Source organism: Lipophrys pholis, assembly GCF_963383615.2.
Source record: "Lipophrys pholis genome assembly, chromosome: 14".
Classification (NCBI taxonomy): Eukaryota; Metazoa; Chordata; class Actinopteri; order Blenniiformes; family Blenniidae; genus Lipophrys; species Lipophrys pholis.
In genome coordinates this window covers 1,603,691-1,661,190 of record NC_137633.1, presented here as the reverse complement: position 1 = coordinate 1,661,190, position 57,500 = coordinate 1,603,691, and the positions used below count along the sequence as shown (strand labels likewise).

Below are 57,500 nucleotides of genomic sequence, written 5' to 3'. Positions count from 1 at the left end.
CAGAAAACCTGACAAAAATACACAAGATTTATATGATCTACTTCTTGATTGGAAAAAGTTACTGAGTCTATACGCAGAGGACGTACAACTTTTTGTCATTTTACTTCTTTTAACTTTGTAAATATTTCTACCAGTTTCAGTGATACTATCATTTGGTTGAGATAAAAGAAAAACTACTTTTAAAATCTGGTCTGGTGTGCAAATACTGTAAAAACCTGAATCACATTAGTAACAGAAAACATGATAATGTTGGCCTTTCTGACTGGAATTATGAAATAAATAATGTCATTAAATAGTAAAACTAATTCACAACCATGATTGAGAGGTTTGCAGGAATTTCTCAATAAATAAATATGACGATTATACCGACTAATAAAGTAATTTTTAACAATCAAACTGCAAAAAAAACTGCACACCCCTGCAAACATTTTTAGGTGCAATTAATACATGTTGATGCTACTTTAACAAAGTAATGACATTACATTACAGAGAAAATGATACTATGGTATTTGATCAAACATGGTATTACATCATTATGTTCTTGGCTTTACTACGTTGAAAAATTCCCACATTAGTACATTATTGGTTTTTACAAAGTTAGTTAATTTATTGGTAAACTTCCTCGGTATTTCATTAAACCCTCTGTTGATCCGTCTGAATGATATTTCAGGGCTCGCTACCATTTGTACTTTTGGACTTTTTTAACATTTAAAAACACCACAAGAGGGTTATCTGTGTAATAAAATCTGTTCAGCGAATTAAAAAACCAACATATCTCACAATGTCCATAAATCCTGACATCTTATAACCGCCGGACGATGAGTCGATACGAGGTAAAAACATGGTCACAGTTCAAAACGGCAAAAAAATATAAGAATCAAAAAAAGTCATGAGACGCCGTTACTGTCCATTTTTAAAAAGAATAAGATCAAACAGAAGAATGTTACTGAGTGGAAAGTGAGAACATCAGTTAGTTTTGGCTCATAGCGGCTGCAGGCCGCTGGCCTGTCAGGACCTTCTGGAGGATTTTCTCGTTACGAGACTTGAACTCTTGAAGTTTTACGTTAAAAAAACAACAAAAAAATAAATGATCAAATTAAATCTGCTGAACGGAGAAAAAACCCGAGTCAGGGAGAATTCAGAACCTGGTCTATTTGAACACTTCGGATGACTGTTTGTAGGTTTAACGCTCTGAATGTCGTGAATAGGTGTCCGATCTGTGTTCAGGAGTGAAAAGGGCCCGCCGGCACAATGCATCATGGGAGGAGATTTAATGATGTCATTGATTCTGAGAGAAGAAGAAGAAGAGAAAGTCTAAAAAGGCTCAAAATGGACGCAGGAGGTAGAGTTCTGTTATTCTAAACACAAACCCGCCAGAAAGGAGAAATTTACAGATTTGGCAGCTGCTCGCACACACACACACACACACACACACACACACACACACACACACACAGAAGGAGACAGGAGCCATTGAAACCTTGACATTGTGGCGCCAAAAGAGACTAAATGTTTTTTCTGTCCTGCTGAGACATTATTCCATTTATACCCCTGACACACACACACACACACACACACACACACACACACACTCACACTCACACTCACACACACACACGCACACACACAGTCATTAATGACACAGAGGTCTGAGCTGAGAGCTGAAGAGTGACAGACAGCTCGTTAAGATCGTCATCATGCTGAGGCCTGGACCTTGTTAGTGCAAAACACACACACACACACACACACACACACACACACACACACACACACACACACACACACACACACACACACACACACACACACACACACACACACACATTCGGTCACACATTCGCCAACAAAACACACTCATGCACTTACAAAACACACTCAGAGTGTTTTTTCAGACATGCTGGGTTGAGGTCCTGCGCTTTGTTACTCAGACTGAATAGAAGGACCCTGAGAGGCCCGAGTGTGTGTGTGTGTGTGTGTGTGTGTGTGTGTGTGTGTGTGTGTGTGTGTGTGTGTGTGTGTGTGTGTGTGTGTGTGTGTGTGTGTGTGTGTGTGTGTGTGTGTGTGTGTGTGTGTGTGTGTGTGTGTGTGTGTGTGTTGCTTTAGATTTTATAGAATTTCAAGCTGAAAACGACGTATTTCTCCACATTTGCTCGATTTAAAGTAAATTTTTATCGACCTAATATAATAACGACTTGATGCGCTTTTTAACAAAACACACATTTTAAATTCATACCTTCCCCGTCGACAGACGTTAAAATCGCACATGATAAAGGTACAAATAGAATTTATTTTTTTTAATTGACCCCATGACAGATAAATATATATTTATCTGTGACTTTAAAGTAAGATATTTTCTAAACCAATAAATATGATAAAAAGAATCAATATTTTTATTTATATTCATTTTACCATTTATGTTTTATTGTCATTTATATTTCATGTTTCTGCTGAATTTATTTTTATTTTAAAAGACAAAACAGTTTTGTCTTACTGTATAATTGATTGATCGTTTAATTATTAATTATATTTTATAATTGATGTACAGCATTATCTATTATTTAAAATTACTTTTTAATTTGCAATTTAGATATGCTGAAAAATCATCATTTTATTTATACATAATAATGTACATGCTCCCAGACAAAAATAGAATATTTTAATTGTTTTAGTGAAATTGGGAAAATGTATACAACATTGAGCATCGTGTTATTAAGATCATGTTGAAAAATGACTTTATAGAGGATTTTCTGTTGATATTATTTATTTATTTGTTTTATAAAAAAGCTCTTAAATGTCAGTATTTCGCAAATATTAGCTGTTTATTATTCACTCGTTCATATCAAATCCATCCTTCTGTTATTTCAGGATATTTCAACAGATTCACAAAAAGGGAAACGTGGGAAATTCCAAGTTGTGATGGTTTTCCTACTTCCAGTTTCCCAAATAAGTTCAATAAATAAATCATGTAAAGTTGCACAAAAATCATCTCATCGCTGTAAACAACACACAGTTTCAATGAGACTCTTAAATATAATTCAATTTTATTTTGTAGAAATTAAATCAAATAAACACTAACATTTAGATATATAAATATAAACATTATTATTTTGTGAAATAATGAAGGTATAAGGAAATAGAAGACTACAGAGTTCATGCTGTTTATTATGTAGTTAACTGATTGTTTTTATATCAAATATTGATTTTTTTTTTTTAAACTAAAAATCAAAATTTATTGATTCATAAAAGTGATTTTTAAGCGAACACACTCAGTTTGGCTTCTGAGTCTGATCTCTCTCACACACACACACACACACACACACACACACACACACACACACACACACACACACACACACACACACACACACACACAAAGGACCGCCCTCCCTCTAATTGGATTGAGACATCAGGAGACGTCAATCAAACGTCTTTACAAACCGACAATCTCTTCAAAAAGCCATTATGCACACCAACGGACCCCGGGGGCCACCACACACACACACACACACACACACACACACACACACACACACACACACACACACACACACACGAAAGGAAGGTAATAATTAGTTGTTGGTGGTTTGATGGATCTCCTGACACCTTGAGGCCACAAGAAAATGTTCTCACAGCTCAGTGTGTGTGTGTGTGTGTGTGTGTGTGTGTGTGTGTGTGTGTGTGTGTGTGTGTGTGTGTGTGTGTGCAGAAACGCTTTTCATCATCATCATCATCATCACCACCACCACCATCACCACCACTACCATCATCACCACCACCACCACCACCACTACCATCACCACCACTACCATCATCACCACCACAACCACCACCATCACCACCACTACCATCATCACCACCACCACCACCACCACTACCATCACCACCACTACCATCATCACCACCACCACTACCATCACCACCACTACCATCATCACCACCACCACCACCACCATCACCACCACTACCATCATCACCACCACCACCACCACCATCACCACCACTACCATCATCATCACCACCACCACCACCACCACCACCACCACTACCATCACCACCACTACCATCATCACCACCACCACCACCACAACTACCATCACCACCACTACCATCATCACCACCACCACCACCACCATCACCACCACTACCATCACCACCACTACCATCATCACCACCACCACCACCACAACTACCATCACCACCACTACCATCATCACCACCACCACCACCACCATCACCACCACCACCACCACCACCACTACCATCACCACCACTACCATCATCACCACCACCACCACCACCACCACTACCATCATCACCACTACCATCATCACCACCACCACCACCACAACTACCATCACCACCACTACCATCATCACCACCACCACCACCACCACCATCACCACCACTACCACCACCACCACTACCATCACCACCACTACCATCATCACCACCACCACCACCACCACTACCATCACCACCACTACCATCATCACCACCACCACCACCACCACTACCATCATCACCACCACCACCACCACCACCATCACCACCACTACCATCATCATCACCACCACCACCACCACCACCATCACCACCACTACCATCATCACCACCACCACCACCACCACTACCACCACCACCACTACCATCATCATCACCAACACCACCACCATCACCACCACTACCATCATCACCATCATCATCATCACCACCATCATCATCATCATCACCATCTTCATCATCACCATAATAAATGCGTCTCTACTTAATGTCTGGAAGAGAAACAGGAAGTTATTTATGGTAAGATTATAACTCTTTTCTGTAAAAGCAGCAAAATACGATCACGATTCTTTGAAAGTAAAGGTTCCTGTGTGTGTGTGTGTGTGTGTGTGTGTGTGTGTGTGTGTGTGTGTGTGTGTGTGTGTGTGTGTGTGTGTGTGTGTGTGTGTGTGTGTGTGTGTGTGTGTGTGGTGTGTGTGTGTGTGTGTGTGTGTGTGTGGTCCTCGCCGCCCTGAGCCACGCTTAGCGTGTTGAAGGCAAACATGTCTCCTCGTATCACTTCCTGTTCTGCTGGAGGACGAAGTGACGGGCGGAGCTGCAGTGGACGTGTTTCCTAACACACTGTCAGCGAGCATCAGCTCAGCGCTCAGCGCCACCGCTCCACCACCACTCCACAGAGCCACACCCGCCTCAAACCCTCCAACCTGGGAGTGGTTACACCGTTACCATAGCAACGGGCGTCAGTCTCCTACAGGAGAAGCCTCACAGGCTCCTAATCAAACCTATTGACCTTTGACCTCATGAATACGTTTAGTCTCTTCAGGGACTTCCTGGGAAAGTCTGCTTCGTTTAGGGAATGTGAACGCACCCCAAACTCAGTTCTGGATTTCTCAAGTGGAATCTGGTCCCTTTCAAAACACCGGTCTCGGTCCTCTTCCAAACAGACTTTCGGGCGACGGGGTGACGGTTGAGGGGAGGTGAGGTGGAGCGCAATGCATTCTGGGTAGTAAACAAACAGCTAACCCCGCCAAACAGAAGAAGCAGACGCAGAAAGAAAAAGTTGGAAAATACCTGCTGGGCAGACGTGGAGAAGTGAGGAAGAAGAGAGGAAGAAGAGAGGAAGACTCCTTGATATCTGGTCTGAAGACTTTATATCGTGGTTCTTTGTGGCTACCTATTAGCCATGAGCTAACTAGCCGAGCCACCACTGGCTAAAGAGGCGGGACCTCCTCTTTCGGTCCGGACCAATCAATGAGCCGTGTTTCTTCTTTACTTCCTGTTTGTTTCAGGTGACAGCGCCCCCTAACCATCAGCTGGTGTAACTGCAGGAGGTTTTCCTGGAGGTTTGATCTGAACTCTAGAGTGAAGGAACCGGATGAAGGGGGAACCTTCTCCTTCCCAAGTGAAGCGAGTCCTGGACTCTCCAATGTGAAAAGCCCGTCATAGCTGGACAATCTTTATTTAAACATTTGATCATTTTAACTTTTTAAATCCAAACATCACATTCTGTATTTTCTACTAAAATCCTAATAATTGAATCTATGTTGTGAAATATTTTCTCTTTTATGTTCTCTTTATTTCCACTTCATTTGTTTGTCATAAAGTGGAAAATATGCCGTTCTCCATCTTCTCTGGGTTATGTTTTTCCTGTCTTTTGTATTTATTTATTGGTTTGTTTGTATATATTTTACAAACGTACCTGAATTGTGTGAAATCTTCAGGTGATTCGTCATCGTCAAGGACCAATCGCTTAGATTGTGGGATGTTAACGACGGTTTACGAATAAATCCCCAAAACACTGTGAAAAACTGTCTCATACAAAGCGAATGAGAGAGGCTCCTCATGGAGAAGAGCAAAGGAGATCGGCGCCTGTTGCCATGGAGACGCCCCCTTGCTCAGTGTTTCACACAGTGACGGAGTTCCCCGACAGGCTAGTTAGCATATGAGCTAACGGCGAACATGCCAGGGATGCTAACGTTGGCGAAGGTCTGCGCTCTACCGTGTCGTTTTCTCAGCTTTTAATCTCACTTTATATCAGATTAATGACTTTTTAGAGACAAATCTGTTTTTTACCACTTAGTTTATGTTCATCCACGTGTTTAGATATTGATTTTTATATGTGCAGTGAAGATAATGTACAAACTATGAATAATCTTACTTTGAAAATGGGAAATATGTGACTTTATTTTAGGTTCAGGTGATTTTGTTTTGGTCACTTTCTCAGTTTTTAATCTGACTTGATATCAGTTCGCTGACTCTTTAATCTCATGATTACCTTCAGTTTCACCTGGAGTGGAGGGAAACTCAAGCTCACAGCAGACGTTGTATTGATCCATAAATCCAGACATCAGGCAGCAAATCTTCACCTTGTGTATTTAGATGTTGTGGTTTTTTTAACATGTTTATTCCCGTTTAAAACGACAAGATATAATATAAAGACACAGGGTGACGTCAGAATCATCTTCAGATAGTTCAGGAGCTCAACGTCAAGAAGTGTGTGTGTGTGTGTGTGTGTGTGTGTGTGTGTGTGTGTGTGTGTGTGTGTGTGTGTGTGTGTGTGTGTGTGTGTGTGTGTGTGTGTGTGTGTGTGTGTGTTTTCGGGCCACCTGCTGTGTGTATGCCTGTTCAGCTGCTCTCCCACTGCGTCTGCAGCCAAATAATACTTCATTAAAATACCAATAAATACTCCAAAAAATCACTCAAACACCCGCCGAGAAAGAAACTTAATTAAAATACCAATAAGCAATTAAGTTAATTTCATCACCCAATAAATAACCAACTTCATCAAAATACCAGGCAGGAGCCAACTTCATTGAAAGAGGCCCAATCAGAGGCAGTGAAAGGAGTGTGTGTTGGTGCTGTTTGTGTTTGTGCAACATCCTCCCCAGTGTGTGTGTGTGTGTGTGTGTGTGTGTGTGTGTGTGTGTGTGTGTGTGTGTGTGTGTGTGTGTGTGTGAGAGAGAGATTTACATGGTAATAGGCCGGGGGCCACGCTCTCTGGAAGTTTCTCTCCTCCTTAAACACGAGATCCGTTTCATTCTTTCCTCCGTTCATCCCACGTTCATCTCACAGCTGGACTTTTGTCTCTCCGCATCGCCTCCTCTCTCTCTCTCTCTCTCTCTCTCTTGCTCTCTCTCTCTCTCTCTCTCTCTCTCGCTCTCTCTCCCTCCCTCTCTCTCTCTTTCTGTGTGTCTCACATGCTAATCTGGGTGAAGATGATTGGCTGCTGAGGAGGAAGCGAGGAGAGAGAGACATAAAGCCACAAAAGGTGGAAGCTATAAGATATGAGTGAATGAGGGAATATGGAAGAGGAGGAGGAGGAGGAGGAGTGATGAAGACCTTAAATATTCTTTATGATCAAAGTTTGGTTTGGCGGTTTCCTGAGGAGGAATGTCACTCTGATCATTTTTATCTGCTTAAATTAACTTTATGGGTCTTTTGTACTCATCGCATTAGAACAAGTGACCTCTATTCTCTGTATTACGGTAAATTGTGAAGCGCCTCACTATTGTCGTTTATACACGACACCCTGTCAGATTACATTAGACCAGATTAGATTAGATTTTCTGTGATTGTCTGGCTATTTTACTTTTACATTTATTTTTCATGCATGTTGTTTTTTTCTGAATTTGATCATTTCTGCTCTTTTCATAGCCACTTTCTGTTATCGTCCTTCTACTGAGCATGTGCAGAAGAAGCTACGTAGCTGCGTCCCAGAACAGTTTCATCTTTCCCCGGGTTTTCCAAGAAGTTCCACCCTGCTGGCGATTCTCAAAAGGTTTTCAGTGACTAATGTAAATACACACGCAAAACGTATTTCTAAAGCGATTTCTTGCTTCTAATCGGTCAAATTTGTGTCGTTCTGGTCAGTTCAGCGGTTTTAAAACACATTTTGTAATTTAATAAAGGCTCAGTTTGTAGAATATGAATCTTTATTACGAAGATACACGTAGGAGAAGAACAAAAAAAACACATTTCGATGAATGAAACAAAGACAAAGTGTTTGTGTTGTAGGGAGAACGTGAAGACGCCACATCGAACCTGGAATCCAGCTGCAGTGAGGGAAGAGCAAACCGCTGCACCAGTGGCAGGTATGAGCGCCAAGCAGCACAACCAGCTGCTTTTCTCCCCAAAAGGACATTTTATTTGTCTGCATTCGACATTTTTAATCCTAATATTGAGTTTTGCATCAGAAAAGAGGCGAATGATCTCATTTCGAGGCCGTTTGTCCCGTTTCTCGTGAAAATAAAATAAAAAGACTCCGGCGGGTAATGAGAGGAAAGGCAAGCGATTGATTTTATTTTTATTTTTTTTCCTCGGAGGAGTCGAGTAAAAAAGATGGAAACGAACCATCTGCAAACACGAGTCGGCGGTTTGATGCCCGGAGTCGGAGGAGCAGGAAACGTGTGAGGAAATAACAAGGGACCCACTCATTTAATTTGACTGCATGGAGAGAGTGTGTGTGTGTGTGTGTGTGTGTGTGTGTGTGTGTGTGTGTGTGTGTGTGTGTCAACGGGATCACAGCTCGCCGACATGGGCCGATAATAAAGTCCCCACACTTTTTACAAAGAAGGATGGATGGGTGTGTGTGTGTGTGTGTGTGTGTGTGTGTGTGTGTGTGTGTGTGTGTGTGTGTGTGTGTGTGTGTGTGTGTGTGCGTGTGTGTGTGTGTGTGGGGAGGGGAGGGGTGGGGGGTGGAGAAGGTGGTGGGGGTGGAGAAGGTGGTGGGGGTGGTGGGGGTGGTGGGGGTGGTGGGGGTGCGGCTCATCCGAGGTGGCAGAAGATAATGAAGCTCGTCTCGGCTGTTTGCGCCGCGGCCAACAGGTGGAGCCGACACCCAGAGAGCAGCGGGGTCACCTGATCGACGCCGACGGGAGAGAATAAAGGAAAGCTGGAGTTGCTCGAGGGTCGAAGCCGCCGGACGCTTCCAGCGGTTTACGGTTCTATGGCGGTCAGGAGGCGTCTGACCGCCGCGGCGTCTGACCACCGCGGCGCCGTCGCGTGAACGGCGTGCGCTCCGGGAAAACACGTCGATGTCATCGGTGTGTTTTGGTTGCAGGTCGGTACGTCTGAAACCTTCACGACCAAAAGAGCCGTTTCTGAGATTTTTCACCAAAATAAAATTCATCTGGAAACACAAAACATGTTAATTAATAAAGAAAAGTCATTAAATAGTAAAACAACTCAGTTTTATTAAACATTCATGACATTTAATCGAAACAATTTCGATGTTTTATTCAATCAAACAAACGCTCTTTAAAGTCCGAACGGTTCCAACATGCTAACTACGTCGTTTTCAGTGTTTCTGACGTTTTTTTCAAAATGTCGCCGCCTAAACGTGAATTTTAACGCAAACGGCGTCTTTTTTTCTTCTTCTTCTTTTAAAGATGAGTAAATAAATAGAAACCGCCTCCGTGACATTGCGTCTTTGTTTTTTTTTCGTGTGCTGCTATACGTACTTAAGCTAGCATGCTAACCAGCTAGCCGCCGGTCGTCCAGCTTTGTAAACGCAGCGTCTCGTCTCGGCTAACGTCTAATGAACCAGAACGAGACGTTTCACCGCCACATCTCTCAAATTGAGGAAAAGATCCTGACGTTTGGTGTGAGAATCCGTCTGCACGCCGCGGTTGCGTTGACTTCCTGCCGCCGGTTTTCCTCTCAGACTGACGTGTTTCTGTTGTTTCTTTCCCTCGTTCCGCCGCTGAGCGGAGGAGAAACTGCACTTCACCTCCACCGACGCCGGCGTAAACGTCAGGGGTGAGAAATGAGGGGATTGCTATTCGGAGCGGCGCCCTGGGATCCTCCAGTGTGACGCTCCCAGCTGAACCGTCATTTGTGGAGCGCGGCGGCTCTCGGCGGGACGCGGCGGCGCCGTGTGACAGATAGACTGACAGATCCATCCAGGTGAGAATGTAGAATAACGCCACCTGTGTGGACGGAGTCGTCACACCGGCTCGGCGGGAAACGCGGCCGGGACGGAGAGGAGGAGGTTACATGTGATGACCAATTTATTTTTCTTGGCAGGGGGAAGGTCCTCTGAGACGCCTCGGTAATGAAATCCACCAAACTGTTTATGTACCGGGAGGTGGAGGTCTGGAGGGTGGAGGTCTGGAAAGTGGAGGTGGGAGGGGGAGATCTGGGAGGTGGAGGTCTGAGGTAGAGGTCTGGAAGTGGAGGTCTGGGAAGTGGAGGTGGGAGGGGGAGATCTGGGAGGTGGAGGTCTGGAGGGTGGAGGTGGGAGGGGGAGATCTGGGAGGTGGAGGTCTGAGGTAGAGGTCTGGAAGTGGAGGTCTGGGAAGTGGAGGTGGAGATCTGGGAGGTGGAGGTCTGGAGGGTGGAGGTGGGAGGGGGAGATCTGGGAGGTGGAGGTCTGGAAAGTGGAGGTCTGGGAGGGTGGAGGTCTGGAGGGTGGAGGTGGGAGGGGGAGATCTGGGAGGTGGAGGTCTGGAAAGTGGAGGTCTGGGAGGGTGGAGGTCTGGGAGGTGGAGGTCTGGGAGGTGGGGGTCTGGAAAGTGGAGGTGGAGATCAGGGAGGCGGAGGTCTGAGGTAGAGGTCTGGAAGTGGAGGTCTGGGAAGTGGAGGTGGAGTTCTGGGAGGTGGAGGTCTGGAAGTGGAGGTCTGGGAAGTGAAGGTGGAGGTCTGGAAGGTGTAGGTCTGGAAGGTGGAGGTGGAGGTCAGGGAGGTGGAGGTCTGAGGTAGAGGTCTGGAAGTGGAGGTCTGGGAAGTGAAGGTGGAGGTGGAGGTCTGGAAAGTGGAGGTGGAGGTGGAGGTCAGGGAGGTGGCGGTCTGAGGTAGAGGTCTGGAAGTGGAGGTCTGGGAAGTGGAGGTGGAGGTGGAGGTCAGGGAGGTGGAGGTCTGAGGTAGAGGTCTGGAAGTGGAGGTCTGGGAAGTGGAGGTGGAGATCTGAGAGGTGGAGGTCTGGAAGTGGAGGTCTGGGAAGTGAAGGTGGAGGTGGAGGTGGAGGTCTGGAAAGTGGAGGTGGAGGTGGAGGTCAGGGAGGTGGCGGTCTGAGGTAGAGGTCTGGAAGTGGAGGTCTGGGAGGGTGGAGGTGGGTTCTGGAGGGTGGAGGTGGAGGTCTGGAGGGTGGAGGTTGAGGTGTAAGGTGGAGGTGGAGGTGAAGGTGGAGGCGCAGCAGCAACACATTTTTTCTCGTTCGTCTTCATTTTCTAGTTTCTGGTTGTTTTGATTTCAGCTTTTTTCTTCTTTTATGTGTTTATTTGTTTGTTTGTTTGTTTGTTTGTTTGTTTGTTTGTTTTTCAGCCATAAACATCATTTAAAGTCACATTTGTGTTGTTTTGCCTCGGATCCTTTCGCTCCACCTTTTCTGCCTTTTGTTTGTTTGTTTGTTTTTGATGCAGCAGGTGAGGCGAGCTGACGGAGGCCGTGATGCTGATCTGACCCACACACACACACACACACACACACACCCACACCCACACACACACACACACACACACACACACACACACACACACACACACACACACACACACACACACACACAATTATCCCAAAAGTCTGTTTCTCGCTTTTATCGTGGAGAAATTGTTGCGTATCGCTGAAGGAGACTTCTGTCAAAGACGAAGAAACGCAACTGTGGCTGGATTCCTGCACACACACACACACACACACACACACACACACCACACACACACACACACACACACACACACAATGTCCATTGTCTTGTGCTCTATTATCAAAGCCAGCAGTGTGTTGTGTGTGTGTGTGTGTGTGTGTGTGTGTGTGTGTGTGTGTGTGTGTGTGTGTGTGTGTGTGTGTGTGTGTGTGTGTGTTGTGTGTGTTGTGCGGCGGCGGCGGCGGCGCCCAGTGGGAGAGCCCGCCTGCCTGTCGGGGGACAGATGGGTGTAATTATGTTATTTTTACCTCCTCCAGGAGGCGCCGCCAGCTCAGGGAAATTAGCATCACACCTGTGTGTAATTGGCTAAATTAGCTTGTCGAGCAGGCAGAGGTGGACGGTGGCAGGGTGTGTGTGTGTGTGTGTGTGTGTGTGTGTGTGTGTGTGTGTGTGTGTGTGTGTGTGTGGGAGGCAGGTAAAATCAGTGGAGTTGTTCAGTGGAGAGAAGAGGCTGCTGTCGGGGGGGGGGCTCACACCTGCAATGGAAAATGTCACCAGGCGTCATTGGCACACGCACACACACACACACACACACACACACACACATACACACACACTGACGTGCAATAGAGACACGTTAAAGGACAAACCGCAGGGAAAGAGACACAAAACAAACAGCAACACACACCCAGACAAACAAACACTGGGAGACGCAACACACACACACACACACACACACACACACACACACACACACACACACACACACACACACACACACACACACACACACACACACACACACACACACACACACACACGCACACTGAGCTCTAACGGTGGATCACAGTTCGGCCTCCTTTACACACCAAAACTAAAACAAGTGTGTGTGCGGTCGTTCCTCCTGCTCATGCTCCAGTAAACAAACATGGCCGCCCCCGTAGCGTTTCCACTCGCGCTCCGGATTCTAGTTTTATCTTCCACATCGGGAGTTTAATGGTTGAGACTCTCCCCTGATAACATCCGACTCCTCATCTCGCCACTAGAATGTCGCTTCTTTCCATTTTATTCCCGTTTATGTTGTTTTGCTCTCTGCACACAAGTCTGTGTGGTTTTATTACAAAAACAAGTCGAAATTTACTAAATGCCTAAATTCTCCGTATTTCCCCCGAATCGTTACGTCGTTCACCTCGTTCTGTCAGATCTAAAGATCCAAAGCTGCGACGTTACTCAGTTCCAGAAGTCAGTCGGCCCCACCGACTGCGAACACCCGAGGCCTGAACCACCAACCTGATCAACACATCCAGGTTCTCTGGTTCCTGGTTTACTGATCCTGATCACCGTTACCACCAAGCAGGTTCTCAACTCGCTGGTTCAACCCAGACCGGGTGTGAGCGTTCACGTGAAAGGGGCGGAGTTTGCAGCGTCTGACCAATCAGACGCAGAGACACTCTGCAGAGCAGTTTACAGATTACGGAAGGAGCAGTTAATCTCTGAGATTATGAAGAATTCAAACACATCCAGCAGCTCAAAGCAACACTGCTGCTGCAGCCAGAACCTTCCTGACTAGTTAATCCTGACTGGGTGAGATTAGAGCAGATTAATTGATCAGTGATATAAAGGAACAGCACTGTGATCACTCACTTCCACTTTATTCCAGCAGAACGGTTCCAGACAGAACTTCCTCACTGCTCTTCTTTTACTTTAGGTTCTCCATCACTGCTTCTGAGGCGGAGGTTCTCTTGTGTTTCCTGTTGGAATATTAATTCATCACCATGACGACACGACTAGTTCTGGTTCTATCAATTCATGGTTCTGAAGTTCTGTCAGGTGTGATCATGAACCTCATAAAGATAAACAGACCTGGAACAAGTCAAGAACCAGAACCAGAACCTCCTTCAGAGCCTCAGAGACCAGGATTTATTTTATTATATCAAAAAGATTGTTCTAGATTAATTTCTCATCTCCTCTCTGCTGCAGCTCAGAGCTGAACCTGCCCACCAATCACCATCATTTAGGAATGGGCGGGTCATTTTCCAGAGATCTGATTGGTCAGGAGGCGGAGCTCTGACCTCTTATCCAGAACATAACCTGCTCCGGGGCAGGTTAGACTTTCAGCGTCAGTTACCATGGTGATTTATCCTGGTGAGAAGTGAGCGAGAGTCGTAGTACAGAAAACCAGAGTTAATCCTGAAGTTACCTGGATAAGAGAAAACCAGAGTTAATCCTGAAGTTACCTGGATAAGAGAAAACCAGAGTTAATCCTGCAGTTACCTGGATAAGAGAAAACCAGAGTTAATCCTGAAGATACCTGGATAAGAGAAAACCAGAGTTAATCCTGCAGTTACCTGGATAAGAGAAAACCCAGCTTCGTAGTACAGGCCTCTGGAAACGACTGTCAACACTTTGTACAACCATTGTCTGTCAACATTTCTCAAATCCATTGTCTACTGACACTTCTAAAGGCCATCGTCTGTCAACACTTTGTAAAACCATCGCCTGTGAACACTTCTGGGAAGATGAAGACGTTTTTCTATCCGCAGTGTGTTTTTGTGTGTGTTGATTGTGAGTCTGTACAAAAACTGTTTCAGGTCCGTTTGTGTATTTAGATAAAACTTTACTGTGAAGTTTTTATTTTGCTTTTTTCTCCTTTTCAAAGAATTTCATTTTTAATAATAATAATAATAATAATAATAATATTATTATTATTATATTATATTATATTATATTATATTATATTATTATTATTATTATTATTATTATTATTATTATTATTATTATTATTATATTATATTATGTTATTATTATTATTATTATTATTATTATTATTATTATTTCTCTGTATGACAAAACAATATAATGCAATAATAAATAAAATCATTTGACCTCATGATGAATTCAGATTCAGGTTTGAAAAATTCAACAACTTCAAAATAAGAGTTGTCGCGGAACAAGCCAGGAGGCCGATGTGATAATTCCACTTTGTACCAGCAGATGGTGTAGTGAGTCATTCTGTGTGTATTTTCATTGTGCGTCACATTTCTGGGTCATATTGATCATTTTTACGTGTTTTTGAAATATTCCGTGCGTCTTTCGGTAGTAATCTGAATCTCTTCGGACAATGTGGCTATTTTACGACAAGTTGTCTCTTTTAATTTGGTTCTTTTCGTTTGTGTTTGGTCGTTTTGTGTCGCATTTGCTTGAGTCACTGTTTGTTCTGTGTGTTTTCAATGTTTCTGTCTCGATTTTGTTTCAAATTTAGATGATTTGTGTCGTTGAAGTTTCTCGCTGTCACTTGTTTTTCATTATCAACCATCTTGCTCCAGTTATTTGAGTCATACTGTGACAATTCTGCTCATTTTTTCGTTTTTTGCACTGACTTTTGCTTCTATTTGGAGCCGTTATTTGTCCTTTTGAGGTCAAGGAAATTCATTATTGTGATATTTTGTCTCTCTCCATCAGACTGGCTTTGTTTTGCTGATATCTTCAATGTTTCTCTGTATTTGTTTCATGTCCCAATTTGAATTGATACATTTTCCCTTCATTGGAACCTATTTTCTCTTTTATTCTGATATCCAATAAATATGATTTATATTGTAAGGAGTGCATTCACACCGGTATCCTGTTATGTATCATGAAAACACCATGCAGATTGACATGTGAGACACTGATGGGGATTTATTCTGCACATTATTCAGTCTTCAGGTGTTTCCCTCTTTGCATCTCCTCCTGATGTCTGACAGGAGCTGATCCTCCTCACCTCTGAGGAAGACGCCTCCTCCTCATCTTCTTATTCTTGCGCTTGCTCCATCACGACATATCTGGTCTATTGGCTCCATCTGGTGGCGGCTGACTGGAACAGCAGCTCAGGTTTTTAGTGAAGGAGACAGATACTATAATAATCATCATAACAGTAATAATAATAATGCATAATAATAATGATATAGACACAACGGAGTCCTGTCACATTGTTGATATAATAAAGGCAAAGTTGACTTTAATATATATATATATATATATATATATATATATATATATATATATATATATATATATATATATATATATATATATATATATATATATATATTTATATATATTTATTTATATATTTAAATCAGCTTTTGAAATGAAAAAAACGAAATTCAAATTCTATTTTATGTTGGAAGATTAAAAAAAGGTTCATTTTTCACTAACATTTATGCCACCTCCCTCCAGCAGGCGGCGGCAGTGCGCTTTGACACTGTTTAAACTTCCGCTTTGAAACGGAAGTGACGAAACATCATAGATACTTGCGGATCGCCGTTTGGTCTTTAGCATCTCATTCTGCTGTGGTTTGAATTTTAGTTTTCTTTGTTAAACATGAATACGCTGTGTGGATCAGAGGAGGTGGACTCTTATGAGATCGAGGAGCCGAGTGACGAGGACCGAGCCTCCAGCAGGTACGAACCCGGGAAACGGGAGCATGTTTTACCGCGGGTGGCTAACGTGAGCTAAATGCTAACATGTAAACAAACCGGAACGTGCTGCACAAGGTTTAAAATCTCCCTTTAAACTTGGTTTTAGTTGGAAAGCAAATCATCCCAAGATAATATAAAGAAGAAATCAGTAAAGCCTTTGCTGATTGATCCACTTGTCATCCTGAATGTGCTAAATTCATTTGTGGCCTTTTTTTTTTTTTTTATGACGTTTAAACATCGTTGTACTTCTACTTATTCCTTTCCACATATCAGATGTATGTGTGTATTCTTTGAAGAGAGCTGAACGGAATGTTTATTCAGGATGAGCTTGTTGAGGTGTGTGACGCAAACACACGTCAACTATTCAACTTTCTCATTTATGTTGCCCGTTGGTCATTTTGATCTGCTAAATGAGACTGTTAGGATTGCTGTAAATAATAACACGTGTCTTTGATGGACGACAAACGGTCTTATTTTAAATCTATTCCCGCTGTGACCGTGTGGCCTCTCAGCTCGGAGGACGAGCTGGACATCCTGCTGAACGGGACGCTGGAGCAGAAGAAGAAGCTGATCCGAGAGTATCTGACGGGGGAGAGCGAGTCGTCCAGCGGAGACGAGTTTGAGAAGGAGATGGAGGCCGAGCTGAGCTCCACCATGAAGACCATGGAGGGAAGCTGGGGACCAGCAGCAGGTAGGGCAGAGACGCGTCTGCATCCACGACACGACCTCCGTGGTCCATGGTTTAGACCCCGTGTACATGACAAAGTGTCAAGTGAAAACAATCGATTCTGTCCTTTCGTTTCTAAAAAAAAAAACAAAAACAAGAAAAGTTGCGTCCCGCCCCCATTTCCACCGAGACCGAGTTGGAGATTTTTTTTGAAAAATTCCACCTCAGGAGCCGTTTTCTTAAAAACGTTTTGTAAATGGGGTCTTAGAAGCAGAAGCTGCTTGTTGCTATGATGAGGTTTGTGTCCCAACAGGAACTCCAGGAGGAGGAGGGGGAGAAGGAGGAGGAGGGGGAGGAGGAGGAGGAGGAGGTTCTGGACCTTCAGGACCTTCAGGACCTTCAAACCCTCCAATGTACGACGAGGTTTACTTCGACTCGGAGGAGGAGGAGGAAGACGCAGCAGGTAGCCATTCAGTCTGAGCCGATCCGTCCTTGTACTCGGTGAAAGTTTCTGAAAGTTTCCATGGTGTCGTACAGGAAGTTCGACGGGCCGTCGGAGGAAACAACGCACCATTCCAACAAACGACGAGCTGCTGTACGACCCCGACGAAGACGACCGGGACCAGGCGTGGGTAGACGCCCGCAGAAGACGGTAAGGACTGCATCGTCGTGTTTTCAGTTTTTTTTTTCCCACAATCCTGTGCTGCACCCGACAGCAGGTGACCGCTTAATGTTTGTCCTGCAGGTACACCAGGAGGCGGGCCGGCACCACCTCCCAGTCGGGGTCCCGTCACGCTCAGGGGTTACCGAGCAGCGACGCCATCCTCAACTGTCCCGCCTGCATGACCACGCTGTGCCTGGACTGTCAGAGGTGAGGCGCCACGCCACGCTTTCAAAGGGGAGCCTGCTTCCTGTTGGCACTTCAACCGGGTCGAACTGCATCGTACCAGGCCCGGGACCACGATCAATAAATCGAATTAATCTAAATTAATTTGCATGGCCATATCAACTTGAGGAAAACAAACACACAAGCAGTGAGTTTGTTTTCCTCGTCTCTCTCTTACAACTCCAGAGGTAAAAGATGAGAAATACAAAGTTTATTGCATTTGAAAAGTCATACTCATTATTATGATATATTATTATTACATTTGTGGTTAATTTGGACTCAAAATAAAATGTTAGACGATAAGATCGTTTATCGGAAATAATTTGTGGGGCAACACATCGTCCAGCAAAGATCGTCACAGGCCTGCATCGTACCATAACGAACTGCATGGTATTGAGCTGTATTGTACTGAACTGAACAACACTACCTTATCAAACCGTATCGTACTGTACGGAGGTTTATATGGTATTTTGGCCCGTGTATCAAGGTGCGTATCGCATCGTATCACGACTCCCTGACGAAACCCAGAAATTAAGAAGACAGAACTGTGGAGACCTTGACGCAACACTCAAAACAATGACAATACTAGTCCTTTTTTATTAACCTGCAATCAAAATGGTTTGGAATGACTGTGGGCGTCTCTCTGCAGACACGAGAAGTACCGCACGCAGTACCGCGCCATGTTCGTGATGAACTGCACGGTGAAGCGAGACGAGGTGCTGCGCTACCAGAACGAGCAGGACAGGAAGCAGCAGCAGAGGAGGAAGAGGAAGAGGAGGAAGGGGGACGGGGGTGGGGCCAAGCCCGACGAAGCCCTACCCGACCCGGCGCCAGCTGGGATGGACGCCGGCGAGGCGTACCACCCGGTGCACTGCTCCGAGTGCGCCACCGAGGTGGCCGTGTTCGACCGTGACGAGGTGTACCACTTCTTCAACATCCTGGCCAGCCACTGCTGAAGCTTCCACGACTTTCACTTTTTAAAAAAATCTGGCACAGAGACTCGGACTGTTCCTGCTCCTGCTTTCTGGAGAAAGTTCCAGAATCACTTAGTTTGTATTAAAGTGAACTCTGCTGTCTGTTCTGCCGGTGCCTCTCATTTTAGTAGACATCTGAACGGTTGTTTTACAACTTAAAAAGTACATATTTTACATTAAACGTGCTAAATATCATTTAAAGGAGTCAAAATATTGAATTGTTCGTTATAATGGTTCTATTGGTTTAGAAGTGCTGCAATTGTTTCAGCATGAAACTTTATGTCATCATGTAAATCAAGTACACGCTGCTCACACAGTTGAATAGCGCTATATAAGAGAAGTTTATTTAAAAATGCTTTTTTTTCAGCAAAAGTTTAAATTTCAGGGTTATTATGGAACAATTCTTCTGGTGCACTCCAGATAAAATTGGGTCTTAATGTGACCCATAATGAGCTGTAATGTTTGACACACCTGAGCTGAAATACGCTCCTAAGGAAAACACTAAATAAAATGAAATATTCCAGTCGATAATCTTTATTCAGTACATAGTGGAATATGATGAGAACAAAATAATTTAAAGCCCATCAATGTAAATCTAAATATTATGTATATATTCTTTTGTAACTTTTCTGCACTTTAGTTTCGTCCTTTATTTTGAAACCCGGATGTTGGAACTCCCTTGTTGCGTCGGCGGCACGCGGTGGGCAGCCAAGCTGTGACTGGCTGGACACCGGGCCACGTGATGAACTGTCAGGCCGTGGACACCCGGAAGAGAAGAGGACTGACGCTCGGAGCTGAAGCGTTTCGCTCGAAGTTAGTTGCGATGGCGCTGGGAGACTGTTGGAAGCAGCTGTCCTGGTTCTACTACCAGTACCTGCTGGTGACGGCGCTCTACATGCTGGAGCCGTGGGAGAGGACCGTCTTCAGTATCCTTCTCTTCCGACCGGGTTTAGTTACTTCCGGCGGCTCATATGCTAATATGCTAACTGGCTAACACGCCAGTACAAAAACTGCGCGAACTTCAGTGTTTTAAAGTATTCTCACAATCTGTCTCACTCTTGTTAAGTAATTAAACTCTGTAATAATAGTGCAGCAGTTCATGTCAAATCCGGCTTATTGATCATGTTTGAATGTGATCGTATGAGAGCGAATTTGTTCATTATCATGTATCAGAAGAAAACTTTAAAACAACAAACATTTCCACCTCTAAATTAAAGCCGAATTCAAAAAAGTGGCTAGAGTGATGTACGTCGATTTTACGTTTCTTTCTAAGATGCGCTTAACTCGTCTAAAGTAAACAAATCCTTAAAAGCTTGAAATTCGAAGGGATGTTTGGTGTCTCAATCCGTAGTAGTAGTTGCTGAGCGGGAGGTTACGGTACGGCAAAGCGCACCCAGGACCAAGTCTGTCGCGCGGTCCCACCACAGAAACTACGGTAAAAATGTAGGCATGGTTGTGAACGACTCTTGAGCGTCCAGCGAAGAACATGGAAGCTGCCAGCGGCCGTCCGAGTTGTTGTCTGTGACTCAGGTTAAACTTTGTCATTGTGAACAGCAGCGTCCAGCTCCTGAGGAACCTCCTCCTGTTCCTGAGAGGAACCACCTCCTGTTCCTGAGAGGAACCTCCTCCTGTTCCTGAGAGGAACCACCTCCTGTTCCTGAGAGGAACCACCTCCTGTTCCTGAGAGGAACCACCTCCTGTTCCTGAGAGGAACCACCTCCTGTTCCTGAGAGGAACCACCTCCTGTTCCTGAGAGGAACGTCTGGAGCTCGTTAAAAGACGCCATGTTGTGTCTCGCCGACTTTTCACTAGACCCAGTTAACAAATCAACCAGTGAGCAAAGCGCTGTATGTAAACGACAACAGGAGGGTTACGGCGATGAAATAATTAACTATTGTGGGCAAGTCCAGAGTGACGATCGTCACGACCAATCAGCTCCTCCTCAAAGACCCGTTCCGCGGTACCCAGAACCTCAACGGGGGGGGGGTCGTAGCCGGCGGTCGCGGGTTCTTTCCGTACCATCCACAACTTTTCAGTCTGACTGCGTTGGAACCCGCCCCGCTCCGCGACAGAAGGTGCGGTGGAGCCTTAAGACTCCTAGTGGATGGAATAAAGCTGCTTACAAAAAAGAGCAATTTTGATCGAAAATACGAAAGTTTTTGCTTTTTAATGATCGGTACGTTGGTCGGTCCGTGTTGTTAAATGTTCCCCGTGTTCTTCAGGTAATGTTTTACGCGACCTTGGGAGACTTCTCACCCTCCCGCTGGGGTTAGTGATTCCATGAATAATTAAAGTGTGCCGTGTTTGTGTTGTCCAGCTCCGTCCTCTGCAGGACGCCGCCGGTGTCACGTTATGTTACGGGATGTATCGTCTTCCTGCGGTTGTCGTCGTGCTGTCGGCTCGCCTCGGGGTCAGGCGTGTGTTTGTACGCTGCTTTTTGTTATCAATCTGCATCCCATCAAACGTTGGAGGTAATGGATCTCCTGAGCTGTTCAGGAAGGACGGACAGAGTTCTTCCTCTATTGTCAACAACTCCCGACTGTCGGTTTGCTTTTCCGGCTCCTTGTGATTGTGTTCCTTTGATTTACATTCAAACCTTCAGATATTTGACTTTATATCAGAGGTTAGAGCCTCAGGGGAACGTGAGAGGAACCAGCTTTATACTGCTTCTTATCACATTTCTACTTTTATCACCACGACAGACCTCACTAACCTTCACCGCCGTTGGGTTAATTATTACGCCGTCCAGTGGAAGTGTGGTCTGATTGTCGTGATCGCCTTTCCTAACTCCTTTAGGAAGCCTAACGCCTTTCCTTACCTCCGTGACGTCGTCCCGGGGGGGGAAGGAAAGGAGATGGGAGGGACTATTCAGATGTTCCCCAGATGTTTACAGACAAACCAGAATCTGGATCCATCAGACTGTTGATGTTTCCTGACTGACGCCATCTTGGGAAACCTGCCTCAAGGGTTTCTGGGAAATCCAAGATGGCGTTGCGTCGGCTCCAGCAAAGATATCAACATTTGACCGATTCGGGGTGAAAAATAATCTGGACTTTCTCTGAGAAATGATCTGAAACGTTGTGAAATTGAAGGCTGGTCGGTTTTAAGGCGCGACGCAGGATCGCGTGTACAAACAGGATCGTGCTTCTGGGATCTTCCATGACGCCACGATGTCAACTAACCCAGGTATCGTAGGCTAAATATAGACGCAGGAAACCCGTGGCTGTCTGAGTGTGATGAGGAATGTTCTTCATAAAGGTTTGGACGGTGTATTGATGGACGTCATTAACTGAAACCGGATCCTGAATATTGGATTCAGGTAGAGGAACTTTAATGTTGTTTTTCTGTAAACAGTTTGGCGTACCGGCTGTACTTCCTCTCGCGTCGTCTCCTTTAGCTCCGTGTTGCTTTTCGCTGAGTCGTCTTGCTGCTGTTGCTTGTTTCCATGACGACGTTCTCAGTGACGACACCTGGTCTGTTAGGTGTTGCGTTCACACCGCAGCGGCAGACACTGACAACCATGTATTTGGTAAACCACGAGTACTGACAATCGATTAAAATTAATTACTAATAATCACTTTTTTTTTTTTTTTTTATTTAAAACTGAAGGCTATAATACACACACACACACACACACACACACACACACACAAACACACCTGAGGGAAATGGAGGCTGAAGAAATAAATAATTTACCTGCCAGTTTTAAATATTTCCTCCAGTTTTAGAGATTTGGTCAGTTACCATGGCAACCTGCTGTTTCTCCGCACAATTACTTCCGTGGTTAAAATTCAGCTTTACAAAGTGTGTTAATGACTTTAGCTTTCCTAAACAAGCCGGCGGGGAACTTTTTAAAGTGAAACAAGTGAAATGTTTTAAATCAATTAATGAAATGAATGTGTTGTTTTTAGCGGCACTAGAAATCCCACGTAGAGCGTAGATAAACACAAAGGAGAACCTTCGTCTGGACTGAAGACAAATTATTGTTATTAACAGTGAATCTCAACGATAAACTACCAATATTAAAACTGTAGTACGGATTGGAGAGTCGTTTGTTACTCACACATGAGCAGAAGAACTATTTACCGCGGCGGAAGAAAAGGCCAAAGAAAAGTTCCACATCGGCTGCTGCTAACGGCTGCTGGAGGAAGTCACCAGTTAACACGGGCACCAGTGAAACCGAAACACCGGACAGTGAAGCACCATCGTAACAATCCACATTTTGTAATATTATTAATGAATATATAAAAATATATACCGTGTTGGTTATTATTTGAGCTGATAAACGATGGATGTTCGCTCTGCGTCATATCGGGGGATGACTTGTGCATGACGGGGGGAAACTGAGATGACTCCGCCCACGCTGTTCGTACTATATGGTAAAGGAAAATGACTGAGTAGCGCTGAGTAGTTGAGTTTGTGTTTTTCATGTTTTCCTGAGTCGTGTCACTTCCTGGTCGCTCCGTGTCTCTGAGGTGTCGAGTGACGGTTTTGTCTCCTGGACTGTGTTAATGATATAAACGTCGTCCCCATTGGCCGGTTCCTCCTTGACTCCGCCCCCTCAGACTCCCTGCTGATCTCGGTGGCGGGCATGGCGGTCTACACCGGCTACGTCTTCATGCCGCAGCACATCATGGCCATCCTGCACTACTTCGAGGTCGTCCAGTGACGTCCAGCACACCGCCGCCCCTCCCCCTCCTTCCACCTTGCTCCAACAGAACTCTCTCTCTTCCTCTTCGACCCGATCCGGACTCCCCTGGGACCAGAACCCAGCGGGACCAGTACCCAACGGCGTCGGACAGATGAACCACAGGACTGTATGTGGACGAGTGTTTTTAAACCGACGAGAATGTTTCTGACCTCTGACGTGGGGGCAAAAGAAATCAAAACACCCAGACGGATGCAGGCGTTACCACGGCGACACGAGACGCCAGAGACAAAATGATGAATTCAGATTCGACACGAGAATTAACTGGTTGTATTAAATCATCTGCACCTTATCAGGTCTTTTTTTTTTTAATCAACTAAATTGTTGTTTTTCTTTTAGACTCGACCTTCTAAAGTCTGTAAAACTCCGATGTCTGACACTCTGACCGGTCCTCGAACGCACCTGCTGCTGCTGCTGCTAAAACGAGCCGCTAATGCTAAGTGTCACTGACCCCTCGTAGAGACGGGAGGTTTTATCATGTGGAATAAAACGGTTTATTTGAAAACGATTGAACGAGCCTGTGAATAGCAGTGATCTGTGGCGCCCCCTGCAGGAGCTCCTGCACCTCAGATATGAATACTTTAACTCCAACGTGAGGAACTTTGAAGTTTTGTGGTTTAATTTTCTTTCTTTTTTTTTGTTTCCGCTGAGTCTGAAGGTTTTTTCTTCCTACAAACATCTGAACTTTTTTTTTTTTTTTTTAACCAAAACAAAGACGACAAAACAATAAAAAAAAATTTTTTTAAGTGTCCTTCAACTTTCCTCCGTCTGCCTGCAGTTTCCTGTCGTCGTGTTTTTTTCCCCTCCCCCTGCAGAAAAGCTGTATTTGTCTCTCCGGTGTATATAATCTTGTATTTGTAAAGTTGTTTTGTAACGGCAGAGTGAATCGTCCTGCTTGATGTGAGCGACTGAACCGTCCTGCCAGAACTGGAATCATTAAAGGGATGTTTCACTACGACCTCACATGTTTTATCCTATTATTCTTTTATTCTTCATTCTTTTACAAGGAAATTCCTTTTTGCTTCCTGTGCATCATAATGACTGTTTCTGTTGGTGTTTCTACTAAAAGAAAAAACAAGAAAACGTCATTGAACTGCTTCGCTTCTTCTCCGTCCTGCAGATGAACGAGTGACTGGAAATAAAGACAAACGTCAGGACACACCGGTATTGACTTCCTCTGCAGAGGACTCTCACTGATTTGTTTCTCAGTTGTTCATTTATTCTTTTTTCTATATTTTCATTTTTTCACCTCTTTTTGCCCTTTCTAATTTTCTCCACTTTTCCCAATTTTATTTAAATTTCCTTTTTTACTTTCCCCCTCGTTTCCCCAAATCTTCCCATATTTTCCAATGTTTCTAACAGGATTTCTTCCCCGTTTCTTATTTTTCAGTCTTTATTACTACATTTAGAATATATATAATTGTTCCCCCTCTTCCCTTTTCATCCTTTTTTTTCATTTTACCCCCAAAGAATTTTTATTTATTCATTTATTTATTTATTTCCCCCAAATCTCCCCATTCCTCCGATTGTAGGACGACTCGTCCACGGATGACATTTTAGAATTTTATTGAGGAAATAAATCCTGCACAATGTACTTTTACATATTTCTAAGTGATATTTTATGTTTCCTGTATCTAGTTTGTGTCCATATATATTTAGTATAGTGTCATACGGCTTTGCTTCTTCGAAGAATGGTCGTCTTTGTGCACATGACCCCCCCCCCCCCCCCCACTACTTCTGCACTGCCGTGTGCTGCACGTTCCAGCTCACTGACTGTCAGTCATATTTTAATCATGTTCAGCATTGACTCGCTACTGAGCCCCGCAGCTCGTTCACATGTCAGAGTGCAGAGTTACGTGATGCACCTGAACGCATCACTCTAAGCAGAATTTTAACTTTACGGCTCTTTTGTTTTCAGAAAAACGTTTCTGAAAACTGTATTTCTGAAAACGTATCTGAGCCGCTGCACGCCCCCCCCCCCCCCCCCCCCCCCCGTTCACCCGTTCACCCTCCCTTCTTTTTTCCTCCATTTTTTCCACTTTTTTGTCTGTCAGTCTTTATTTTCTATTGTAAAATACTAAATTGTTTATTGCAATCTTTTTAATATGTCTTGGTCTGTTTTAAAATATTTCATGCTTTAATATCTGTTATTCTTGAGTTTGTAACGTGGAGCTGCTGAGAAAACTCGTCGTTGCACCAAAAACAAAACAAAAAGGACTAACGTTCTTTAAAAGCAAAGCTGTGGCCACCGGAAGTCTTAATAACATTTAGTTTGATGGTTCCAGCTGCGTCCTGATGTTCAGCAGCAGCAGCGTCTCGTGTTCTGGAGCACGTTCACCCTGTTCTCTCTCTTCTCTCTGATCTCACCGCGGCTCGAGGGCGACATGCGGCTCGCGATGTCCTCAATGGCGGCGGGCACGCCCACTGCGCGGGCACGCGGCCGTCGGTCCGTCCGAAGTGTGTAACTGTGTTTTTTTTTGTTTTTTTTTTCCTTTTTTACGACTTTCAGCAGTTTTGCTGCGCGTGGCGATGACGCTGATGATAAACTTTATTCACGTGGAAAAGCGGGTTTTTATTATTTTTTCCTGCATATTTCTGATAAATTGACGAGACGTGATGCACGAGGAGGAGCAGAGCTCCTGGGACAGCCTGGAGCTCCTGGAACAGCCTGGAACAGCCTGCCCCTGCTGTTCCAGGGAATCCTCCCCCCCCCCCCCGACCCCCCTTAATAGGAACATGGGAACATGCGAACATCACATCCAGCACGTCTCGCGCTCCTCGCTCAGTGTGACGTCAAGCGGCCGCACGCGGGGCCGGAAACACAGACGCGTCCTGTCACAGTAAATTAAATCGTTCGCAAACAAAAACAAAACAAATCTAAACTGAGACGCAACACTGAGAATATCGTCTAGTAATAGAAAGAATAAATCAAAACTGAAAACCAGTTAACTTTAACTTTACCTAAAGGAATGAATCGTAGTTCAATAACGATTGTATCACCGAGAGGCACGTAGGAGGGGGCTTTATTGTGAAGGAGCTGAACGGATGTAGTATCAAGGAGGCGTGAGTTTCCAAGGATAAAAACTGCAGTTCAGAGCTGTGGCACACTCAGGTGTCAGAGACTCTGACCCCAACAAGTCCAGGATCTGGTCTAACAGTAGATTCCAGGATCTGGTCTGACAGTAGGTCCAGGATCTGGTCTGACAGTTGGTCCAGGATCTGGTCTAACAGTAGGTCCAGGATCTGGTCTAACTAGGTGTAGTGTCAGGAGACCCGGTCCATCACCAGGTGTTGCGGTCGGTGTGTGACCCGGATCAGTCCTCCCTCATGCCGTTCATCGATCACGTGTCGGACTCGGACCTGCAGCGCCTGGCCCTGCAGCGGGTGGTTCCGGCCCTGCTGACCCGGGGATTCTGCTACGTGGACGGGCTGCTGGGCGCGGTGGCCGGCGGCGCGGTGCTGGAGCAGGTCCGGGACATGCACCGGACCGGGGCGCTGCAGGACGGCCGCCTGGCGAGCCCCCTGCCCGGGGTCCACCGCCGCAGCGTCCGCGGGGACAAGATCTGCTGGGTGAGCGGCTCCGAGCGCGGCTGCGAGGCCGTCGGCTTCCTGCTCAACCTCATCGACAAGCTGGTGTCGGTGTGTGCAGAGAGGCTGGAGGCCGGGGAAGGCACCGGCACCGGGACCGGCACCGGGACCACCATCCGGGAGAGGTCCAAGGTGAACAGAACTTATTTCTTACTCTCAGTCTGAAAACTCCTTCATCCCTCCTTCATCACTCCTTCATCACTCCTTCATCCCAAACTGTCAAATCTCCTCACAGCTTCTTCATCTTTCAATAGATTCCAGCTGGAAATGTGTAAAAAAAAAAAAAAAAAAACCCACAGTGACTAGAAGTAAATCAGCCGGGAAGAGATTCTGGTCATTAAGGTTTATTTATTTAATTCATTTTAACAAGAAAAAGACCAAACAAAACTTTACACAATAAAAGTTTGTGAGTTCTTGAGTGAAAGTGAGCAGAAGGAAGAATAACTCATCATCCTCTCAAGTAGAAGTAGAAGTACAGTCACTAGTGTAAAACAGTACTATTGATATATAAAGTTAGAACCTAGATAACGAGAGACGACAGGTCGGCGACCAGCGTTTTGCTTCTTCCTCCTTTCAGGCAGAGAAACAGACACTATTAATCCCATCGAGTGAATCCATGGAATCCACGCTCACGGTTTCGTGTCAGCGGTCCTCGTGGGACGAGATTCTGCTCGTTTTCATCGTTTAATCTGCAAACGTCATGTCGGGACCAAAGTTTGATTCGTGTCTCACAGGGAAGAGAGGAGATTGTTCAAATCACAGCTTTACACCGGCGACTGTTATCGACACGTCAACATGTCTTCATCATATATTCTACAGGTCTCTCTCAACATCTGTTATCCAGCGTGTTGTCAACATGTACACACACACACACACACACACACACACACACACACACACACACACCTAAAGGCGGAGGAAGAGGAGCAGGATGTGGAGGCGAACAGTTTGTTGTTTGTGGCTGAAAAGGAAAAGCAATCGAACGTCGACACAAACATCAGGATTCAATCAAACTTTGTTCCAGATTATTTAGTTTTTCTTTATTGTTGTGTGAAAGTTTGTCAATCTGCTACGGTATTTAAATGTAGTAGTTTTTCTTTGTCTTTCTTTTTGTGGTTGTTTAGTGCCTGCTTTTACTTTATGCGTTTTTATTGCAGTCACAGGTCCACATAAAATATGGAATCACAGGAGTGCCACAATTAAAAGGAAATAAATGTGGAAATACAAAGAGAATCAATAATACAAAGAAATATGCAAAGGTAGTCATATCCTTTTTTCTATCTTGTCTTCATGTGATCAGGTAAGGACTTGTCCCCCTGAACAGAAAGACCCCCCACAGATTTTGCTGATTTGCTTTGTATTGCTTTTGTCTTTTCCAGACGCTTGACTCATCCAGTAAATACAAAGACAAAACAGGAGAAGCATTGACAAAATGGAATAAGCAAATACAAGAAAGAAAAAGAATATGACTACTTTTTGTATTTTTTTTGTATTATTGATTTCCACATTTATTTCCTTTTAATTTTGGCACTCTTATGATTCCATAATAAAACAAGTACATAAGTAGAAAAATAAATAAAAAATAATGAATAATACAACACACTAAACTGTGCATATATATATATATATGTATATATATATATTAGTTTGCTTTTAGTTGTTTTGTGTGTATTTGTGGTTGTATTGTTCTTCCGTTCCCATTTATTTGCTAAGAAACGTGCGACCGGCGGTTTTCATGTGGAAAAGTTTCCTGGTTTCTGTTGAGTCGTCAAAAACATTTCCGAGTGCTGACGCATGCAGGAAGCTGCCGGTGTTTGAGGGCGTCGCCGCCGACACCCTGCAGCCTCGCGCTCCTCACGTAGCTCGGCCATTAAACAGGCGGCGAGCTGGAACCCTGCCAAACAGCTGCTGGGCAATCCCCTCCTCTTCCTCCTCTTCCTCCTCTTCCTCCTCTTCCTCCTCTTCCTCCTGACAGGACAGTCAAACAGCCCTTCAGGTGTTCTTCAGGTTTACTCCTCTGATCTTTAATAAGTTTTCCACTTCAGGAGCTCACAATGAGTTGTGATGATGATGATGATGAAGGGGCTGCATGAGTGCAGGTCAGCTGTTCTTTATCTTGCGCTGCCGGTTTGTTGTCATCAGCCACTAGATGTTTGCATGCAGTCCGCCGGGGTCTCGCCTGCCCCTCCCCCCACCCCGCCTCCTACGAGGTGTGTGTGTGTGTGTGTGTGTGTGTGTGTGTGTGTGTGTGTGTGTGTGTGTGTGTGTGTGTGTGTGTGTGTGTGTGTGTGTGTGTGTGTGTGTGTGTGTGTGTGTGTTGTCGTCACATACACGAAGCTGAGAAGCTCCTCCGCCTGTTTCTTTCATGATGGTGACGCTGCTTGACGTAGTTCCAGGCGGTGGCGCTTCACCCAGTTGTTATTGAATTTTATCTGTTTTACTCATTTTACATGTAGTTTTTTTTTTATTCTTCTCATTTTTTCCCCCCAATTTGGTCTTTTAACCCTTCGTGGGGCAACTAACCACATAGAGTCGCATGTGTTCTTTGAAAGTAATAAGTTATTAACTACATCAGAACACATTCTCCTGGTTTCCACCTTGTTTGTTTGTTTGTTTGTTTTAAATGTTTTTGCGATCTAATTTCTGGTGGTTTAGTTTTTTCCAAAACAATTTTACTACATAAAGAACTTTTAGTTCTGCTTTTAAGACCGACTCTTAAAAAGTCACAAACATTAAAAAGCCGGACTTGAAATGGTCTTTTAACATCGTGTTAAAATTTCCCATTCAAGTGTGGAATTCCCCGAGGTTTAGATTGAAAGTCATTGATCGGAGACAACTTCCTCCAGCTCCACAAGGACAACACTTTTAAAGACTCGCCGTGCATTTCAGGATTGATTTTAAGATTTTAGAATTAGTTTTTAAATGGTCTTGGGGCTTCTTGTCTCTCCGACAGAAGTTGAAGTTCACCGTCAAATATTTAGAATTTCAAATAAAAGTGAAGCATCTTAAAGGTCTTTGGTGACATTGAGTTTGGCGTCATCGGCATAGAGTGAAACTTTATAAAAGAAGTAAACAATGAATTTGGTGAGAAAAGCTGTGGTCTTTATGATATATTGATTGATGATATCGCATTGTTGTACTTTGTCCCGGCGCCACACTGTGGTGGATTGCCGAACTGCGGACAATCTGTCTTTTATTATGTCTGATGTCAAGAAGCCTCACGCTTTTCTAAAAGTCACCATGAAATGGTCTCAGAAGTCCGGATCAAAACAGTAGTGGCCCCAGTCTTGAGCCTTGGGGAACGCCGTGGTTAACTGACTTGTATATAAACAGATTTCTGTATTGAAGTTGTCCTCATTGGGGATGTTGCTGTATTGAAGTTGTCCTCATTGGGGATGTTGCTGTATTGAAGTTGTCCTCATTGGGGATGTTGCTGTGTTGCTGTGAGCGTGACTTCCTGTTGTGGATTCCCCGCGGCGGCCCGCTGAGGTCGAGTGTCTCGCAGTGTCCAGCTGATGTTGTTTGTTGTTCCTGGAAGGAAATCCTCACTCTGAGTCTTTTGTTGACACACACACACACACGCACACACACACACGCGCACACACACACTCACGTCTGGCTTATCTCTCACTTCCTGCTGAGGTCGAAAGGTCACAGGAAACCCCTCCTCCACCTTCACACCAACACATTTTTACAAACACATTCATTCTCAGGTTCATTGAACTTTGAGGATAAAATCTGACCTGCAGCAGTTTTTAGTTGTTAAAATCTGCGCTGTGCTTCATTATTCACTCCACTCTACTTCTATCATTACTACACGTGTTTTCAAAGCACCAGATAAAGTTTTTACCTTTATTTGCTATGAAAAACAGATACTTGTTTTTTTAATTGTCTTAGTGTTTTAAATAATGGTTCTTTTTGATAATAATGCTGATTGACCCTTAAACTGTTCTGAGCAGCTTGTTATTGAAGGATTAAGAATAAAAACAGAATTTTCTGTGGAATAAGCGTCTTTCTGCTCTCTCTGATTTGTTTTCTGTCATTTTGTGTTTAAATGTAAAGTCATAGTATTGTTCTTAATTGATTTGGTAGGTTGCTATACTTCACTATGCGGCGTCCCTCAGGGATATACTGTATTATGGGAGATTTGTACTTTTTCACTTGGCGTACTCAAGCTGCAGCTCACGATTTGTTCTAATAAATTCAAAGTTTTTTCATGTGCATGATTAGTTGTTTTCTTCATGAAAGTAGGAAACAATCCATAATCTTTAAGTTCCTTATTTGTAGATTAATATACGTCATTAGAACAAAACAGTTAAAAGTTATTTAAAAACATTACGGTGATGCAGGTTTTAGGTGAAGCTGATCGTCTCTACAGTCATCGAGTCCTCAGCTGCTCTTATCAGTGATCCTGTTTCCTCCCGATGCTGAGCAGCTGCACGTACACCACACACACACACACACACACGTACACCACACACACACACACACACACACACACACACACACGTACACCACACACACACACACACACACGTACACCACACACACACACACACACCCTCTCTAAACGATTGTCTACGTGCAATTGAAACCATCGGCATGCGAGCCCAACACACCCCTGTCATCACTTCTGTTGTAAATTCTTTGTTATTGTAAAACTGCGCCTGCTTTTATTCTGCTTGTTTTCACTTCATAAGGGAGGTTTTATATTTTTATAACTCTTTTTAGTCATATTGTAACTAAACTGAGCACATTGTCTTAATAATTCGTCATTTGTTTGTACATATCAATATTTCATATGACTTATTGTTTTTATTTGGTCTTAGTGATATTTCTACTTTTTATTTCTGTTTATTCTGGTCTCTTATGTGTGGAGCAATGCTCTGGGATTAATAGATTATATATATATATATATGTACATACATAACATGAAGCACGCACACAAAGGACATTAATATAATTCAAAATATGGTTCGCATAAGGCCCAAACACAACAATGTGTGTATATTTGTGCTTGTTTTTCTATCCTTGTGGGGACCCTTACCATGATTGTGTCACTGCAGAACATTATGAACCAAGTGTCCCCATAAGGCACAAAAACATGACTGTGTGTTTGTATCTGTGTCTCCAGGCCATGGTGGCGTGTTACCCGGGAAACGGCGCAGGCTACGTCAAACACGTGGACAACCACAACTCTGACGGACGCCGCATCACCTGCATCTACTACCTCAACAAGGACTGGGAGGCCAAGGTGCGTTCAGGGACCTGGGAGTCCTCAGGAGAAAGCAGTGCTGGGGTGTTTCAGTCATTCATCTCTGGTCACACGTTTCAGATGCATCCGTGTGAACGCTGCAGTCGTTCTTCATTAGGTTTTTGTTGAATTGTTTGTTGTTGTTGTTGTTTATCAACAGCATGGCGGCGTGCTCCGGATCTTTCCAGAAGGAAAATCCTACGTCGCAGACATCAAGCCGCTGTTCGACCGTCTGCTGCTCTTCTGGTCCGACCGCAGGAACCCACATGAAGTACAACCCTCCTACGCTACCAGGTAACCAACCGAACTCACCAGCCGTCTCATATTCTGATTAAATCAGTTTTTGGACAGGCTTATTAGCACATGACCCAATGAATGGAGTCAACAACTAACTAACCAACTAACTGTAACTTAAGAAAGGAAACTGATCAGCCATTCGGTCATTGAACAACTAACCACTTAGTCAGTTGAAATATTAACCAACCAGCCAACTGAGCAAAAACAAACAACCCTCCTTTTTATTTTACTTTTAGTTGTTTTTGTGTGAAACCGAGACTCTGAACGGTTCTGATGTTTGTCGCCCCCTATTGGCTGCAGTGCAGAACTGAACATCATGTTTCTGCTTCTCAGGTACGCCATCACTGTTTGGTATTTCGACTACGAGGAGCGAGCCGAGGCCAAGAGACGCTTCAGAAACCTCACAGGTACACACGTACACACGTACACACGTACACACGTACACACGTACACACGTACACACACACGTAGCTGTAAAACATTAAATGTCACATCTTTCACTTAAATAAAATCTTCTCTTCAGGTTGTTTTCAGTCTAGAATTGAGGAATTTGTTTTGAACAGCAATGGCTCCACCTGCTGGATTCTCTGTGTAACTGCATGAGAAATGACTCAATAAGTCTGAGTAGCTTCAACATAATAATGAAGAGAGAAACTTTACAGAGCTGGAAAATTAACTGGATGTGTTTGAAAAAATGTGTATTTTTCCCCAAGTATGGACCCTCACTTCTAACTTTTCTATTGAATTAAACAAACAAAACTCCCTGAAAAACCCCAGACCTGCTGCTAACAGGAATCTGTTACTCGTGAGATGAAAGATGCAAATTTTCTTAAACTATTCATGAGATTTATAAACATTTTTAAAGAGAATAAAAGACATTTACTTTAGAGATAAAATGTTTCAGAATGACCTGTACCAATCTGCGTCAGACAAGAAAGAAATTAACTCTCAGAAAGAAAACGGTGAAAAAATATATACATGATATACTATATGATATAATATATACATGCAAAGTGTTAAAGTCAGAAAAATATGTTGTTACATTTAATTAAACTTTAATTAAACTTCTGAGTATCGAACAATGTTAGGAATGAATAATAGATCAATTAGCCAATATATTAAGCAAATACAATTACAATCAAACAACTAAGTAAATGTATTTTCATTTGGCTCCACATGTAAACAAGTTTGAAGCAAAAGTGAGTTAAAATGTTATGATCTACTTTTTTATTCCTACATAAATTGAAATCTGAAAGTACAGCACAATATTTATTTTTCTAAAATAATTTGTCATTTTTTCTCATTTAAAAGTTCTATATTCATTATTTCCTCTCGTTATAATCGATTTTGTTAGTTAAGATAGTTCAAATGTCTTCTTATCAAGACCGTTGCATCATTCCCTTTATTCATCAATATATTTTAATCCTTTTCCAATATATTAGATTGTTTTTTCAGTTTGAAGAAGCTCTTAGACGACATTTTAAAGACAGATATTATTTTTTCTCATAGATCTCTTTGTATTGACTTTCTGTTTGGATTGTTTCAGCTTCCACATCCCAGCAGCCGCAGGACGGCAGCTCCAGCTGATGGAGGGGGAAACGCTGCCCCCTGGTGGTGGAGACGACCCCCCCCTGCATTCTTCTGAGAGTCTTTGTGCAATAACTCAGATTTCTACTGGGACAAACGGCACTTTTCTTTTTAACAAACGAGAGCTTCTCCTTCTGCTCCGGACGAGGCGACGTGGGAAAGTCGAGAAGTTTACAAAGACACAAATATATAATGTGAACTGGCCTTCGTTTGAAGGTCGACACTTGTTTACGTCTGAATTTAAATCTTTAAAGAAGCATGTGACATTGACCTGATTCCACCCCTGTGCAGTAGGTGGCAGTCGTGAGCGTCTGACACACTAGAAGCCACATCTATAAGACTGCTAGTCTTTCCTTTTATTTTAAAAAATGTAATTAAAAGTACATATTCTTTTATAGATGTTTTAAAATGGCCCCCAAAAAAAAGTAAAAAAAAAAAAAAAAAAGAAATACATTTCAAATTGACTTTGTTTGTTTTTGAACAGTTTTAGATATTTTATGAATTTGAACTAACTCCACATTTTATTAAAAAAATACCAGCATGCTGAATTTCCTTAAGTTTCCAAATAAAAGTGCAGTATGTAAAATATAAGTAACCTCTTCTGTGCATCGGGTGGCAGTAATGAGTCAATGTTCTAGACCGTTTTTAAAGTTTTGAATAAAACAAAAAAAATCTGTATATTTCAGTTGTGCTGAAAATGTATATATTTGGAATGAAATCACTATTTATTTTATAACCTGAGATTTTATCATTTATACTCGAGAGTAAAAGCACAATAAGTTCTCGACACATATCTATTGATCTTGAGTTTTAAATGTTTTTTTTTTTTTTTAAAGTCTCTTGTGACGCGTTTACTGCAACGAAAACACCGGGACAACTTATGTACATGAATATTGTGTCTGATAAATGAATTAAAAGCTTTGGGGGGGGTTTTCTTTTTACATTTATTTTTGTGTTATTTTGAAAAATGAAATGAAATATTAAAAGATAAATGAAGGATAAATCACATTTCATCTGTTTCTTTGTTTAAAACGGAAAAATGATCGTCCTACATGTGTTTTCACATTTTTCAGTCTGAACTGTTAATTTGTCATTAAAGAACGAGGAACGTGGAGGAAAGTTTATTTTGCTTCAAGTAAAAGTGATTTAAGCCACGGCGTTCCACAGGGGTTGAGTTTGGGACCCTTGGAATTCTTCCTTACGCCGCAAAACGTAACAAGCTCATTTATTTTCATGAGAGATTAATCTGAGGTCTCCAATGAGTGGATGTTTAATATTTGAGTTTATATGTGTCTTTAGTTTTTATAATATAGTGACTATAGTATGTTGGCTGGGGTTCCTCAGGGTTATATTATGGGGCCACTTGTGATTCACAGTCGTATTCTAACTATATTGTTATAAATTGATTTTTGTTGCGGGTTTTTCGGGGGTAAATTGACTTAATTATTTAAAATCTCTGTGAATTAGAGAAACTCTAAACAGAAAATTTAATCTAAAAATAGTTTGTTGTCAAAACTTTCTTAAAAAAAAAAAAAGCTCAGTATTAAACTTGCTTAATGACATTTTATTTTGAAATACATGAATTCACCTTTTTCAGTAATGAAAACCTTCAAATAGCCGAACCTCTGTTTTTATTGAAATACATCATTTTCACCAGTTTCACTATTTGGAGGCCTTACCGTCGCCTTACCGTCGCCTTACCGCTGCCTTACCTCCACCTTACCATCGCTTTACCTCCACCTTACCGTCGCCTTACCTCCACCTTACCATCGCCTTACCGCTGCCTTACCTCCACCTTACCATCGCCTTACCTCCACCTTACCGTCGCCTTACCTCCACCTTACCATCGCCTTACCGTCGCCTTACCATCGCCTAACCATCGCCTTACCTCCACCTTACCGTCGCCTTACCTCCACCTTACCATCGCCTTACCGTCGCCTTACCATCGCCTTACCATCGCCTTACCATCGCCTTATCTCCACCTTACCATCGCTTTACCTCCACCTTACCGTCGCCTTACCTCCACCTTACCATCGCCTTATCTCCACCTTACCATCGCCTTACCTCCACCTTACCGCCGCCTTACCTCCACCTTACCGTCGCCTTACCGTCACTTAACCTCCACCTTACCGTCGCCTTACCTCCACCTTACCATCGCCTTACCGTCGCCTTACCATCGCCTTACCTCCACCTTACCGCTGCCTTACCATCGCCTTATCTCCACCTTACCATCGCTTTACCTCCACCTTACCGTCGCCTTACCTCCACCTTACCATCGCCTTATCTCCACCTTACCATCGCCTTACCTCCACCTTACCGCCGCCTTACCTCCACCTTACCGTCGCCTTACCGTCACTTAACCTCCACCTTACCGTCGCCTTACCTCCACCTTACCATCGCCTTACCGTCGCCTTACCATCGCCTTACCATCGCCTTACCTCCACCTTACCGCTGCCTTACCATCGCCTTATCTCCACCTTACCATCGCCTTACCTCCACCTTACCATCGCCTTACCATCGCCTTATCTCCACCTTACCATCGCCTTACCATCGCCTTACCTCCACCTTACCATCGCCTTACCGTCGCCTTACCATCGCCTAACCATCGCCTTACCTCCACCTTACCGTCGCCTTACCTCCACCTTACCATCTCCTTACCGTCGCCTTACCATCGCCTTACCATCGCCTTACCATCGCCTTATCTCCACCTTACCATCGCTTTACCTCCACCTTACCGTCGCCTTACCTCCACCTTACCATCGCCTTATCTCCACCTTACCATCGCCTTACCTCCACCTTACCGCCGCCTTACCTCCACCTTACCGTCGCCTTACCGTCACTTAACCTCCACCTTACCGTCGCCTTACCTCCACCTTACCATCGCCTTACCGTCGCCTTACCATCGCCTTACCTCCACCTTACCGCTGCCTTACCATCGCCTTATCTCCACCTTACCATCGCCTTACCTCCACCTTACCGCCGCCTTACCTCCACCTTACCGTCGCCTTACCGTCACCTTACCGCCACCTTACCGCCGCCTTACCTCCACCTTACCGTCACCTTACCTCCACCTTACCACCGCCTTACCGCCACCTTACCGTCACCTTACCGTTGCCTTACCGCCGCCTTACCTCCACCTTACCGTCACCTTACCTCCACCTTACCACCGCCTTACCGCCACCTTACCGTCACCTTACCGCCACCTTACCGCCGCCTTACCTCCACCTTACCGTCACCTTACCTCCACCTTACCACCGCCTTACCGCCACCTTACCGCCACCTTACCGCCGCCTTACCTCCACCTTACCGTCACCTTACCGCCACCTTACCGCCGCCTTACCTCCACCTTACCGTCACCTTACCTCCACCTTACCACCGCCTTACCGCCACCTTACCGTCACCTTACCGTCGCCTTACCATCGCCTTACCTCCACCTTACCGCTGCCTTACCATCGCCTTATCTCCACCTTACCATCGCCTTACCTCCACCTTACCGCCGCCTTACCTCCACCTTACCGTCGCCTTACCGTCACCTTACCGCCACCTTACCGCCGCCTTACCTCCACCTTACCGTCACCTTACCTCCACCTTACCACCGCCTTACCGCCACCTTACCGTCACCTTACCGTTGCCTTACCGCCGCTGGACTGTTGAGCTTAATATTTAGATTCCTATCCCAACACGCAGTACGGTGTGTAGTGGTTCGCTCTCTTGGGTCACAGTCCGAAGGCTGTGGGTTTGATTCCGGGCCTTTAAGGGTCCGCGGTGTCACTACATGACTTGTACGTGTGAATGTGACTGGATGGACGGAGGAATGTGGGCGCCGCTGCGGCGGAAAGGACAAAGAGGAGGCGGATTCCACCGATGCAGCAGGTTTGACGGGCGGCGTGTGAAGCGGCTGTCGGCGCCGCAGCACCAATGAGAGGATGAATTATTGATGCTCCGTTCGAACGGCTCTTCAGAGACGTTATTGAGTCGGAGCCGCCGTCCCGAAACAATAACGCAGCGCTGCACCTTTAACAGCCTCCTGTCATCAGCCGGCGGTCCCTCGGCGGCGCCGGAGTCTGAATCCCTCCTCTGTGATCATGTGACGTCGACGAAGTGTGGAAAACGTTCGCCTCTTATTTTCGTACCGCCCCTCCCCCGACGGGCTCCAGACACATTCCGCAATCAAAACAAAAAGTTTTGGAATCAGAGAAATTCCCTCTGAGCCTGAAAGCAAAATAATCTGGACTCAAACGGTGTTTTTATTTTAGCGTTGCATCGATTAACATCGTGAAACACAAAGAAACAAACTTTACAAAAATGTAAATGCTGATAATTTGTAAAACTGGAGGCTTTTATTTTAATAACTTTACGGCTGTATTTTATTTACATCTATTCTTTTATTCACATTTTTATAACCTGTGCAGGATATGAAATATGCAGAACTGATTTGATCAAAATATATTGCAAAGTGCAGAACAAAGGTTCAACAATCAGAGACTCTTTCATGTCACATGACCAAAGAAGACGGCGTTTCATTCGACTCAAATTCATAGAATAGAAAGAGTCTCTGGCGTGTTCAGGTTGTGCATCAGCAAGTGTTTAAAAAGTAACTGAATACAGTAATTATCCAAGACAAATGTATTTATAGAGTACCTATGTACAGCGCTTTACCTGGAAATGAAAGATATTAAAGAAATAATGAAAACTCTTAATCTCCTGATCTTTAAATATGTTTCCCACAAGTAACTAATTACTTTTGACAAAAATGATTAGGTAAAGTAACTGGATTACTTTCTTGGAGAAGTAATCAGTAAGTAATTACCAATTTCCATTTATTTGACCAAAACTGCGAGAGAGAATTTACTGAAGTCACAATATCAAACAAATATAAATATAATTCAGTGTTTCTCTGTTCGCCTGAACGATCAGAAATAGAAAATAAAGTTTAATCTGACAGAAGAACGAAGATCAGCTGATTGTTTTTCTTATTAAACTGAAATTAAGTTCATTTTTTTTAAAAACAAAATGTTGAAACTCAATCTGATTCAAAACTCCTGAACTCGGCTGCACTTCCTGTCATTGACCTGTAGGTGTCTCTGTGGCTCCACTCTGACACACACACACACACACACACACACACACACACACACACACACACACACACACACACACACACACACACACACACACACACACACACACACACACACACACACACACACACACACACACACACACACACACACACACACACACACACTCGCTCTCATTCTAACATCATTTTATTTCCTCTTTTTACTTCAACACATCAGAACCTCGATGTGCAACAAGAGTCCAAAAGAAAATAATCTGTCGTGATAAAAACTTTTCACTTCAGTTCAACTTGCTCTATAATCTGGATGTTAGAGGATGAAGATGCTCTATAATCTGGGTGTTAGAGGATGAAGATGCTCTATAATCTGGATGTTAGCGGATGAAGATGCTCTATAATCTGGATGTTAGAGGATGAAGATGCTCTATAATCTGGGTGTTAGAGGATGAAGATATTCTATAATCTGGATGTTAGAGGAGGAATATGCTCTATAATCTGGATGTTAGAGGAGGAAGATGCTCTATAATCTGGATGTTAGATGGGAAGATGCTCTATAATCTGGATGTTAGAGGAGGAATATGCTTTATATTCTGGAAGTTAAAGGAGGAAGATGCTCTATAGTCTGGATGTTAGAGGAGGAAGATGCTTTATAATCTGGAAGTTAAAGGAGGAAGATGCTTTATAATCTGGATGTTAGAGGAGGAAGATGCTCTATAATCTGGATGTTAGAGAAGGAAGATGCTTTATAATCTGGATGTTAGAGGAGGAAGATGCTCTATAATCTGGACGTTAGAGGGGGAAGATGCTCTATAATCTGGATGTTAGAGGAGGAAGACGCTCTATCATCTGATGTTAGGAGGAAGACGCTCTATCATCTGATGTTCGGGGAGGAATGTGCTCTATAATCTTGATGTTAGAGGAGGAAGATGCTCTATAATCGGGATGTTGGAGGAGGAAGGTGCTCTATAATCTGATGTCAGAGGAGGACGGTGCTCTATAATCTGATGTTAGAGGAGGAAGATGCTCTATAATCTGGATGTTAAAGGAGGAAGATGCTTTATATTCTGAATGTTCGAGGAGGAGGACGCTCTATCATCTGATGTTAGGAGGAAGATGCTCTATGATCTGATGTTAGAGGAGGACGGTGCTCTATAATCTGGATGTTGGAGGAGGAAGATGCTCTATAATCTGATGTTTGCTTCGCCGTCACCTCGTTCCCCAGCAGAAGACGATTCTGATGAACAGATGTAAACCGTTGGAACCGGTCAAAGATACGATGTAGAACGTTATTAATCTTTAATAATATAAAAGAACTGGGATTAAAGCAACAATTCTTTATCCTTCAACAATAAAAGCTCTTCAGGATTCTGGACGGTTGAAGACAAAGTAACAGGTCAGTTTTCTGGAACGTGACTCCGTTTGACACGCGGAAAAATGTAACTGATCAGTTTTCTAGAACGTTGAAGAGAACGTTATTCTGCTGAGTAAGTAAATAAAACCCGGGTAACAAATCACGACTCAGGTTCCAGAACGGAACTTATCAGAATGCAGTTTTTCTGGAATATGAGAGGAAAATCGATTGACGTTGGATTTTATGAACGGAACCTTCAGAACCATCCGACGCTTCGTCCTCGCCTCAGAGAAGTTCCCCGCCGTCCTCCGAGTCTCATGGCGGCTGAACGACATCGTCGATTGTGACGAGTTCGTAGACTGATGATGTCGTAGAATAGCTTCCCGCCGTCTCACGGCCGGCAGGAAGTGGCGCAGCAGTCAAAGTGTTCCCTCGGAAACCGTCTCACTGAAAAGTCCCGTCAACGTTCTCACTTTACTTTTGGTTTCACAGAAATTCTCCTGGAAGCTGACGGAACGTTGACAAGCTGAATCAAGGTGTTCTGGAGGGAACCTGAGGAATCCTCCCTCCACCCTCTGGAAGGCGGCGCCCCGGCGCCCCGGCGCCCCGGCGCCCCGGCGCCCCGGCGCTCCGGCGCTCCGGCGCTCCGGCTCCCAGCAGGAACATTAGACGACTCCGGCTTCCCTCCAGGAACCTAAACGTGGCGTCTCCGGCAGCGGCGGCGTGTCTCCAAAACGCTCCTACAGGTTTTTGTGATGTTTTGACTGGCGGGGCATGTTGGGAATTAGGGAGATGAGCCGCCGCGAGAGCGCAGATGAAAAGCGAGGCCGAGTTTTTCATCTCTAACGCTTTGTTTCATCATCCCTCCATCAGGGCCGTGATGAAAGGATGAACGAGGCGCCGGCGGAGGACGGATCTAAATTCTACATCAGACCTGCTGAACGAGACGGACAGCCAGAGGTTATTAGAAGGAGCTTCAGGTCCGAGCACACACACACACACACACACACACACACACACACACACACACACACACACACACACACACACACACACACACACACACACACACACACACACACACACACACACACACAGCAGCGCTGCCTGTGATCTATGATTCATGTGCGCTCATTTAAAATAGAGTGAAATATTTAAAGTTGGCTGGTCGGCCTCAGAGGGTCGAATGACTGACCTCTCTGCTCTTATTACTGCGAGGAAGAGGAGGAGGAGGAGGAGGAGGAGGAGGAGGAAAGGGTGGTGGAAGGGGGGGAGGAAGAGAGGGAGGATGATGGGAAGGAGGAGGAGAGGGTGGAGGAAGAGGAGGAGTAGGGGAGACGATGGGGGAGGAGGAGGAAGAGGAGGAGGAAGAGGAGGAGGAGGAAAGGGTGGGGGAAGGGGGGGATGAAGAGAGGGAGGATGATGGGAAGGAGGAGGAGAGGGTGGAGGAAGAGGAAGAGTAGGGGGAGACGATGGGGGAGGAGGAGGAGGAGGAGGAGGAAAGGGTGGGGGAAGGGGGGGATGAAGAGAGGGAGGATGATGGGAAGGAGGAGGAGAGGGTGGAGGAAGAGGAGGAGTAGGGGAGACGATGGGGGAGGAGGAGGAAGAGGAGGAGGAAGAGGAGGAGGAGGAAAGGGTGGTGGAAGGGGGGGATGAAGAGAGGGAGGATGATGGGAAGGAGGAGGAGAGGGTGGAGGAAGAGGAAGAGTAGGGGGAGACGATGGGGGAGGAGGAGGAGGAGGAAAGGGTGGGGGAAGGGGGGGATGAAGAGAGGGAGGATGATGGGAAGGAGGAGGAGAGGGTGGAGGAAGAGGAAGAGTAAGGGGAGACGATGGGGGAGGAGGAGGAGGAGGAGGAAAGGGTGGGGGAAGGGGGGGAGGAAGAGAGGGAGGATGATCGGAAGGAGGAGGAGAGGGTGGAGGAAGAGGAGGAGGAGGATATGATGGGAGTGGGAGGAAGAGGATGAGTAGGAGGAGGAGGGGGAGTTGCAGGGGCAGGAGGATGAGGAAGGGGGAGGATGATGAGGAGGAAGAGGATGAGGAAGAGGATGAGGAGGAAGAGGAGGATGATGAGGAGGAGAGATGTTACAGGATAGAAAGTGAAGGCCATAATAACGAGGGAGTCAAAAGGACGAGTGACGACAGATCTGAGAGTTTGGTGTCACTTCACCGCGGCGCTTCAGCTGGAGTCTCAGGCTCCGCCCCCACACGCCGCCGCCGTCACGTCACAGCTTCGTTTTAGTCCGATCGTCCTCACCACGTTTTAACAGCCTGAAAACGTTTTTTTCAAAAAGAGTTCTCGAGTGGAGGAATTAGAAAACGACGCCGACGGACAGGACACTTATTAGCTGAAAACGGTGATGTCATGGCCCCGCCTCTCGACCTGTAACCCCGCCTCCCTCTCCGTGACGTCACTGACCACCACCAACATGGCGGGCGACCTGCTCCAGGTGGCGCTGCAGGCGCTGCTGCTGCTCGTCGCTTTAATGAGTCCAGATGTCGGATTTTTCGATTTTTAAATGTTTTAATTCTTCCTCTCCTCAGTTTGGGTCGTTTGGCGTTGCAGCGCCACCTTCAGGCCTGGCGTGTGTACGACTTCCTGTCAAGCAGTTTTCATGTTGTGTCGCTGTGATAAAGGTTTTGGTTTGTTTGGAATCAGTGAGTCTGTTTAGTTTGTTGTGTTTCAGTAAATCGATCAACTGTACCTTTAAAAATCAAGGCGAGCCGTGAAACTATGATCGTTCTGCTTTAAACTGATTGAATGTCAGAACTATGGACTCGTCCTCATTATCATCAGCAGCGTTGATGATAAATCTGCTCTCTGGTGATGTGATGCGATGCGATGCGATGCGATGCGATGCGATGCGATGCGATGCGATGTGATGCGATGCGATGCGATGCGATGTGATGTGATTCCCGCTGCTCTGCGTCGTTAACGTTGTTTCTTCTCTGGTTCTCCTTTCCTCAGAGATCCGAGGTAGAAACTCTGAAGAACCCGGAGGTTCCGTGTCGCCGCTCAGATGAACTCGCCAATGTTTTGCACTCATGTAATAAAAATGACATTTGGCGCCAATCCTTGATGAAAAATCAAAATGTGACTTTCATCGCCGACGCAGCACAATTTTCATTTCTTTGTTGACCAAACTTTTTTTTTAAAAACGGGTTCCAGAGTGGAGGATTTAGAAAACACTGTCTTGACTTTCACATGTGGACGGACGAGACACACGTTTGCTGAAACATGATGATGTCATGGCCCCGCCTCTCGACCCAATAACCCCGCCTCCCCCTCTGTGACGTCACTGACCACCACCAACATGGCGGACGGCCTCCTGCAGGGGGCGCTGCAGCCGCTGCTGATGCCCGTCCCTTTAATAAAGACACATGCTGGATTTGTCGATTTCTCTGTTTTTGGTGTATTTCTGTGGAGTTACAGCGCCACCTATAGGCTTGACATGTGCACGACATCATTTTAAGTAATTTTCATGGTGTCGCCTGGACGCAGATATTCTCTGTGTGGACGGAAAAGTTTTTATGAACGACGGGAAGAAAAAAGATTATTTTTGCTCTTGTGAACGAATTGACAGTCATTGATAACAATCCAACCTGGTAGTTTTATTTTGACAGTCATTGATAACAATCCAACCTGGTAGTTTTATTTTGACAGTCATTGATAACAATCCAACCTGGTAGTTTTATTTTGACAGTCATTGATAACAATCCAACTTGGTGGTTTTATTTTGACAGTCACCGATAACAATCCAACCTGGTAGTTTTATTTTGACAGTCACAGATAACAATCCTACTTGGTGGTTTTATTTTGACAGTCACCGTGATAACAATCCTACATGGAGGTTTTATTTTGACAGTCACTGTAATAACAATCCAACCTCGTAGTTTTAGTTTGACAGTCACCATAATAACAATCCAACCTGGTAGTTTTATTTTGACAGTCACCGTGATAACAATCCTACTTGGTGGTTTTATTTTGACAATCACCGTGATAACAATCCTACTTGGAGGTTTTATTTTGACAGTCACTGTAATAACAATCCAACCTCGTAGTTTTAGTTTGACAGTCACCATAATAACAATCCAACCTGGTAGTTTTATTTTGATAGTCACCGCGATAACAATCCTACTTGGTGGTTTTATTTTGACAGTCACCGTAATAACAATCCAACCTGGTAGTTTTATTTTGACAGTCACTGATAACAATCCAACCTGGTAGTTATATTTTGAGTCACAGATAACAATCCTACTTGGTGGTTTTATTTTGGCAGTCACCGTAATAACAATCCAACCTGGTAGTTTTATTTTGACAGTCACAAATAACAATCCTACTTGGTAGTTTTATTTTGAGAGTCAACGTGATAACAATCCAACTTGGTGGTTTTATTTTGACAGTCACCGATACCAATCCAACCTGGTAGTTTTATTTTGACAGTCACAGATAACAATCCTACTTGGTGGTTTTATTTTGACAGTCACCGTGATAACAATCCTACTTGGAGGTTTTATTTTGACAGTCACTGTAATAACAATCCAACCTCGTAGTTTTAGTTTGACAGTCACCATAATAACAATCCAACCTGGTAGTTTTATTTTGACAGTCACCGTGATAACAATCCTACTTGGTGGTTTTATTTTGACAATCACCGTGATAACAATCCTACTTGGAGGTTTTATTTTGACAGTCACTGTAATAACAATCCAACCTCGTAGTTTTAGTTTGACAGTCACCATAATAACAATCCAACCTGGTAGTTTTATTTTGACAGTCACCATAATAACAATCCAACCTGGTAGTTTTATTTTGATAGTCACCGCGATAACAATCCTACTTGGTGGTTTTATTTTGACAGTCACCGTAATAACAATCCAACCTGGTAGTTTTATTTTGACAGTCACTGATAACAATCCAACCTGGTAGTTATATTTTGAGTCACAGATAACAATCCTACTTGGTGGTTTTATTTTGACAGTCACCGTAATAACAATCCAACCTGGTAGTTTTATTTTGACAGTCACAAATAACAATCCTACTTGGTAGTTTTATTTTGAGAGTCAACGTGATAACAATCCTACTTCATCAGTCCAGTAGAATATGTGTGTTCTCCCGTTGTTAATGTTTAGAGCTCATTGTTCTCTGCTATTCTTTCATTACCAAAACAAACAGCACCCACTAGTGGCCCGGCATGCCAACTTCATCGTTTTCAGCGTTCCTGCCATGTAAACGGACATCTTTTCGAAAAGGTTGCCGTCTCTGCTGAATAAAAAAAAAACCCTGATGTGTCTTCACTTGAGACGTCGTCGTGTAAATGACCCAGTGGACCCAGTTGACCCGGTTCTACTGGCGTTGAGTCCACAAGTCGTCAATAACCTGAAACAGTTGCTCCATCGCCGTGAGCAACCTGGACGTGTCGGTGACGTCACAGCGACCGCGCTGCGACGACTCCACCGAGGCTCTGAGCAGAAATCAGAGAAGCAAACGGAGGAGGACGAGGAGGAGGACGAGGAGGATGAAGGAACGCGGCGGCTGATGGCTGAACGCGTCAAAACAGAAGAAAATGATGCAAATCTGGTAAGAAATTGGAGAGAAGTTTTTATTCTGAATATGGCACCTGTCAGATGGTGGGAACCCGGTTACAGAACGACAAGCGTGTGTGTGACACGTTCCTCTGAGCGGATGAGAACCTAGTAAACTTAGAAAAGAAAACCACTGCTATAAAAATGAAGTATGTACATTTTCGGGTTTGCAGCATTATTCATGATAGATGAACTCAAAGAGATGTCTTTGAAAATCATAATAATCATAATAATAATAATAATAATAATAAAGTAAGCCAGGCACTCAAAGTTAGCATCAGTTAGTCGTGAGGTTTTCCTCCCTTTTCTTCTGCAAGGGAAAAAAAAGTACAACAAAAAATAGAAATGTACCATAGTTTTCTCTTTTTTAATATTTTAATTTGTTTGTATTTAGAATTTTATAACACTGTTAACATTGATAATAAGAGATTCCCTCTCTCCCGCATTTCAGCTACTTGGCACCAAGTTCCTCATAAAAGAATCTGTATAATTGTACAAGAAATAGTTAAAAACACAGACACAGTTTCTTCACAGGTAAATGAAGTGATTTCTCAATATTTGTCATCTTAAACACTATGTATTCTCGAACAGCAGCTGTGATTAAGGTTTTTCAGTTTTTAAAATCACCAGCAAAGGTTTTTCATTTTTCGACATAAAACACAGAAAAAACATTGAAACAGCTCGAACCGGCTGTTTGGGTTCTGTTACATGTGGGTGTATTTCCTGGTTTCGTCTGAGTTATGTAAACCCCGCCCACCCCTTTTTTTTAACCCCGCCCTCAGTAAAGTAAAAATAAAAAGAAAGGAAAAAAAAACGAGGCCCTGACGTTCGGTTTCGTCCCGATCTTTTTTTTCCCCCCCGCTAAAAGTAGAAAATGCTAAAATCTGAAGGAGCGCGGGAACAAAACAAAACGCTCCCGAGAGGACAAATTGAACATTCATAAACGACCCGTCGACCAATCAGCAGCCCCGAGTCACATTCCCACGTCATCGAAAATAAACCTTCGGCACCTGGATTCGGTTTTTTTTTTTTTTTTATGTTTTTTTAGTCGTTTTTTTTCCTGACAGTTTGTTTACGTTAGCCGCGGAAACTAGACATGGACTCTTCACAGAAAGTACAGACGCTACAGATCGGGTTTCCTGATAGGAGGGGGGGGGGGGGGGGGGGGTCAGAGGCCCGTCGCTTTTCACAATACACACTCTGTTCCTGGAGACCGGGCCTCTGGTTCGTCCCCCGTTTGGGCTCGACAGACTCCGGAAGGAACGGAAAGAAAAGAAGCACAGGGACTCTTGGACCCGGTACTAAAGGAGGAAACAAACGGAAGCGAGGGATCGACTACGTGAAACGCATCGGACGAATTTACTAAACATGCAGTTCAGTTTTCCAAAACACCTATAAAAATAGATTTATAGTGCGAAATATTTTTTTCTTCTTTTAATTTCTTAAGAAATTTTTTAAAATCGTTTATCATTATTATTATTTATCATTATTAGTACGTGTCCTGAAAGACTACAGTGATTTTTTTTTTTTTTTTTTTTTTTTTTTTTTTTAAATCTTCCCCCTTGAACCACTTGTTTAACTTTGTTTGTCTCGTGAGAGAAGTTTGCGCAGGAAGTCAACAAGTTTTGGTGGGAACCAATGAAATACACCCAATGCACACAAGAAAGCCCCAAGGGATTCTGGGAAAAAGTTTCACAACTGATTGTTTTTATTGATTTTTTTTTTTTTCCCCGCGATGCTATTTGAGGCTTTTCCTCGTCATAATTAATTTCTATACAATGTAAATCTAAGTCATTTATCTCTTTATAGCATAAGAGTTAGAAACTACAATTCCCAGAATTCCTTAGTGACAGAAAACATGGCTCCATAAACCTTTGAGCTAGTTAAAGAATCTTTTCGTCTCTGAGAGAAAAGACAGCGAGATAAAGAGGTTTGTATAAGACTACACAACAGCAAAAAGCAACAGCAGAGAGAGAAGGAGAGGAATAGAAAATGAAAGAAAAGAGGATTTACAAAGACAAAAAGGAAGCAGCGAAAGAAAAGGTGGACTCTACAAAGGTTTTTTTTTTTTTTTTGTTTGTTTGTTTGTTTTGTTCTTGCAAAGGCCACCGAACACGAAATTCCACAAACCTCCACTGGTTTCACTAAGACTGCAGATAGAGGGAGAGAAGAAGAAGAAGAAGAAGAAGAAGAGAGAGTGAGGGAGAGAGGGCGGGAGGAAGGGGAGGAGTTTAGTGGGAGGGGGTGGGTCCACGCCGGCTCCGCCCACTTCCTCGCCCTCTCTCCGCCTCCTGGCCGCCCCTCCCCCACACTAGAGATAGAGCACAGAGAAGACAAAGGACAAGAACAGCTACAGTAGCTCAGTATATACTGCATATAGTCAACACACACAGAGAGAGTCGCCATGAGAGACTCCGACAGCCAGTGACACGAAAACACATCGGAAACACGTTTTTAATCACACGGTAATAAGGATGACGGGATGGCGAAGACGGGGCTGTCAACTTTAAAAGGATGGACAGTATTCTTTTAAATTATTATTACTTATTATCTTTTTTTTTTAAACTTCAAAAAAAAAAAAACAGTAGAAGAAAAGTAAAAGTTACAAATGAATCACAGTGCTTTTTAAACACCAAAACTCTTTTTTTTTTTTTCAGGGGTTTTTTTTTTTAAGTTTTTTTTTTTTGGCAAAGGAGGCTGGGGAAGAAAAACAAAACCCACGAAAAACAAGAACGACAAAGACAACATTGTTTAAAGGAATGTGATTTTTCTTTTCTCTTCCTCAAAATAAGTATTCTTCTTTCTTTTTTTTTGTTTTTTTTTGTTTTTGTAGTTATTGGATTGATTGTTTGAGAGTTGATTGATTGAAGATGCATGTCTTTATTACAATCTCCATAGTTGATATGTGGTTTTCTCACAGGGTCCGGCGATGGGATGGAAGAGAGCGGATCGTTAGTGGAGGTGATTCTGGTGTAGGAGGAAGAAAACGGAGGAGGAGGAGGAGCAGGAGGAGGAGGAGGAGGAGGAGGACAAAAAAAAAAAAAAAACCATTGTAGAAAAATAAACAGTGATCAGACAGGAGCCGGTCGAGGTTTTCAACATTCATTTTTCAAGTTAGCATCGCTAGGTAATTAGCCTCAGTCTCACTGAGAATTAAAAGTGATTCAGTTAGAAAATACATAGAAATAAAAACAAAAACAAAAACAAGATTTTAGAGCCGAGAAATCAACCAATCGGATCGGTGTTGCCGGGCAGAGCCGGCGCTCGTCCCCCAATCACATCGGGGCGAGACGAACACGGACGCGACGCGGCTAATTCGGAGGCTCTGGTCTTATTTCTGACATTCCTGACGGTCAGAAAACGCAAAAGAAAACGTTGATAAAATGTTTCCCCCTCCGAGTAAAGAACAACAACAATCAGTCTTTCAGCGAGCTGTGGGTTCGATTCCAGCTCCCACGTCAGCCAGCTGAGTCGGGGTAGCACCACAAATCTGCAGAAACGACTCGGAGAGATGAGGCAGACAGAGCGAGAGAGGAGATGGAAGAGATGGAAGAGGAGGAAGAGGAGGAGGAGGAGGTTATGTTCGGTGCGAGACCTGTAGGTAAACACCTGCGATAAACCAGGAAGTAGTAACATTCGATAATTCACAGGTCATTACCCGGCTGAAATTGCTTTTTTTTTTTCCTTCTTCTTAATGCTTGATTTGTAAGTTAAATCTGAGTATTTTATAAAAAAAAAAAAAAAAAAAGAAAGAAAGAAAGAAAGAAAAAGGAAATAAACCAGCATTAATTCTCAAAATGATTCCCTCAATCGAGAAACGTCCTCAAAAACCTTTTTTCAAAAGATTATCAGTGGTAGCGCCGAACCTCCCGGGTTTAAAAACCTGCCTTTGTTTCAAGCCTTGATCACATCAAGAGAGAGTCACGGAGCGCCGGACCTTCCTCCTTTAAATATCAACGTCTTCATAGAGACGCAACGCAAACAAGTCAAATAATAAAAATGATTCTCCCCATCGGGCTCCGGCGGAGTCCGGAGGCAATAGGAATTCTCTGTAGGCAAAAAAGGAACTTCTTTACAATAAAGAATCGTCTATTCATGAGAAGCAAAGAGAGAGAGAGAGAGAGAGGGGAGGAGGAGAGGATGAGGAGGGGAGAGAGGAAGATAGAAAAGAGTATTGGGGACATGTTTGAGAGTCATTCATGTCTATTACACAAGCTCAGTGGCTCAGGTTCAAAGTGCTAGAGTACGTCTGTCGTCCTTTCCTGTCCTTCCTCCCCTCCAACACAGTGCTGCGCCGCGTCGTCACACGGAGCCAGGAAATAGTTCCCCTTCACTTTTTTCACTCGTGACTCTTCAACACAGTTGCCGATGCCGGAAACACAGTAATGCGGTCTGGGATGATTGGTCTTAATCCTCCTTCCTCTCCAGGGACGTCTGTGTGGCGTGGATCCCGTTGCTGTACACCGGGAACGGTAGCGTCGAGAAGAGTCCCTCCGCCGTGGTGAAAACGTTGGCCGCCGTCGGCATCTGGCCCCCCAGGGTGCCGTTGCCCCCCGTGGCGGCCGGGGATCCGACGAAGGGTCCGGCGGCGGCGGCGGCCGACATGTTGAGGCGGTGGACGTGGTGGTAGAGCATCTCCATCGGCGTCTTGGGGTCCAGGCCGAACCCTGAACCGTCCACAAAGTTCATGGTGGCGTTGGGGAGGAGGTTGCCTTGCGCCATGGCGAGGGTGACGTCCGCCGGCGCGTACCTGATGGTGCCGGTGGTGTAGACCCGTGGCGAGGTGGTGCTGGTGGAGGCCAGGCTGCCGGTCACCCGGTGGACCAGCGGCAGCACCACGTTACCGGCCTGCAGGCGCTGCAGTGCCTCCAGGTCGCCGGAATACAGCAGCGACGAGGAAGGGGTGGACGAGGACGACGAAGACGAGGAGGACGATGAGGAGGAGGAGGTGGTGGGAGTGCCTTGCTGCTTGTCCCGGGGCGACGCCGACAGGGGCGGGGAGAGGGGGTCGGCTGAGGAGGCGCTGGAGGGAGGAGCTAAACTGGCAGCGCTGGACGCAGAGGAGGGGGCGGAGCTTCCGTTGTACGGGGGCTTCCTCCCTCCCCCCGCTCCGCCCTCGGTCCCTGGGGGGGTGAGGACGGAGTCTGGAATGGCCACCTGGAGGGCGCCTCCCTGTGGCGAGGGGAAGGTTTCGTGGCTCCCCGGCGCCGCCGGTTTGGAGGTCATGCTGTACGGAGACTCGTTCCGGGAGATTTCCCTGTTGGGAGGGTAGTTCCAGATGCTGCTGTCGTTGTCGAAGTTGATGGGTTCGGCCATCTCCGTCTTGATCTTTAGGACTGAGGATGAGGTGTTGGCGCCGGTGGGGGAGCCGGTGGAGGCGAGGAGGTGGGCGGAGGCGGCGGTCGAGGGTTGGGAGGGGTCGACCAGCGAGGCGGCGTCGCCTATAGCTACAGGACTCGGGGTGTTGGAGGACAGACGCAGCCTTCTGCTTCGCGATCCGTCCCACTTCTGCACTTTCCGCCTCTTCCGCCTCTTCTGGAGCTTGTCAGAGCCGTCGCAGTCTTGCACACCTTCCTCATCCTCCTCGTCCTCCTCCTCTTCCTCATCCTCCTCCTCCTCCTCTTCCTCCTCAGATGAAGATGTTTGCGAGTTGTGCAGTCGTACTTCTTCCCCCTCTCCGTAGTGCTCCACCTTGATATGGAGCCCGCCCAGATTACCCAACCCTCCAATGGCGCCCAGTCCTGCTAAAGTCCCCAGACCTGCCAGCCTCCCCAGCCGTCCGCCGCCTCCCCCTCCTCCTCCTCCCCCTCCCCCTCCCCCACCCCTGACCTCCTCCTGCTCCTCCCCCTCTCCGTCCGAGGGCTCCAGGCTGTCGTCGCTGTCCTGGCTCTCGGGGTTACTGGAGCAGTCTCCTTCCTCTTGGCGCTTCATCTCCTGCTCCGAGGAGCAGTGAGGTTGGCCGGGCTGCTGCTGGCGCTTGCTGTCCACCTCCGGGTCCTCGCCGTGCCCCGCCTGGCGACTCGGCTTCCCCTCCGGCTTGGCGTTCTCGTTGTCTGTTGGGGCGAAGGACAGACGAGGGTTAGAAAGGCAGAGGCAGACTGGTGGCACAAGCATCTAAAAGTCAGAACTACTTGTTTTTGTTCCCCTCAACCATCGCCAGTAGGGGGCAGTAAGTGTCAGTCAGTCCCACAGTAATGACTCTGGAATCACATCCTGACTGCTGACAAGGAAAGACCAAAACATTAAGACCACCTGCCTGACCTGCTGTCTACTGTCGTGTTCTGTCTTAATTTGTGTTGTTTTATCTTATTTCCTTCGCCAACAAAAGTATAGTTGTATGTATTTATTCATTGGTTTGTATATTTGTATGTATGTATTTGACCAACTTTTCGCACACGGAAATGGTAAAATGTGTGTACGTCAGTGTCAAACAGTGACAACATGAAGCATTTCAAACCACAGATGATGGAAGGAGTGGCGCGGTGGATCGATAACCTTGTAATATATTGGTTTCCATGGTGACAAATGTGGCGTTGGCGAAGGTATTTGATCTCCTGTGTTGTCTTGTCAGGTGACGTCTCATGTTGTGACATCTTGTGTTACGTCGTCCTCGGAGCCACTGATGTGTGTTTAGTAGTTTTGTAGCTGCTGCTGTTCAGGCATGTTGGCTCTGTCCAGCCCATTACACACACACACACACACACACACACACACACACACACACACACACACACACACACACACACACACACACACACACACACACACACACACACACACACACACACACACACACACACACACACACACACACACACGCCCTGCCAGCACACACTGCGGCCAGCGGCGGCCGGCTGGCAGCCTCTCGCTCCCTAATGGCCACACAAATGTCGACTCAGTCGCTGCGTCGGAGGAGGGGAAACCTCACATCTCCATTAAGGGGCTTTCCAAGCAAAATACACTCGATACCGAGACAGAAACATGAAGCTCCGACACTCTCCAAGGACGAGAGGGAGCTTTGATTTATGGACACTGCTTTTAGAACCGGGTCATTTGTTGAAGCATCAATTTGTATTAAGATGGAGCAAAGAATCTAGTATCTATCTATCTATCTATCTATCTATCTATCTATCTATCTATCTATCTATCTATCTATCTATCTATCTATCTATCTATCTATCTATCTATCTGTCTATCTATCGGCCCTCCTGCACCTGGGGCAGAATGTTCTGGCGCCGGCTGCCAGCTGCTCGCCCGGCTGAAGGAGAGCGATTCTGCGGTTCTGGCACGCTGACGGTTGGATGATGCCGGCGGCTGCAGCTGCCGCGCGATGCGGCGCGGCTTCGGCTCCAAACGGCCCGAGGACCTCAGAACAGCCCGTCTTAAAAACCACATGGACGAACTTTCACCTTCAGTGTGTTGGGGTGTAATCTACCTCCGGGCCAGAGGGGGCAGTAGAGGAACAGAACTGAAGGCTTGAGTCAAATTGTGAGACAGTAGGAGCTCCAACCGTAGGAACCACAAGTCAGAGATCAGAGGCTGAGGCTCTGGAGTTTCTAGAATAAGGGGCCTTTCACGTTTAGGTAGTCTGGGACTCGTGTCACATGTAAGGGGGCGGAGCCGAGAAGGTTCCCCCTTCATTTGGTTCGTTCACTTTAAAGTTCAGATCAAACCTCCTGGAAAACCTCACGTAGTTACAGCAGCTGATGGTTAGGGGGCGCTGTCGCCTGAAACAAACACTGACCAGAGGAAGTGAAGAAGAAACACGGCTCATTGATTGGTCCAGATCGAAACAGGAAGTCCTGCTGCTTTCGTGGCTAATGGGTAGTCACAAACAACCACGATTTAAAGTCTTCAGACCAGATATCAATGACTCTTCCTCTCTTTTTCCTCCTCTCTACTTCCTCCTCTTCTTCCTCTCTACCCCTTCCTCTCTAACTCTTCCTCTACTTCTTCCTCTCTGCCTCTTCCTCTCTTCTTCTTCCTCTCTTCTTCTTCCTCTCTTCTTCTTCCTCTCTACTCCACGTCTCCCCACCAGATATTTTCCAACATTTTCTTTCAGCTTCTGCTTCTCCCAGTTAGCTTTGTTTGTTTACTACCCAGAATGCATTGCGCTCTAGGTCAGCTCCTCTCGCCCCGCCCACTGGAAAGATCGTTTGTAAACAAACCCAGACCGACGATTTCAAGAGGATCTTTGAGCTCCGGTTGAGAGTTGGTGGGAAGTGAACAAGACCTGAGTCTGGATCAAACAGGAAGTGAACAAGACCTGACTCTGGATCAAACAGGAAGTGAACAAGACCTGAGTCTGGATCAAACAGGAAGTGACCAAGACCTGAGTCTGGATCAAACAGGAAGTGAACAAGACCTGAGTCTGGATCAAACAGGAAGTGACTAAGACCTGAGCCTGGATCAAACAGGAAGTGAACAAGACCTGAGATTCACAGACGTCAAAGAAAACCAAATGGAAAGACTTTCTACCGTCATGAGAAGTCCTGGGTTGGTGAGAGTCGGTTTGAAAACGATGTCTGTTTACACGGAAATGGCCGAAACACTGAAGAGGATTTTGATCCTGGAACGCTTCTCTAACGAGGATTCTCTCGATTGTTTTCTGGGCTCAAACGGCGTCACGTTGCTTCTGTCTGTATGTGGCCTTTCCTCTGAATCTGTTGTTGTTGAGTTTGGAGGTATTTTGCATCGTCTTTTATCATTTTGTCATTTGGCGGCAGGTTGGCGGCGCTGCCAGCGAGCGCTCGCCGCCTGCAGCTGTTGGCAGCGTGATGCTCAGGCCTGGCAACACGGCAACGCTGGCAGCCGCCGATAAAACATCTCTGGCTTCTGGTTTCCCGCCTGCGTTCCTTCCTGCTGCTCGCTCGGCTGCTGACTCGTGGAGAGGCGCTGCCGAGGAGTTTGTAGAGGTTTGACTCGCCCTTTGTTCCGTGACACCGGGAGTCGTGTTTACAGACTAATTATTTGTTTTTCTTCCCGTTTCATCCTCTTACCTGAGTTTTCTTTGGACTCGGACTCAGAGTCTGAAGTTTCAGACGACTCCGAGGTTTTCTCAGGCAGGTTTGGCAGCTGAGCAATGTCCATGGGCGTGTCTTTGTACTCTGGATTACTGCGAAGAAAACACAGAAAACACATTCAATTCTACTGATACATCTACTGTTACATCAGTTAGTGGGACGAAGATGCTCTATAATCTGATGTTAGAGGAGGAAGGTGCTCTATAATCTGATGTTAGAGGAAGAAGATGCTCTATAATCTGATGTTAGGAGGAGGAAGATGCTCTATGATCTGATGTTAGGAGGAAGATGCTCTATAATCTGATGTTAGGAGGAAGATGCTCTATAATTTGATGTTAGAGGAGGAAGATGCTCTATAATCTGATGTTAGGAGGAAGATGCTCTATAATCTGATGTTAGGAGGAAGATGCTCTATAATCGGATGTTAGAGGAAGAAGATGCTCTATAATCTGATGTTAGAGGAAGAAGATGCTCTATAATCTGATGTTAGGACGAAGATGCGCTATAATCTGATGTTAGAGGAAGAATATGCTCTATAATCTGATGTTAGGAGGAAGATGCTCTATAATCTGATGTTAGAGGAGGATGATGCTCTATAATCTGATGTTAGGAGGAAGATGCGCTATAATCTGATGTTAGGAGGAAGATGCTCTATAATCTGATGTTAGAGGAAGAAGATGCTATATAATCTGATGTTAAGAGGAAGATGCTCTATAATTTGATGTTAGAGGAGGAAGATGCTCTATAAACTGATGTTAGGAGGAAGATGCTCTATGATCTGATGTTAGGAGGAAGATGCTCTATGATCTGATGTTAGGAGGAAGATGCTCTATAATCTGATGTTAGGAGGAAGATGCGCTATAATCTGATGTTAGGAGGAAGATGCTCTATAACACTAGGTGGTGTCAAGATTTGCTCCTATTTTGTTGTTTCTGGGAATGAACCTCTGTGTTTTCATGAAAAACAGAGTTGTTGAGGGTGTAGACCAGGGGTGTCAAACTCAGATCCTCGTGGGCCGCAGCCCTGCACGTTTTCAATGTCTCCCTCCCCTGAATGTCCTGATGGTTCATCACCACATTCAGCACAAAGCCAGATAACGAGCTGCTCATTGCAATCAGCTGTGTTGAAGCTGGGAGACATGCAAAACGTGCAGGGCTGCGGCCCTCGAGGCCTGGAGTTCGACACGTGTGGTGTAGATGGACAGGAAGTGGGAGGCGTCATGGCGGCGGCACCAACCTGAGGACGTAGTTGACCCAGATGACGTTTTTCTCGTTGGCGTTCTTGGCATTGATGGCGATGGTGGCGCTGGACTGGATCCAGATGTAGCCAGTGTTCTTCTGGATCCAGCGGTAGTACTTTGTCACACACTGACCTTTATTCATCACTGACACACACACACACACACACACACACACACACACACACACACACACACACACACACACACACACACACACAGAAAATCATTAGTTTAAAGGAAATCAGCTGGTAGATCACAGAGACCCTAAAGGACCTCAGGACTTCCAACACCTGTTCCTTTTTCTTTTTACATCAACAACCTGTTTTACACTCTCTTCATACAGTCTGTTTCACGCTCTGGGATCACCATGGTAACCACAGTCCGCAGCTGATTGGCTGATTGCGGAGCTTCTTGTCCGACATTGTCAGGAGGATCAATCTTTCTCCACAAATGTTCCGAGTGTCGTTGAAGTTCAGTACTTGATCTTTCCGAACCATTGAACATGGTGACACTGCCCGGATGGTTTGTACAGAGCAGGAGAGGAAAGGACAGGAAGAAGAAGTGGAGGGAGAGAGGGAGAGAGAGAGGGAGAGAGAGAGAATGAGAGAGAGAGAGAGAGCAAGGCAGCCATCAGATGTCATGTGACAGTTGGCTCAGAGCTGCTCTGCTGCTGCCGTCATTAATCAGACCAACACACACTGCCAGCATCCGTGTGTGTGTG

The 57,500-nt window shown here is 44.9% G+C and overlaps 4 protein-coding genes across 6 annotated transcripts in view; 3 read left to right on the top strand and 1 right to left on the bottom strand.

Annotated features, from left to right (window-relative positions):
- Nucleotides 1-16,341: 16,341 nt before the first annotated feature.
- eapp (e2f-associated phosphoprotein) lies at nt 16,342-19,992 on the top strand. Of its 2 annotated transcripts, none has more exons than XM_080480108.1 (6): nt 16,342-16,521; nt 17,052-17,230; nt 17,520-17,669; nt 17,744-17,858; nt 17,952-18,077; nt 18,742-19,992. In XM_080480108.1, exons 1-6 carry the CDS (start codon nt 16,442-16,444, stop codon nt 19,046-19,048), a joined length of 957 nt encoding a protein of 318 aa, XP_080336234.1. In that variant the 5' UTR covers nt 16,342-16,441; the 3' UTR covers nt 19,049-19,992. The 2 variants fall into 2 exon arrangements, with proteins under 2 accessions (XP_080336234.1, XP_080336235.1); XM_080480109.1 differs by having other exon boundaries at nt 16,350-16,521; nt 17,601-17,669; nt 18,742-19,601.
- On the top strand, nt 19,736-24,932 carry sptssa (serine palmitoyltransferase, small subunit A). Its single transcript, XM_080480110.1, has 2 exons — nt 19,736-19,992; nt 23,632-24,932. The coding sequence occupies exons 1-2, from the start codon at nt 19,809-19,811 to the stop codon at nt 23,733-23,735; spliced, it is 288 nt and encodes a 95-aa protein (XP_080336236.1). The 5' UTR covers nt 19,736-19,808; the 3' UTR covers nt 23,736-24,932.
- Nucleotides 24,933-26,823: 1,891 nt separating this feature from the next.
- On the top strand, nt 26,824-35,611 carry egln3 (egl-9 family hypoxia-inducible factor 3). 2 transcript variants are annotated; one of them, XM_080480105.1, is made up of 5 exons: nt 26,824-27,494; nt 32,497-32,616; nt 32,777-32,910; nt 33,247-33,320; nt 34,460-35,611. In XM_080480105.1, exons 1-5 carry the CDS (start codon nt 27,102-27,104, stop codon nt 34,498-34,500), a joined length of 762 nt encoding a protein of 253 aa, XP_080336231.1. In that variant the 5' UTR covers nt 26,824-27,101; the 3' UTR covers nt 34,501-35,611. The 2 variants fall into 2 exon arrangements, with proteins under 2 accessions (XP_080336231.1, XP_080336230.1); XM_080480104.1 differs by having other exon boundaries at nt 26,848-27,494; nt 33,247-33,328; nt 34,460-35,500.
- Nucleotides 35,612-50,923: 15,312 nt separating this feature from the next.
- npas3 (neuronal PAS domain protein 3) overlaps nt 50,924-57,500 on the bottom strand; it is a gene marked incomplete at both ends in the record, with an annotated part of 245,348 nt that continues 238,771 nt past the window's right edge. The window contains 3 exons of the mRNA XM_080479489.1: nt 50,924-52,569; nt 55,516-55,631; nt 56,776-56,923. Coding sequence (XP_080335615.1) covers nt 50,924-52,569; nt 55,516-55,631; nt 56,776-56,923 — 1,910 coding nt within the window. The remainder of the gene's footprint in view (nt 52,570-55,515; nt 55,632-56,775; nt 56,924-57,500) is intronic.

Excerpts from the sequence above, each read along its gene's own strand:
- eapp (XM_080480108.1), top strand. The coding sequence starts at position 16,442 with ATGAATACGCTGTGTGGATCAGAGGAGGTGGACTCTTATGAGATCGAG. Across the intron at positions 16,522-17,051 it reads GAGGACCGAGCCTCCAGCAG|CTCGGAGGACGAGCTGGACA; the intron begins GTACGAACCCGG and ends GTGGCCTCTCAG. Across the intron at positions 18,078-18,741 it reads CTGTGCCTGGACTGTCAGAG|ACACGAGAAGTACCGCACGC; the intron begins GTGAGGCGCCAC and ends GTCTCTCTGCAG.
- sptssa (XM_080480110.1), top strand. The coding sequence starts at position 19,809 with ATGAACTGTCAGGCCGTGGACACCCGGAAGAGAAGAGGACTGACGCTC. Across the intron at positions 19,993-23,631 it reads GTGGGAGAGGACCGTCTTCA|ACTCCCTGCTGATCTCGGTG; the intron begins GTATCCTTCTCT and ends CCGCCCCCTCAG.
- egln3 (XM_080480104.1), top strand. The coding sequence starts at position 27,102 with ATGCCGTTCATCGATCACGTGTCGGACTCGGACCTGCAGCGCCTGGCC. Across the intron at positions 32,617-32,776 it reads ACAAGGACTGGGAGGCCAAG|CATGGCGGCGTGCTCCGGAT; the intron begins GTGCGTTCAGGG and ends GTTTATCAACAG. Across the intron at positions 32,911-33,246 it reads CAACCCTCCTACGCTACCAG|GTACGCCATCACTGTTTGGT; the intron begins GTAACCAACCGA and ends TCTGCTTCTCAG.